Source organism: Apodemus sylvaticus, chromosome 6 (assembly GCF_947179515.1).
Source record: "Apodemus sylvaticus chromosome 6, mApoSyl1.1, whole genome shotgun sequence".
NCBI classification, from domain to species: domain Eukaryota; kingdom Metazoa; phylum Chordata; class Mammalia; order Rodentia; family Muridae; genus Apodemus; species Apodemus sylvaticus.
In genome coordinates, this window is record NC_067477.1 from 49,849,497 (window position 1) to 49,910,444 (window position 60,948).

The 60,948-nt window shown below is 41.0% G+C and overlaps 2 protein-coding genes across 2 annotated transcripts in view; one reads left to right on the forward strand and one right to left on the reverse strand.

Annotated features, from left to right (window-relative positions):
- The window catches only part of LOC127687905 (dehydrogenase/reductase SDR family member 7-like), a 12,476-nt gene extending 9,973 nt beyond the window's left edge, over positions 1-2,503 (forward strand). The window contains 3 exon segments of the mRNA XM_052186722.1: positions 1,501-1,683; positions 2,296-2,387; positions 2,389-2,503. Coding sequence (XP_052042682.1) covers positions 1,501-1,683; positions 2,296-2,387; positions 2,389-2,503 — 390 coding nt within the window.
- Positions 2,504-18,715: 16,212 nt separating this feature from the next.
- Pcnx4 (pecanex 4) lies at positions 18,716-60,634 on the reverse strand. The gene is made up of 11 exons (XM_052185680.1): positions 60,473-60,634; positions 49,860-50,602; positions 34,949-35,128; positions 34,162-34,670; positions 33,840-33,940; positions 33,603-33,722; positions 29,633-29,996; positions 28,192-28,295; positions 25,137-26,167; positions 24,245-24,431; positions 18,716-19,533 (listed from the first exon to the last, which is right to left on the reverse strand). The coding sequence occupies exons 2-11, from the start codon at positions 50,555-50,557 to the stop codon at positions 19,282-19,284; spliced, it is 3,546 nt and encodes a 1,181-aa protein (XP_052041640.1). The 5' UTR covers positions 50,558-50,602; positions 60,473-60,634; the 3' UTR covers positions 18,716-19,281.
- Between the last annotated feature and the right edge of the window lie 314 nt (positions 60,635-60,948).

Here is a 60,948-nt window from a genome sequence, read left to right on the forward strand (position 1 = left end):
GACAAGCATGCAGGCCCAGAGGAGGAACAAGCTCCAGCCAGAGACAGCAGGACCAACTAACACCAGAGATAACCAGATAGCGAAAGGCAAACTCAAGAACCTTACCCACAGAAACAAAGGCAATATGGCATCATCCGAACCCAGCTCTCCCACAACAGCAAGTTCTGGATACACCAGAAAAGCAAGATTTGGATTTAAAAATCACAGCTCATGATACTGATAGAGGACTTTAAGGACATAAATAACCCCCTTAAAGAATTAGATGAAAATACAACAAACAGGTGAAGAAATTGAACAAAATACTCCAGGATCTAAAAATGGAAGTAGAGACAATAAAGAAATCACAAAGGAAAACAACTCTGGACATAGAAAACCTAGGAAAGGCTGGGCGGTGGTGGCACATGCCTGTAATCCCAGCAAATGAACTTATCTATGGTAGTTGTTGTAAAGTTCTGTGTAGTGGTGAGTTAGTTAATCAGTTTTGGTTCCTGGAAGGTAACTTGTGTGCTGCACCTGCTCAAGAGCTCTGGATTCACTAATGATGCGTGTGTGTGTGTGTGTGTGTGTGTGTGTGTTTACAGACACACACACACACACATGCACCAGTTAATTTTGATATGCTTTGACTAACTCAGTGGCTGGGCACTTCTAAACCTCCCCACAGCTAGCGCACACTCCTCTCCAGTATTCCTGGCTTAACATCTTCTAAGTCTATATTTTAGTTTTGCTGTCCTGTTACCTTCTAGGCAGCATCCCTGTACGACTGCATTCCCTCTCTACCCACATTGCTGGATGATTTCTTTCGTGCAGCTCTTCAATCTGATCTCTCTGCCTCATGGTGATTCTCCTCTTCTCCTCCTTCTTCCCCTTGGCCCCTTGGCCATGCAACCTAAAAGTCCTGCCTCCGTCTCTCTGTCAACCATTGGCTGTATGGCAATTCTTTATTACCACTCAAAGCCAGCTGGGGGCAGGGACCCTCAACATCTGGAAGTATGGCTTTGGAGAGTCAAATTAAGACAAAGCATTTAAACAAATTCCCATCAGTTCTTTTTCCCTTGTTTGTTTGTTTGTTTGTTGTTGTTGTTGTTTTCTGCCTTTTGCCCATTTTTTTTTAATTTCATTTTTTAATCTATCCTGGGAATGAAGATGCCTCTCCACTGCTACCAGGGATCCTCTGTAAAACATATACATTTGTAGAATGGAGACGTGGAGACTAGACAGGAAGGGTGTATGGGGGTCTTCAGAGGTGAGTCTGGTTCCTGCTTGGTGCTTTCCTCCCATAGAAGCATTGATGGCAGAAGCTGCTGCTAGCGTCCATCGAGCCCCTGGGGTCTGGCCAGATCTGCGAGGACCTGCTTGGGTTGCCTGTGTTTATGGTTTGTGCACACAAGGTCCACTCGAGCATTCTAGAATACAGTTCCTCAAATCACGAGGGGCTGAGATGAAAGGAGACCTGTACTTAAACTTTTCTCCTTCCTTTCTTCTTTTATTGCCTATTAGGGGTTTGTCAATGCACTCCGAATCGAACTTTGGGACTACCAGGTATAACATTGTCTGCCATTTGTAACGCAACACACTCCGAATCGAACTTTGGGACTACCAGGTATAACATTGTCTGCCGTTTGTCTGGCAGCTGTGCATTCTAATATTTTCCAGAATTATTTTACTACAGAAGTCATTAAGGTAAATATTTTTAACTGGAAGATAGTTGGGGTGTTTTACTATTTATCCCACAGTGTTGAATTATATAGATAAGAACTTCTGTCAGAAGTACTTACAAATTAGCCACATAGCCACTCTTGTTACGAGACCTGTTAACATTAGCTGGCATTGTTTGGTATCCAGTTTTTATAAGTCTAATGAAATCGCTACAGTGTCAGTGCCAAGTTGACCACCCTGTCCACTGCTGTACAATAATTCTGTGGCTGATAATAAAGTCCCTTTTTATCTTCTTCTATCTCATCACCACCAGTGGGTGGGGTTTCATTTTTGTGAGATTTTCATATGGCTTTTGAAATGATAACAGTTATTAGGTGCTGTGGTAAAGAACATGAGGAGCATTGATCATTCATGTTCAATTCATGTTCAGTTAATATGTCTCCACTGGTGTGTGCATGACTCCGATGAGGCTCGGTGGAACATGGAAGTTTATGATGCCCGCTAGCACCTGTAGAAACTTGTAATGGGTGCGAGGCTCCATATTGCACGGGTCCCACTGGCTCCTTAACATAACATTTCTGTTTTTAAAAAAGCTTGATAAATCTTCAGCACCCTTTTCCTTTAAACATTTTTTAGACCAGATGGCCTAAAACTCAGAAGTTTCCCAAGATGGCAACAAGCCGCTGTGCCCAGCTAATGCTTGTCTCCATAGCCAATGATCTGGAGGCCATGGATAGCTTGTCAGCCTGCCTTGTTTTGGGCATATGTGGCAATCTGGGACTGGATAATTTCAAGGATGCTATGGAAGAAAAGTATGGAACACTTTAGGATTACCATGGTATGAGTGACTTACTTGTTTTCCAGTAGTCTATGTTCATCTTGCATGGAAATACAAATCTTCAAATGCTTTAGGGTAGTTTTTGCTAACTTCCAGACCCAGCTCACATATAATACCAAAAAATACACAAGCAATATCCTATCATCATATGTAACTGACAACTTACCATAAATTGACACTGGTCTAGGTGGTGTAGTAGTTTTACATGCAAGCAATGTTTTCTTCTTTCTATACTTATTGACTGAGAGAGCAAGTTTCAGAAAACTTTCTTTTCTTTTCTTTCCATCGTCTCCTATCCAGCCTTCCATCTTTGCTCAGGATTCACTTCCTTAAAGGGATACTTCCCCTCCTTTCTACTTCTCCTGGGGATAGGAGCACCTCAGCCATTGAGTGTTTGAATGCCCAGAACAATCCACCACACTAAGGCAATGTACACACACACACACACACACACACACACACACACACACACGAGTGTGCACGCGTGCACCATGTGTGCATGCACACATAGTGCAGTCCTTATTTCGTCTCTCTTGGCCCCAAAGCACTTTGCCCAACCCAGATGTGAAGGGAACAAGGCTTACTACAACACTGAATGGGGAATACTACCTGTTTCTGAAAAAAAAAAGTTTTATAAATTCACATCACAGCAAATGTTAATGAGTTAAGCTTAAAATCTCTTATTATAGTTATATATAAGAAAGGCCATTGCTGGGTATTGTTTTCATTTCTGAAGTTGTTTCCTCTGTGTGCTTTGTGACAAGCATTTTCTGAAATTTATTTTCACTTATGTATTTGTATATTTTCATGTATGTGTATCTGTTACCTGTCTGTGGGTACCCGTGAAGTCTCCTGATGTGGGTGCTAGGATCCAAATTCTGGTCTTATGGAAGAACAGCAAGTGCTTTTAACTGTTAAGCTATCTCTCCACTAAAAACTACAACCACTAAAAACCATAGTTACTATATAGCTGGTGTATGGCTGGTTTTGTGTGTTAACTTGACACAGGCTGGAGTTAAAACAGAGAAAGGAGCTTCAGTTGGGGAAGTGCCTCCATGAGATCCAACTGTGGGACATTTTCTCAATTAATGATCAAGGGAGGAGGGCTCCTTGTGGGTGGTACCATCCCTGGGCTGGTAGTCTTGGTTCTATAAGAGAGCAAGCTAAGCAAGCCAGGGGAAGCAGGCCAGTAAGAAACATCCCTCCATGGCCTCTGCATCAGCTCCTGCTTCCTGACCTGCTTGAGTTCCAGTCCTGACTTCCTTTGGTGATGAACAGCAACTCGGAAGTGCGAGCTGAATAAACCTTTTCCTCTTCAACTTACTTCTTGGTCATGATGTTTGTGCAAGAATAGAAATCCTGACTAAGACAGCTGGGTATGGTGGTACATCCAGTTAATCCCAACACTTGAAGCAGAAGCAGAGGTAAATGGGTCTCTATGAATTTGAGGATAGCCTGTTCTACAGTGAGTTTCAAGTTCCAGGATAGCCAGGGCTACACAACAAAGAAACCATGTCTTAAAAACAAACAAACAAACAAACTCAAACCAAGTAAACAGGCAAACAACAATAAAGCCAGAAAAAGAAATTACTATAAAAGAGGGCCCTAACATAGATTCTGTAATCTACCCATGATTAAACAGTCTTCTTTAGTTTTTTTTAATTAATTTATTTTTTTTATTCGATATATTTTTTATTTACATTTCAAATGATTTCCCCTTTTCTAGCCCCCCACTCCCCGAAAGTCCCATAAGCCCCCTTCTCTCCCCCTGTCCTCCCACCCACCCCTTCCCACTTCCCCATTCTGGTTTTGCCCTATACTTCTTCACTGAGTCTTTCTAGAACAAGGGGCCACTCCTCCTTTCTTCTTGTACCTCATTTGATGTATGGATTATGTTTGGAGTATTCCAGTTTTCTAGGTTAATATCCACTTATTAGTGAGTGCATACCATGAGTCACCTTTTGAGTCTGGGTTACCTTACTTAGTATGATGTTTTCTAGCTCCATCCATTTGCCTAAGAATTTCATGAATTCATTGTTTCTAATGGCTGAATAGTACTCCATTGTGTAGATATACCACATTTTTTGCATCCACTCTTCTGTTGAGGGATACCTGGGTTCTTTCCAGCATCTGGCAATTATAAATAGGGCTGCTATGAACATAGTAGAGCATGTATCCTTATTACATGGTGGGGAATCCTCTGGGTATATGCCCAGGAGTGGTATAGCAGGATCTTCTGGAAGTGAGGTGCCCAGTTTTCTTGGGGTGACTCTTACCAAACATGTGAAAGATCTTTATGACAAGAACTTCAAGACTCTGAAGAAGGAAATGGAAGAAGACCTCAAAAAATGGGAAAACCTCCCATGCTCATGGATCGCCAGAATCAATATAGTTAAAATGGCCATTTTGCCAAAAGCAATATACAGATTCAATGCAATACCTATCAAAATCCCAACTCAATTCTTCACAGAGTTAGAAAAAGCAATTAATAAATTCATCTGGAGTAACAAAAAACCCAGGATAGCTAAAACTATTCTCAGCAACAAAAGAAATTCTGGGGGAATCAGTATCCCTGACCTCAAGCAATACTACAGAGCAATAGTGTTAAAAACTGCATGGTATTGGTACAGTGACAGGCAGGCAGATCAATGGAACAGGATTGAAGATCCAGAAATGAACCCACACACCTATGGCCACTTGATCCTCGACAAAGGGGCTGAACACATCCAATGGAAAAAAGATAGCCTTTTCAACAAATGGTGCTGGTTGAACTGGAGGTCAGCATGCAGAAGAATGCGAATTGATCCATCTTTATCGCCTTGTACTAAGCTCAAATCCAAATGGATCAAGGACCTCCACATAAAGCCAGACACTCTTCTTTAGTTTTTAGAAACCTAATTACTTTCATCCTATGTTGTAGTGCAAATGAATTGGGTAAGGGAAAGCCAAGAGAAAACATTAATAAAATGCTTAAAGACATTAAGATTATAAATCATTTACATGGTATCCTAAAATGTAGAGGTTGAAATACCATGAGGAGGGAATTTTGCTGTCTACCAGGTTGAAATGCAGACCAGCTTTCTTTGTGTCCAATCACTTCTAAGCATTCTAGTTCTGGGTCTTGGTCATGTGAGACGGTTGAGGCAAAGTTTGTGGAAAGCTCTCTGAGTATTGAATCAGGAGGATGGCTTAGGCAGCTCAGTGAACAGAGAGGCTCTGAGAGGGAACGAATCTGTACAAGAGAGAGATCAGTGCCCTAGGTCAGAGCTGGGATATCTGGGTTCAAATCTCATGTCCAAGGTCTATGACCCATGGCCTTAAGCAGGTTGCCCCTCGGGCTCAAGGGGCTCGTCTACACAATGGGGAGTCGATGGAAGTAAAAAGTCATAGAGCTATTGTGGGTATTAAGTAAGAACACAGGGGCAGAGGCACTACTTCCTAAACACAGCCTGGGGTATGGTGAGGGCTGCTGTCTTTTTATTCTCCATTTCAAGCTGAGTTTGGGAGTAACAAGGGGGAGACGCTTGGGTTGTTTCCCTGTTGTGACTCTTACAAACGGTGACATGAAGATGGAAATGTGCATTGCTTCTTTATCCTGGCTTCGTTCCTCTCAGTGTGTACCCTGGTATGATTTATGCTGGAGGTTTCGTCCTCCAAAGCTTTGTCTCCATGCTGAACCTCCATTCAGAACTAGGGCCTGGAACAAGGCCATGGAGATCCCACCCTTGGGAGGGATGAATGGACTTCTCACAGGACTCTGGGAGTTCTAGAGAGAGTAAGTTGTCATAAAGCACAGCTACCCAATATGCTAGGCTTACTTTTATCTACAGCATGACCCCAAAGGCAACCATTACAAGAGGCTGAGAAAATGAGGGTACCTAGTCCTGCACGTTTGGCCATCTAATGGGTGAGACGATGAAAAACCAATTTTCCTACAACCACAATTCTAGTTGCTAAACATCATGTCACATCATTCCCAGTCTGGAGGAGTTGACATGCTGTTCCTTTAACCTCGATACCAGTTAACCTCGATTTTCAGTGTTTCATGACAAGACACAGAGAGAAGAGATGGCAGAGATGTCCCTCAGGGGGACAGAGGGACCAAGCATGTCACTTCCAGGTGCATAGCCTTTCAGAAAGGTTCATGTCGAAGCTATATTATGATATTTACAGAGCATCTGTCTATAAAATATTATCATCACACAATCCTTGCATTGAATTTTATTTAGTGATTTCAAAGAATCCGGTCTTTTCTTCCCCAGTCAACTCTTATTTTTAGAAAAATTAAAAGCATTTATCTTATGTATAATGTATATATCAAATAATATGATTTGAATGTCATTATGATTTGATTTTGATTATAGAATAATTTGATATAAGTGATTCTTTTCTTTTCTTTGTTACTTTTTTCTTTTCTTCCTTCCTTCCTTCTTCCCTCCCTTCCCCTTCTCTCTTTTCCTGTCTTTCTTTCTTGAGAGATGGTCTTACTGTATAACCCTGTCCTAAAACTCACTATGTAGACAGGACTAGCTTCTAACTCACATTGAACTTCCTGCCTCTGCCTCTAGCTCTTGAGTGCTAAGTTTAAAGACACACACCACATACAGTTTTAAGTAAAAGAAAATAGAAAATTTCAGATTATAAGAATCCCTACCAAATGGAGAAGAGACCGAGGGAAAGGAGGCCCAGCAATCAGCCTAACTTGGGATCCATTTCAAGGGAGGCTCCAAGGCCTGACATTATTACTGATGCTGTGGTGCGCTTACAGACAGGACCTAGTGTGGCTGTCCTCCAAGAGGCTAACAAGCAGCTGACTGAGACAGATGCAGATACTTACACTCAACTAGTGGACTGAAGTTGGGGACCGCTATGGTTTCAAAAGAAAGTTCGCCTCTAAGTTAGAATCCACCTGTCACAGTCTCCTGAGTGTTGGGATTTTAGGCATCTGGTTCTCCATTGTCCTTCACTTTAATTTTTGATTTAACTTTTTCAACATGAAATAAATAAAAAGTAAAATATTGCTATGAATATTGAAAATGGATAATTGTACTACATAATTGAATAAAATAGCAATTAATTAATTTTTTTTGTGTGTCTGCTTTTGTGTGAAGTTAGAGTTCTCAGGGACTAAACCACCAACCAAAGAGTACATATGGAGGGACCCATGGCTCTAGCTGCATATGTAGGAGAGGATGGCCTTGTCAGACATCAATGAGAGGAGAGGCCAGTGGTCCTGTGAAGGATCGATGCCCCAGTGTAGGGGAATGCCAGGTCAGATCAATAGGAGGAGGGGTTAGTAAACAGGCTGTTCTTTCTCTCAGGTCTACAAAAATCTGCACCCCCCCATACCCATACCACAGAAAGTCATGGGGGGGATGGGATAGGGGTAATGAAGAAAGGGACTAACATTTGCAATGTAAATAAAGCAAATGTCTAATTAAAAAAAGAAGAAAAAGTGGTGCTATCAGACTGGCCAGTTTGTGGGGCCAGTTCTTGATTAATAATTGATTAATAATTATGGGAGGACCCAGCCCAATGTGGTATAATTTGGTAACACTTCAAAAGTCACATCTACTGTACAAACTATTCCTTTCTGTTTTAGTTCTGTGGTTGGATTTACTTTAGAATAGTTGATGTGGCAATGATGTTGAAGTTGTAGAAAATGCATACATATACAAATTTAGAGTTCCACAGGACTATAATGGTAGGCATCTCTCCTTCTCAAAAGCAAGAATCTCAAATACATCACAATGTGAAGTGACTTCTTTCATGAATGATTGTCATTTTCACTTTTGACATCAACTTGAAGAATCAAACCAAAAATTAGTTTATATCTTTTATAATGTAATTCTATAAAAGCTGTTCTACCTATGAAACTATGTCTGACAAATGAAGAATACTGATTTAAGTTGCTTCTCAGTGATAAAATCACTAAACGTAATTTTTATGAGATTTAGTTTTCTATTATTTCACTTTTCTATAAAAATACATTTTAAATGATCTGTAATGGAATCAGATTGTAACATGTTGCTATAGGGCTTGGACACTTGCCTATTGATTAACTACATTACATTTAAGTAAATAAATTCTATTAAAACTCCAATTCTCCAAACCCCAAAAGGCAGTCCAAATATTCAGAAATGGGCTCAACCTGGTCTATTTCTGGTGGTTAGACAAAAGCTAACATTCCTTAAGAACTTGTGAAACGATTATCTAAAAGAGTCATCGCCCTTATCATTAGCAGAAGGGGCATGTGGCTACCTGTGGTGCATATGCCTATGGCGTATGAAAGCCCACATCATCCTCCGGCCTCCCCCAATATCACAAGTCCACATTTCAGAGTCCGTGCTGGCACCCTGGCTCTACCTTCTCGCCGGCGGGCACGCGGGCGGGGCTTCCCTTCTCCCGCTGCCCACTCTCCTCATGACTCTGCTACTTGAGATGCACCCTCTCTCTCTCTGTCTCCCTCCTTCTCCTACTTGGCTGTGTTTAGTCTGCTGGACACGTTCAGTTATTTACATCCTTTTGTCTTTGCTCTGGACTCAGCATCTGGCTGTTCTTTCTCTCAGGTCTACAAAAATCCCCCACCCCCATACACATACCACCGAAAGTCATGTCAACTTATATAAAAACCTGTTTAACAGTTGTAAAATATTAGTTATTTTAAATTTTGAATTCAAGTTCTAATTTAATGTTAAAATCTGTTCCTTCTTAGACCTTTACTGTATAAGGAGTGAACTTTTTAGCATCCCTTCTGTACATAAAACAGTCATGTGTGGGTACATACGTGGATTATATAGCATATCTATACAATTAAAGCTTTGTATGGGGAATTTTAACACTTGAAAGTGCCTCTAACAGGGAGTCTTGGGGGAAACTATCTCCAAAGACTCACAGTTGGATTACAGATGGAGAAAAATTATGAAAGGGATGAACATTCCCCTCAAAAGCACACATTAGAAATTTGAAATGAAAATTACTCCCTTCACGTGCTTATGTGTGTCTCTCTGTGTGTGTATTATACATGCATATAATATATATATATGTCAAGTTAAAAACTAGACTGCATATTCATGTGAAACTTAAAAATACAAAAGTATATGTAGTGTTTTTAAAGTGCATCTATGTTACAAAGGGAAATTGAGGAGTGTCTGATTTTCCCTATTGTTCTTGGGTTCATTAAAGCCTATGGTACAAGCCCCGAGGCTGTAAAGAACAAAGAATTGCCACCTCAGGGATAGCCAGATAAACTCGGCTGACAGAACGGACAAGGATATTCAAATGATCCCAAGGATACAACAGGCTTGGCATAGATTGGGCCCTCTTAGATGTACCATCTGAGTGACAGGGGGAATATTGGGGCATCTTACCCTGCAGTGCACTGTCCAGGATCCCCCTGCTACTCTGTGCTTCGGAAGAGGGATATGAGAGCAGGGAGTGACCCTATGCAATGCCCTGTGAGGACAAGTAGCAAAGACTGGTTATATTTGGCCTAACAGATGCCAGAGGTGACCGAGATGTCTTAGAGAGGGTATGTCACCTGTCTTCAAGTCCATGAGGCACTGTCAAGTGGATAACAGGTTGGTTTATTCTCACTAATGCCAGCAGGCAGAGCTACTGTCTGCCACTTGCAAAACTAAAGGGATATCACATAAACAGAAGACAGAACCCTAGAAAATCTAGAGATCACTACTTTCCACATCTACAGAAGAAGGTGGTAGATGGTAGCCAAGGTATGAGCAGAGAGTCTCCAAGGGCACTGACATCAGATCTCCTCTCAACTCTAAGAATCTGCCTTGAGAGGCTCTTTGAGGAAGCCATTGTTTACTAGCCCCACTGGAACCTGTAAACAAAAGTCAATGCTGAAGAAAAAGCGGTATCTGCTTCAGGGTAGGAAGGTAGGTACCACATCTGTGGCTATCCCAAGGCAAGCAGGAGCATGTAGACTTTTGTCTCTGACTTATTAGTTGCTTATTGATATAAACATGAGGAAATCTTTGAGCTGGAGGCTTTGTTAGGGAATAATTCCAAAACATTAGTCACCTTAGTTTTCAGGACTTGTAAAACTTTGGTATAATGAGTCATGAATAAATTAACAAACAGCTTTCTGAATTTCACTCTGTAGTTGCTGCAAGAGGCTCTTTTCATCGTGTTTGACAGAGAAGTATACTATAGGAAAGGCATCTTTGTTCCTTTGTACCAATGTCCTTCAGAGATTGGATTTGGGATATTTCCATCTGTAGTTCAGTTATTTATGTGTTTTTTTTCTCCTCTAAGGACAAGTTCTGTTTCTTCAAGTCTAAGGTACAGTAGAGTTTTCAAATACTGGCCCATTTTAGGGTTAAGAGTGTAGCTTAGTGATTGAGTACTTGCTCAGGATACATGAAGGCCTGAGTTTGACTTGTATCAAGAAAAACTGATCTTATTTGAATGTGTGCACTGTAGAGCCCTAGACTGTACCTAGCCTGTAGACATCTCTCAGCATCACCAGAGGCCCTGGGTGTGTATGGAATCCTTCCTATGTACCAGTCTCTTTTCTAGTGACATAGGCCACAAGGTAAATGGTAAGTGCATGAAAAGTGATGAAGAAAACTTTTTTAGATCATGAATATTAGGAACTTCACTGTTTCTGAATGGAGGAATTCGAGGTTACAACCATTGACTGACTTATGTTTTGTTTCAAATGACAGATTAAGCATTCCCAGTGATAACTACAATTAGCATTTCCTGAGTAGAGAGTAGGCATCAGGTACAGCTCTGAGAGTTTTTCATATGTTACCTCATTTCTCCCATCAGTCTTGAGGATACCTTACTTATTACATCCTTTTCAGGTTGCGAGAAATAAAAGCACTGTGTTCTCTTCTGGGTATTGCCTAGTTCCATCCTGGCTGTCTTAACAAAACAGGATTTAACAACTATTTATTAACACTAGGCTTCAACTTTCAGCTTTTATAATCTAGATAGGTTCTTTGTTCTACTGTTGTTTCTACTGCTCTGATAAAACACTCTAACCAAAGGGAGCCTGAGGGAGGGAGGGGTTTATTTAAGTTTATAATTACAAGTCATGGTTAACCATCGAGGGAAGCCAGGGCAGGGACTGAAACTGAGACTTGAAGAAATGCTGTTGCATACTGGCCTACTCTCCCCTGCTCATGCTCAGTCAGCTCTTGTATATAACCCAGGCCTGCCTTCCTAGGGAATGCCACTGCCCACAGTGGGCTGGGACCAGCCATATCAATCAGCAAGCAAGAAAGAAAATGCCCCATAGACACACCCAAGGCAAGTTTAATCAAGCTGATGCCTCAGTTGGGGTTTTCTCCTACACCCCATGTTAAGTTTACATTACATAAGTTTACATTATAAGCTAATTGGACCGCTTTGAAGCCTGTTTGTGAGGTACTGTGTTAGTAAGACCTGCTTGTTTTCCTAGCTCCATTCACTTGGAATATTTTCCCCATTCTTTCATGGTAAGGTTATATCTATCTTTAATGGGCATGGGGAATAAAAAGAGGATTTTCTTTTCTGATCCAATCTAGTGTGTGTAATTTGATTGGGAAATTGAATCCACTGATACAGACTTACTATTGAAAAGTGTATTAATTCCTATGATGTTGTTGGTTTTTTTTATAGAGTTTGATGTTTTCGTGTCATTTGCTTAGCAATTGTCTGTGGATGTGTTTATCCTTCTCTTTAGTCTGGAGACTTTTTTCCAGTGTCTTCTATAGAGGGGGTTTAGAGGCCATCTACTGCTTTAAATCTGGCAAGGTTTTCTTTCTTCTCCAGTTTTTCTAGATATGATAGTTTGAGTCAGCAGCTGTGGTCTCTTAGAGCTTGAGGTCTACTCTTCTGTTCTCTTCTGGCTTTTGAGAGTTCCCATTGAAAAGGCAGCTGCTATCTGATAGGCCTGCCTGCATATGTGACTCCATTCTTTTTGTCACTGTCATTTTCCTTTTGATTTAGTCATTATGGCTACTTTGTGTCTATGTATATGCATGTCTAAATATGTTTGTGGTGTCTATGGTTTGTATGTGGTGTGGGTGCATGTGTGTGTGTGTGTGTGTGTATGAGAGAGAGAGAGAGAGAGAGAGAGAGAGAGAGAGAGAGAGAGAGAGAGAGAGAGAGAGAGAGAGAGAGAGAGAACCAGAGGAGGATGTCCAGCCTCCTGCTCTGTCATTCTCATTTTATTCCCTTCATAAAGGTGCTCACACTGTCTTGGAAGCTTGGTTGGCAACTAGTAAACTTCACCAATGCTCCTGCCTCCACCACCTCCATAGCGTTGGAGCTATAGGTACATGTGGCCATGCCTAGCCTTTTGTACAAATGCTACGGATTTGAACTCATGGCTTTATTCTTGTACATCTCTGTAGTTCACTTGTGGGAACATTTGGTGCTGATTCTTGGATAGGGTGACGGAGGTGTGTCCAAGTGCTCCTACTTGGACTGTCTCTCATTGACCCTGGAGCTGGGCTTTGTCCTGGACCAGCTAGCTAGCAAGATCCTGGGTTTTTCCCTCCATGTTCTACTCCATCCCAATTCTGGGGTTACAAACACATCTTGGTGCTCGCAACTTTTAAGTGGGTGCTGGAGATCTGAACTTAAGTCTTTACTGCTTGTATATAAACTACTTTACCCACTGAGCCATCTCCCTAACTCCACTATATATTTTTATTATTGACTTGTATAAATTAATATTAGTCTATGAAGGCAATGGTATGATTAACCTTCACTAAGAATTCTATCAATCATTTCACAGAACATCCCCACAGGGCCCCTTTCTGATTTTATTTAACTGGATTTGTGTGCTGGTCAACAATGGTGAAGGATTCCAGTTTTTCTTGCCTTTACACAACCACCTGGGTGTTTTTAAGGATCTGATAGAGCTAAACTACTCAGAGGCAGCATCCTTGACCTACAGTGTTCTACATCACATGATGGAGAAGAAACAAGGGAAGTTTGTTACTGTGGGATTGGGTCTGTGTCCCTTGCCAGTGGATATTGTGTCAGCAAACTTGTTCTTCAGGTAAGACAGCCCAAACTCAATCAGAAATAACTTGGAATGGAACCAAGTTGAGTGTATACAGGACAGTTGAACTTCATGTTGGCCCAGTTTTGGAGGCTATAGTCCAGGGCTGACTGATCCTACTGCTTTGGACTTATGGTGGTAAATCTGGTGGGAGAGTGCCACAGGTTAAAGGTACCTTTGTCATAGTTGTGGTTATAGGGAGGAGGGTGGGAAGGATAAGGAGAAACTGGGTTCCGACTATTCTAAGGACCTATCCCCCAAACTTCCCACTAGGCTCCACTGCTGCGGCCAAGGACCATGTCTGTGCCCATGTCTGTGCCTGTGTTAACCACCAAAAACCACATGGATGTCTGTGCTCTATGCTTCCTGAAGCCATGCTGATAGAGGGCTGTGCTGCTGCTGGGGGCCATACTGATGAGCTGGAGTGACCTGCACTGCCACCTCAGGCCATGTTGATGTCTGTGGTCTGGCCTGCCTCCAAGGGCCTTGTCTGGGTCATGGGACCAACTGCAGCTGGGGACTGTGCTTGCAGTCTGTGCTGTTGCCAGAAACCATGAGCAAGCCCATGATCTGAGCTCCAGCTGACTGTAAAGAGCAAGGAATCTCCTTTAGCAGTGACTGTGGATACATAATTGAGAAAGGGACATCAGCCCTGGTCTTTAGAGCTCTATAGTGAGATTCTGTCTTGGGGAAAAAAAATTAAGAGGGGTGTGGGAAAAAAAATTAAGAGGGGTGTGGAAGGCTTCTGTGAACTTCTACCTTCCAATTCCTCCCCACTGAAAAGTATCAGCCTAAATGGAAGCTATCAAAGAGAACTCTTAAAAATTGTGTGAAGGATGCTGAAGGGTAGCTCTCCACTACTGATAATTTCTGGCAGGGGTGTATGTTGTGTGTAGTTTTTAATTGCTGCCACCTTTGCTACAGGATGGGCAGAGCTACCAACCTCTGCCCAACTTACCTTTTGTTCTACCTGCCTTTAGCTCCGGGAGGTGCCCACACTACCAGCCCCCTCCCAAGCTTCCTTTGAATCCATGGACAAAAGACACACATACAACTTGCACTTTCAACTTGCCTTCTTGGCGTAATTGCTGGGTGTAGATATCTCCCGCCTGGAAAAGTGTGCCCTTACCAGTTTATTATCTTTGCCTCTCCATGTGTCCTAAACTTCAGTAATTATTCCCACCTAGCCCCTTCCAAACATCCCTGGCCACCCACCTGTAGCGGAGAACACAGGTCCCAGCTCCCCTGGAGACCTCACATGGTTGCTGCATTCTCCTTTCTCCAAGCATGGCAGAAAAGCCTTTCTCTTTCCCCCTTTTCCTCTCTTTTTCTCTCTTTCCTCTGCCTTTTCCCCTGGGACCCAGCAGTCCCGCCTCTACCTTCTGCCCAACAGTTGGCCCACAGCTTTCTTTACAGACAAATCAAGAACCACTTGGGGAACAGAACCTTATTATCAGACCCTCCCCTTACAGGTGTACGTAGAGTGGGCTGGGCCACTGGGAGTTTAACCGTGCTCCAGTGAGTACATGGACAATACAAATTGGACATGGAAGTGAGAGTTATCAGGGTGCACAAGGTGAATTTCCCAAAGAATCAATAAAAATATTAATTTGAAAAATAAAAAGAAGGTTCCTTCACCTGCTTCTAGTGCCATTCTGGGGAACAAGTAGTTCACACAGGGGAGTTGGTGGCACACTTGATTGTGACAGGTGCTCTGTTTTGAATGGGTGGTTCGAATGAATATGGGCCCCATAGGCTCCTCAGTTGATGAACTGTGTGGCCTTGTTGGAAGTATGACAATCGCGGGTGAACGTCTCAGTTTCTAAAGCCCAGCCAGGCCCAGTCTCTCTCTGCCTGCAGCTGTGGATTAAGATGTAAAGCTCACAATGCCTGCTCCAGCACCATGTCTGCTTGAGTGCTGCCACCACTGTGGTGGTTTGAGTATGCTTAGCCCAGGGAGTGGCACTCTAGGAGATGTGGCCTCATTGGAGTAGACATGAGCTTTAAAACGCTCATCCTAGCTGCCTGGAAGCCAGTCTTCTAGTGGCCTTCAGATGAAGATGTAGAACTCTCAGCTCATCCTGTACCATGCCTGCCTGGATGCTGCCATGCTCCCACTTTGATGAGAATGGACTAAACCTCTCAAACTGTAAGCCAGCCCCAATTACATGTTGTCCTTATAAGAGTTGCCTTGGTCATAGTGTCTGTTCTCAGTAGTAAAACCCTAACTAAGACACACCACCATGATAATGGACCAGTCACTGAATCTGTAAGCAAGCCCCCAATTAAATACTTTGTTTTTATAAGAGTTGTCTTGATCACGGTGTCTCTTCATAGGAATAGAACATCAGTTAATACAAACATTAAATATAAAACATTGTAAAAAAACAATCTTAAAACTAGGTCTAGAGAAGATGTACATCCATTGAGTAGTGACTAGGGACAAAAGAAATCTAGGGCCCCTTAAGCCAGTTTATATGAGTCAGAATTCAAACTGCACTGACTTGTCCACTTCCAAATTACAACCTATCTCCAGCCCCATGTGTGTTCAGTTATTAGGGTTCCCCACTTTACTCCTTCTTCCTTGGAAAGCCCCAAGCTCCATTTTTTGACCACAAAGCATATCTTAGCTTCTTAGACTTTTAACTGCCATTTCCTGAGGTATCACCTGCTTCTAACAAGAAATAGCCAACTACAGAGCTCAGGCCTCTAGGTTTCATTCTTTGGGTGAGCTTTTCTAGCTCTCCATGAGATGACACAGAAAACTGCCCATGTTCTGCCAACCGTGGAAGCTGAGGAGTGAGTGAGCTTTAGAGAGGTCATGAGGGTCAGTTTTTAGTATCTGGTAGAGAAACTAAGTGACACATAGGTTCATTGTGAGGAAAGTGATAACGTGATTCGGTTGGGTTAGGCATATATATGCATTTTTTTTCTCTGATTAATATATGCATTTTAATATCAATTCAGAGGTGGTATTTTCAGTCTTGGGAACAGATTGGGCTGTGTACTGTATATGGAGGTGAGGAGTTGCAGAGGAAATTGCTGAGGGCGTATCACTTTGAGAGATTAGATGGAAGAGGAAGGCAGCCAAGTTCTTGAGAATGAGTACCCAGAGAGGACAAAGAGTGTGATGTGGGGGACACCCCGACAATGGTGCCACAGGGGACGCAGGAAAGATCATTCAAAACACACCTCCATGCTTGCTACTCTGGGGCACAGAAGGTGCAGGCACGAAAGTGAGCAGCCATGTTTGACATGAAGGTCAGAAATGACCTCAACTCTTGTTTTTAGGAGGAACAGAGATGGAATCTAGAGAGGAATGTATTACCAGTTAGAGACAATTGCTGCCTGCTGCCACACAGCACAGCTTGGGCAGAGGACACCCAGAGGCACAGGTGCCACTAAGATGATCTCATAAGTGGTGGAGAGATGTGAGAGAAAGAGAACCAGAAGTGTGTGCAACGAAGAGAGGAAGAACTGGAGACAAGAGAGTAAGTGAGGAACAGCCCCATGTAAGTAGCCTGCCCTGCCACCTAAAGCCATGATGAGATCCTGGCACCGTGCTGCTGCCCAGGACCATGCCTGGGCCTGTGGTCCCTCAGCAGAAGGGATCTGTGTAGATATCCACGACACAAGTTACCACTGAAGACCATGGGGACCTCCTTAGACTGGGTTGCTGCCTGGGGCCATGTTGTTGTTTGAGGACTGAGTAGAGCTGGCCCTACCCTCTTACCTGAACGTCCTGGCAGAGCTGACAAACCCAGCTACCACCTGGGCCCACCCCAGTATCTAACCTATCTATAACTGTTGCAGCTTGTAAGGGGTCATTCCTGCAGAACCAAAGTTGCAGGATCTCCACAACACAGGGCAATAACAGTATATCTGAGAAGAGTCCTGGTGAGGATTAAGAATTGATAATATAGCAGAAGTCAGAGTCCTGGAACCAGACCAATGACTCATTGCAATGAACCTCTGCAAGTAAAGCTGTTTGTGCAAAAGGGTATACTGCTTGATTCCACAGCAAGATGGTTTTTTTTTTTTTAATTTTTTATTCATTACCAAGCAAGCAAGCAAGCAAGCAAGCAAGCAAATAATCAAAATAAAATAAAATAAAAAACCCAACCCAAGAATCAAAAAACAAAAAATGAGATGGGTAAATATGTAATCCTTTTAGAATAACACAAAGCCAAGGGAGGTGAGGGCAAGGGAGGTGAGGCTTGAGGACCATGTTAATGATGAAAACCTTCAAACAATTTAAAATTACTAAAATTGGCATAGTTCAATAATGTTAATGCAACTCATAAAAGTGATCATTACAAAGAGTATCTAACGTCATGAAGACACTTTACTGCATGAGAAAAGATACAATATTGTCCATGTAATAAATCTAATCAGATAAACCACAGCTGAATAAACTAGTTTAGGGTGTAAGATAAATAAACCGGGCTAATTACAAACTATAACCAACATACTTGAATAAGCCCAGTCATTTCTAAAGATAATGCATTATCATCTTGAGATTCTGGGAGTTCCTGTTGGTTTAGTTAGAAATCAAGTAAGGAATCAAGCAGGTTCCCATCTGCAGAGGCTCACCTGCTGTAAGTAACTGTCTTCCTTCGCTGTAAGTAACTGTCACTCATTTCTAGGCAGCAAGAGGATAATAATGAAACTCAGACCACTTTATGGAAATTTCCCGTTACTTTCAAGTTTCAGCACATACACGTATAGCACTGGTGGGCCCATGGGGTAATTCAGCTGTCAGTATTGTGTATGGAGTCAGAACTATGGGATGTCTTCTGTTGTGAGAACACTCATGGTGAATGAAGAGCCATGCTTCATTTACATATAACAGAAATATGGGGGAAGATGAGTATTATTTGGTTGCAGAGAGGCTGGGATGGTCTCTCAGTTGGCAAAGGGCTTGCCGTGCAGGCCTGACGATCTGAAGTTGTTCTCCAGCCCTCATGTAAAAAGCCAGGCATGGACACGTGCACTTCTAATCCCACTGCTGCGGAGGTGGACACAGGATGGGTCTCACTGGCTGGGGATGTGGACAGCATGGGTCTCACTGGTGGGCCAGCCTCGCCAACTCAGCAAGCCCAAGCCCCTGAGAGAGACACTGCCCGAGGTTGACCTTTGGCCTCCACAATCACGGGTAGGCGTCTCCACACATGGATCTCCCAACACAAAGAACATAATTTAGCTGGTGAGATTTTATTTCAAGTGTTATGGTTTCCAAGCAAAGTATATGAAAAATGAATACGCTGAATGGAGCTGTTTACGCCATGTTAAATGCTCAAACAGTACATTCAAAAATACTAAAAATTAGTTACATTTCAAATAAATATATGTACATGTCATGTTAACCATTAAAATGATCCATTATTATTTAAAACACTGATACAAATGTCTTTAACCATGTTAATTACATACCTGTTGACTTTTTAAAGGACAAACCACCTTTCAGACATTTAACAAAGCAGTAAAAACCATCTAATCTTGTACAAATGTCTCTACCTACCAAAACCAATCAGAACTCATACAGCACAAATATTGGCCAACTCCTTTCCCCCACATTAGACCCAGAGGACCTGTTGTCTGAGTCATTCAGATGGCCGAGAACAGCTTTGCAGGCCTTCGGTTTTCTCTCAGGCATTCTTGGGGCACAGAGAAAATCTAGTGAAATTACAGAACTTACTCTCCCGATGTCCACGCAGTCAGAGCTTCCTCTGATGCGCTTGCATCTGGATGTCAAAATGAACTAACACAAATGTACAGGGAGAGGTTTTGAAGAGAAAATGGGATATCCTAAGGGAGGGTCAGCGGCTTGTACCGTGAGGTTCCTCAGCAGGAGCGGGTGAGCCTGGATACTGTACCGCTCTTCATCATCGTTGGTGGCATACAGCAGTTCCCATGAGAGGTTGGCCCACTGACCTCGAACCGCCTCAGCGTTCAGCTTCCCGATGTGTACTGACATCTCCTGAAGCATCAGGACCCTCGAGGTGTAAACGCCCTGGAAGTGTAAAAGGAGATGGGGAAGATCACCAAAAAATAAAGCAAAAAAGTATGCACCAAACAAGAGAGATTGGTGTTTTAAAATGTACATGAGTTGCTTTGCTTTAGAATTAAGAATTGCTCTCTAAGTAAATATGAGAAGAAAAATGTCACTTAATTACTATGACAAAAAATTTCAATTACTTAGTCCTCTCTGACTCCAACCCACCACTTCAGTTGGCCTTGGCAACGCAGTCATAAATACTAGTTACTGGGCAGATCTGGTAGTGTCTCATTGCTGTGATAAAATACCAGATAGACAACTTAATAAAGCGGGTTTGCCCCCAGCCCCTGCAAGGGTTGTCTTGGCAGCAGGGACATGAGGCAGCCGAGCGCACGAGTCCACAGCCCAGGAGCAGAGAGAGGAGTGCTCCTCACCTCTTCTTCCTCTCCAGTAGTCTGTGGCCCACGCAGTGGAGCTCCTTACCCCTTCCCACCTGTATCCAATCTAACATTTCCTTACAGACATGCCCAGAAGTTTGTTTCCACAGTGATCCTAAATCTTTTCAAGCTGACAACCAAGATTAATCACCATGGTGAATAATCAGTTGGCTAGGTTCCTTGTCAGAAAGTTTTAATGAGATATAGTTCAATGAGAAGTGCCCAATTTGCTCATTTCAATTGTCAGTTTATAACACAATGGCTCTTGGACATTCAGAGAGTATAAAATAACTGCCACAGTACATCTGAGACCAGTTTTCATGGCTTCCCAAAGAAACACTGTGCTCTCAGCTGCTGTCCCTTTCCTAGCAACTCAATCTGCTCCCCTTAGCAACCACAATGCCTCTCTCCCTGAGCAGATTCACCTGTTCACAGTTCATGGCCCTTTACTCGAACTGTCATCCTTCATCCTTTCCGTGGCCATGGGCACACTATAATATACACCACAATAATATACACCGTGATAATATACACCGCGATAATATACACCGCGATAATATACACTGCACTCCACACCCATCATCTGCTGATGCACGGCTGCGCCGCCTCTGCCTTTCAGCTGGGATAAATACTACACTGTGAATGTCTGTGTGCAGGTTTTTGTGTCAGTCTACACGTTTGTTCTTTTCCAGTATGAACATGAGTCATGTAATAGCTCCATGACCAACTACTTGAGAAATTACCAGAGTATCTTGCCAGCATCATCGTATAAGGGTTCTAATCTCTGAACCATTGAGCCAACCACTTGTTTTTGAGATAGGAATTTTTTTTTAAGATTTATTTATTTCATGTATGTGAGTACACTGTCACTGTCTTCAGACACATCAAAAGAGGACATCGGATCCCATTACAGACGGTTGTGAGCCACCATGTGGTTGCTGGAAATTGAACTCAGGACTTGGAAGAGCAGTCAGTGCTCTTAACCACTGAACCATCTCTCCAGCCTTTGAGACAGGATCTTATGTGGGCTAGGATGGCCACAGATGTAAACTAACTACAAAGTCCTCTAACCAAGAATGACTCTTGCTCCTTCTGCTGAGGTTACAGATATGTGACATTTGACAACAACTTTACTTTTTGGTTGGCTGTTTTTGTTTTGGCTTGTTTTATAGCCCAGGTTGGCTACAAACTTGTGGCAATCTTCTTCCCTCAGGATTCTAGGTCCTGGGTTTAATAAGCTACTAGACGTAAATATAGAGCCTAAGCTTTTGTTTGTTTTTCCTTTTCTAGGACTGGAGTGGGGGAATTCAACTTGGGTCTTCTGTGTCTCAGGCAAACCTCCTGCCACTGTGCCCTTTCCCAGTCCTGGTCAGCCTTCCTTCCTTCCTTCCTTCCTTCCTTCCTTCCTTCCTTCCTTCCTTCCTTCCTTCCTTCCTTTTCTCCCTCCCTTCCTCCCTCCCTTTCTCTCTCTCTCTCTCTCTCTCTCTCTCTTTTCCTTCTTTCTGACACAGGTTGCATGTAGTCAGGATCAATGAGAAATTGTTACAGCCATGAATAATCTTGAACTGCTTATCCTCCTGCCTAGGATACCCCCCTGAGTAGAGGAATTCTCAGTCCTATGTGACCTTGCCTGGTTTATGTGGGACGGGGAACTGAACCTAGGGCTTCAAGCATCCTATGCCAGCACATTAGCAACTGAGCTATATCCTAGCATCGAGGTGTCCCTTAAAATTTTCATTTTCATTTTTTATGTGTATGGATCTTGGATGTATGTCTGTATACAGTATCTGAGAAGGCCAGAAGAGGGTGCTGGATCTGAGATTAGAGTTCCAGAGGGTGGAAAGGTGCCATGGAGGTGGCAGGAATGGAATCTTGGTCCTCTGGGAAAGTAGACAATGCTCTTAATGGCTGAGCAACTGCTACGGTCCTTAAGCCTTATATTTTTAATGATGTAGTCTTATTTGTTTCTCATACTTTTGTTATCATGTCTAAGAACTTATTCATAAGTTTGAGGTCATGAAGATTACTCCTATGTTTTCTCCTAAAATTTACATGGTTTTAGCATTTAGTTCCTTGAGGCAGTGGGGGTCAGTTACTTAATATGGTATGAGCTGAGACCTTCAGTGGGCTCAGCATCTTCCAATAAGAGCAGCGCCAGCCCTCAGCGAGGTACCTGTGAACATGGCCTGTACTGGTCATGGGTACTGGGGTGGGTACTTTGCAGATGTAACTAAGGACTCTGAGATGACATCATCCTGGATTTATGTAGATCCTAACTGAGCCAATGTCTTCTGTCTTTTTAAAAGAAAGGAACAGGAGAGCTCTCCACAACACAGAAGAAGGCCATGTGGAGATGGAGACTGACTTTACAACACCCCAGCCTAGGGATGCAAGGAGCCAGCAGAAGCAAGGGATCAAGGGAAGAATTCTTCTCTAGAGCCCTTACAGGGCGTGCAACCTCCTGACACACTCACTCTGACTCCCAGCTCCGGAACAATAAATTTGTTCTTTAAAGCACCCCCCCAGTTTGTGGGGATGAGTTTTGTAGCAGCCATGAGAAAAGACATCCATAATCAAGTGCTTCTCTTAACTGTGGATGCAATGGTCTCAGTACTATTTGTTGAAAACAATAATCTCTGCATTGTATGGTCTTTGCATCCTTGTCGAAAACAGTTGAACAAAACTTATTTCTACTGCACTCAGTATACACAATCTTTCTGCATAACCTCACAGTATCAGATATTGGTGCTTTATGATACATTTTGAAATTCACAAGTATGAGGTCACCAATTTAAAAAAAAAAAGACTTTTTTGGCTATTCTGGGTTCCTTGACATTCCATGAGTTTTAGAAAATGACTCTGCCTATTTTCACAATAGGCAGATGGGTCTTAAATGGAATAGTATTAGGTCTGTAGATTAATTTGAAGAGTATTACCATTTAAACATACACACGTTATGTGTGTGGGTATTTGGCCTGCATGTAGGTCTATGTACCACTTGCATGAATAATGCCCATGGAGGTCAGAAGAAGGCACCAGATGCCCCGGAGCTAGAGTTGTAGGTGAGCCATGGGGGTGGCAGTGGGGATGAATCCAGGCCCTCTAGAAGATTAGCTGTGCTCTTAACTGCTGAGCCATCTTTCTAGCCCCAAGTACTAGCATTTTAACAATAGAGTTTGATTCACAAACATGGATATTTTATAAATATGAGTATTTTCTTTTATTGATATTTATTTAGATCTTTGATCTCCTTCCTTCAATGTTTTACAGATTTCAGAGTACATGTTTGATACCTATTACATTTCTACCTAAGTATTTTACTTATTTATTTTTGAGACAGGGTCAGATAACCTGGAAGTCACAATCCTCCTGCCTTCTTAGCCTTCTGCATGTAGGGATTCAAAGCATGAGCTATATCTGGCTTGTATTTTAATTTTTAATTAAAATTTTTTCATTATGTATGTATACACAGACACATGTTACAGTGCATGATGGAGGTCAGAGGACAACTTTTAGAAGATGATTCTCTTTCACCATGTGGCTTCTGAAGCTGGAACCCAGGTCATCAGATATGGTGGCAAGTGATTTATCTGCTAAGCTATTTCAATGGCCCTTTATTCTTTTGGGTAAGTGGGATTTCCTTATTTTATTTTGGTTTGATCATTTCTGGTATGTAAAAATATTTTATGTTGATCAACTTTTTATATTGTACAATTATCTCAAACAAGTTTTAAAAATGAATCCTTACATTCTAAATGTAAGATTCTGCCATCTGCAAATAGTGCTCTTCCTTCAGTTCTGATCTGTAGGACGTCAGTCCGTTTTTCTTTCACCTCACTACTCTGTTGTCATAGCTCAGTTGCCACAACAGACATTCCTCAATTTGAAGTCTCTCTGAATTCTCAAAGGTTAGATTTGATTCTAATGAAGCATATATGTCAGCAAAAGAAGTAATTTACTACTTACAAATTAATTTCTCTTTCTGGAGTTAACACTAAAGTGGTAATTCTTACACTTGAACTGGAATAAAAACCTGAACACATTTTGTCAACTGTGCTACTGCAGAGTGCTTGCAGCCTCTTAAGGTCAGCTGTTATACAGTAAGTCCCTATTCAGCTGGCAGAAGGAAATGAACCTGCTATTCCAAGTTACACAATCTGATAATAGAATCATGACTATGCCTTCCAACTGTCATTAACATATTATCCACAGCTTGAAAGTCACATCATTTGATAATTCAAATATTTACGTCTTCCAATCTTTAAGTTTTCTCCGTGGAAATGCCTTACCATACTAGACTCATAACCCAGGCAGAACAAGCATGGCTTTTCTTCTAGAATTGCTTCCTTCCACTGTTCTTCGGACACTAAGCCAATGTACCAGTCCCTCTCATACTCTCTGAGGCAGTTGGTCAGTTCTTTAAAGTCTTCTATTGGACCCAAACTTGCTTTATCAACCATTAGTTTCAGTGTATACCTAAAAAAAAAAAAAATCAGAATATTAAAAAAAAAACCTTAGAGATAAAAGCTATTTTTTCGATATTTTTTAAAACTTGGAAGTGGAAGTAAGCCATGTAGAGGGGCACAGTGGCACACACGTGACAGAGGTGGAGGCAGGGTGCTATCTCTGGCTATCTTGAATGAGCTCAAGGTCTATCTAGAATAGCTATCAAGGTCATCTCCAGCTGTCTAGAATGAGCTCAAGACCAGTCTGGGATCATGTCTCAACAGCCCGCCTCCCCTACAATGAAATCATCCATTTCAGATAAAAAAACAATGAGGGCAATGTAACTCAGTTGCTAGTGTACTTGCTTGCCATCACAACAAAGCCCTGGGTTTGATGCTCAGCACCTTATAAACTAAGTGGTGGTGGCTCATGCCTGGAATAGCAGCACTCTCAACGCAGAGGCAGGACATCCAGGTTCTACCCTCAATACTGACAGAAACAATGGACACAACAATAAAACCCTCAACAAACAAAATGAGGGAAAAATGAAAGCAGCTGAATTGAAGAGATCCAATGCGCCCTGTTTAGAAAAATCCTCCACGCAAGCAAAATGAAAAATGTAGAAGTTAACCTGTTTCCATTACAATCATACTATAGATGAAGCTTTAAAAAAAATCATAAAAGAATCTTCTAGTAATTAAAAAAAAGAACTTGTATATAATCAAAACGAGTTACCTGAATGCTTTCCGAACTAGTTGGAACAGCTCTGGTTTTTCTGAGAGCCAGTCCAAAGCGCCAGAGCAGGGTAAACCACCATTGTAGACTCTTACTAGCTGACCAGGACTAGGCAACCCATTGTCTATTCCAAATAAACCAATGTAACAAGCCATTACTGTATGGACATACAAGTCTTTTAAAGCTTTATCCTTTGCAATTTCTTCTAGGACACATGACTTTTCTTCTGAGTGAAAACACTCCGATTGTCTTAGAACAAATTGGTACCAGTCTTCTGGGAACAAGGGGCTCATCTCCATTATTTTGGAACGGGGTGTGCAGTTAGACCTCCATTCTTCAGGTACACTCAGCAGCTGAGACTGGGGACAGCTGAACTCCACGAGAGGGATACATGCCACATCTTCTCGCTGTCCCTTGTCAACAGCAGGGAGTCCCAACATAACCGTCCTGTAAAGATCACTTTTGGGACCTGTGCCTGCAGAATGGTCATCTGCATTCTGGGAATCTACTGACCCTGGAATGGGCAAGTTTATACAAGGTAGATCTTTGAACTGAAGTTTTTCATTTTTGTTTTTGATAGCTGGTTCATCATCAAAAATACTACCATCAGACCAGTCATGGACAGTGTCTGAATGTGAACTATCAGAGTCTTCCAGGGACTTGGGGAACGGTGAGCTGTTGGAAGCTGGTGGGAGCACTGGTGAGGCTCCCCCCTTATCTTCAGTTTTGTGACTGTTCTCCTGTGTGCTGGGCTTTTTAGAGCAGTGCTGAATAAGCACCCACACAAGTACCTTAATAAGGTCATCTTTAAACTCCTTCAGGTTTTCTGGAGAATCGATTATGCCAGTTAGCACATTCCTGGCATCAGAATACAGTTTCACAGGCAAAACCGTACATGGCGTCAAGACATTCTCCAGGTGCTCATTAAGGGAGCACACTCGTGGGTGTTCTTTCTGAAAAGCACTTTCAAACACTTCATCAACTCTCTGGGCTTCAGCAGTGTGGCAGGATGTCTCCTGCAGTTCCAACCCCTAAAGAGAAAGAGAAGCACTGGAGTTCACAGCCATCTCTTACCCAGGGAACAGAAACCAGTCTCATGAGCGCTGTGGAATCTCATCACACAGACATAGAAAAAGAAAAAGCAAACTCTAAGTCAGGAGCAGCTGCCACATAAGCTTACGTCATCTAACACATTTGATGTTGGATAAAGAGATTAAAAGGAAGGCTACTACAATTTTAAAAGAAATCACAGAAAATCCCACTAGAAGCTGGCTAAGACTTACTGCGCCATACTTTCATAAGATGATCAGCTGTCAAGGATGAATTACACATTAAATTCTTTTTTTGTTTGTTTTTTTGTTTTTTTTGTTGTTGGTTTTTTTTGTTTTTGTTTTTTTGTTTTTTGGATTTGGTTTTGTTGAGACAGGGTTTCTCTGTGTAGCCCTGGCTGTCCTGGAACTCACTCTGTAGACCAGGCTGGCCCCGAACTCAGAAATCTGTCTGCCTCTGCCTCCCAGAGTGCTGGGATTACAGGTGTGTGCCACCACCGCCCAGCTACACACATTAAATTCTTAAGTCAGACTTGCTTGGGAGGAAGGGTAGCAAAATCAGAACTGTTAAGTGTGTTGCAATATTTCTGCATTCTTTTTATCCTACTTTATATGAGACCAAGAGAATTATTCTAGTATATGGAGGTGCCATAATTTATCAAATCATATTCCTACATTTATTTGATTACTGTTTGTCTCAACTAACTGCAGCATAAGTTTCATAAAGGGCTGTCTTTGGTCATGACTGTATTCCCAGGGTCTAGGCCAGATGAGATGTATAAGTAGGTGTGGAGTGAATTAGTAAACTCTTGTAACAATTTTAAAGTATCTTGATTTTTTTTTGTATATTCTTGATTTTTTTTCAATTCTCCAAAGGGATCCCAACCCACAGGCTGAGAACCACTGCACTGTAGGGTTTCCAGTAGAAAAGTGACATGACCAACATGACCGGACCTTATCTCCAAGATCATTTTGCTTAATAATAGATTGAGAGGCTATGACAATGGTCTGGGGTGGGAAAGGGATGAGGATGAGCAGAGGTGAGAGGTGATGGGAACAGAGACAGTCACAAGACTGCGTGGTTCCTGTCACACCCAATGTGGGGAAGCACACAGGTGTCCATTACTTTTGATCTGAGCAACCAGAATGACAGTTGTCTTGGAGGACTGCGAGACTCTGGGACTCTGGTCACAGTAAAGACAACTCATGAAACCAGAATTTCAGCAACTGCTGCTGCCTGGCTAAGTGGCACAGGTCCGAGGATAAACAGACGGCGGGTTATTAGCAAGGTGAGAGTCAGTGAAGACCTCAATAAGTGCAAGCTTGGGAACAGAATCAAACACGGAAGTAAAGTGCAGCAGGATGGTAGGAATTTAGAATAAACAACTCTGATAGGGCATTTTGCCCTTAAAAGAAAGAAGAGTGGTGTAGTGTGGAGGGTAGTGGTGTGGGAAGATTTTTTTAGTAAATTGAAATGTTCATGTGATACATGGGAATTTAAGAAATTATTGATTCACATTTTTGAGATGCTCAATTAGACACAGATGACAAGAACAAGACTAGGAGAGATGGCTGGAGAGATGCACAGCAATTAAGGGCACTGGCTGCTTCCAGAGGACCCTGGTTTGATTCTTAGCACCTGCATGGTGGTTCACAACCATCTGTGACCCCAGTTCCAGGGTATCTCATGGCCTCTGTAAATATCAGACATGTAATCACATATACAGGTAAAACATCCATGTGTGTAATAAAACAATGATACTAATATTAATAAATTTTAACAAGACCAGAAAAAATGTAGGTAATTTTGTTACCATGCTCTAGTATTGAAGCAGCACTAGTCAGCTATTAACAGGTGCTTATTGAAATATACCTTTAAAAATCATCATGGATTTACATTGATTAAGATCCACTTATTTCAAACTAAGTTATTGATGTGTACATAATGGGTAAAATTTGACATATGCTTTATAAAAACTACTGGAAGAGTTTCAAGTGGTACTGACCTTAACATTAATGCAGCAGTAAGTATAGCCACACTCTAGAATCATTATCCATATTAAACGATCCTCAAAACGGCCCAAGTAATGAGAGCCAGGTAGGAGGATACCTAAAAGAGATTTAAAAGAGGAAAGAGAGGAAAAAAAGAAAGAGAGAGAGAGAAAAAGAAATAACTTTTGGGCTTGTTTTGTTCTGTGAATATTTAAAATTAAACATCTATAATCATATTCAACTACTTTGTTCATCATTAGGTCAAGCATAGAAATGAATACCCACTGCATATCTTGAGGTATTAAGTCAAGCTCTTTACGACTATTTGGAAGGGTTAACATATAGGTGAGAACACAGAAAAATTGAGGATCTATTTGCCAGAAAAATCACCAAGTAGAGACTATTGAATAAAATGCTAAGTACGTGTGATGCCAACCTCACACTGATCTAAAGGATAAAGAGAGAACAGTGCTTTATGGTTTTGAAATTTTTATATAGTTTACATTGATTTGCAATGAACATTTTTTAAAACTTAGGTTTCTCTTTCAACATAGTACCAGTGGCTCATGTTGACTGCAACCAGCTCAAGTTCATTCAAAGCATTAGAATTCACTGTATGACTATAGTTGATTTTGAATATTCCTTTTCTGGCTGGGAAACAATTTAGGCATTTCCATTTCTTTGTTATTTGAAATAGCACGTTTCTTTGTGTGTGTGTGTGAGAGTCTCCTTATGCAACATGTGGCATGGATGAGTTGACTCAGCAGGGCTGGCCGCCATGTGCAGAATGTCTGCCTACAAGGGATCTCCAAGTGGGCGCTGCCTCAGAGCCTCTCACTGGCCCCGCCTCTGCACAAACAGCAGGACCGCTTTCCTTTCAAGGTCTCTGTACAGGATGTGCTAGGCAGGAGATCCACATGGGCGGCTGCTTTCCCACTTTATTACCGTATCAACTTGACAGAAATTTGTTCTAAGTTCATGAAAAATATGAACAGAAAGGTTTTTATGTTTCAGTGGTGCGCCTGCCAACTGAATTTATTTTTTTAAAAAAGTTTTCCTTTTTAAACTGTCAAATCATCATAGGGAAATTTTCTTTAAGTATTTTTATTTTATAATTTTACCTCACAATAAGAAGAGATATAATTCTATTTCATATTTAGTCTCTGGCTATACATCAAAATACTGGAGTCTGTTTTATGGTTGGCTCAAAAGGATCTTCTGTTTTCTTTCTTTCTTTCTTTCTTTCTTTCTTTCTTTCTTTCTTTCTTTCTTTCTTTCTTTCTTTCTTTCTTTCTCTCTCTCTTTCTCTCTCTCTCTCTCTCTCTCTCTCTCTCTCTCTCTCTCTCTCTCTCTCTCTCTCTTTCCTTCCTCCTTCCCTCCCTCTCTCTCTCCCTTTCCTTCCTTCCTTCCTCAAATACATCAGAAAGAATGTTTTAAGCACAGCTTACCACTCACCTAAACTCCCGGCTGCCATTGCGGTCTGCAGGGCGGAAGCTAGCCTGGGGACCATCTGGTGGTAGAACACTGTGTCCATGCACACGCAGGCTGCTGTGCCCACTGCTCCTGGCCAGCTCTGAACTGGACGAGGAAACCCCACCAAGAAAATAGGAAGTGTGAAGAGGGGTAGCAGAGGAGATGACAGTAGTGTTGAAAAAAGTATAATAACCAGCACGAAGGGAGCGAAGACAGTGTTGAGTACACACAGAGTAGTTGTTGTTTTTCTGTGCTGTTTTTTTTCTGTCCACAATGCCAAGAGTACAGTCCCAGCAAACTGCAGCTTAGCAGTGAACTGAATCAAACGGTCTCGCAGGATACCAATCTGTGGATACAGAACAACAATTAGCTTCACAAATCTCTTATGAATTTCAGAAAGTCACAGAAGAACAACAATCACATAATCATTATATTATTGCCTCAGTATTTTGAGGGGACAGTCCCAGCATGCAATTCCTTGTTATAATTTTCTGGGACCTCAAAGGCAATAAAGGAGAAACTAGGTTACGGTTTGGGGTTTTGAGGAAGGATCTCTCGCAGCTTCTGACTTGCTATGTAGTTGAAGATGACCTTAAACTCTGCCTCCTGAGGGCGTAGAAACACTGACCCATGCCGGCACTGACAGGTTCCGGCATCCCTGGGCTCTGCCACACCAACTCATCACTCCACCAAGTGGGCGATGTTCTCAACCCAAGTTTGGTGTCTCTAAAAAGTAAATTATGCTACACCACTTAAATGTTACAGGTAAACAATCCCAAGCTATTAAACTAGGTGACCAGGATAAAGTCTAGGAAAACACATTTATTGAAGCTGAGATTAAATTAGTATTTTTATGTTCAAAGTACAGGTTTGTTAGGGAGCTTTACTTTTTTTTCTTTTTTTTCTTTTTTTCTTTTTTTATTGAGTATCTTCTTCATTTACATTGCCAATGGTAAAACCTTCTAAAATGTAGTACAATGATTAAAATTTATAACTTGGTATTATGTGTTCAGCTAAGTACTATTTTATGTTACTATTTTTAATTTTTTTCACTTAATTTTTTCTCTTTGACAATGTCATACATACATACATTGCATTCTGCTTATATTCCCACAATTCTCTCTGATCTCCTCCACTCTCTATACACCTCCCCCTTCCCTACGAATCTTCCCTCACATTCATGACTTTTGGTTTTGTGGCACTGAGGTATCTGTGTGACACTGAGTTTGGAATTGTCCACTGGAGTCTGGTGGGCTTACCGGTAGGTGCAAATTTGAAAATAATGACTCTCAAACTACTCATATAGAACAGATGAAATTTCGATGCTGTCAATATTACAAAATACTATAATACTTAAATATTAACATAAATATAAAATTTTAGTATTTTATATAAAACTAAAATATAAATATTTTATATAAATAACAAATATATTATTTTATATAATTTTATATAATATATAATTTTATATAATATATAATTATAATTTATAATTTTATATAAATTTATATAATTTTATATAATATATAAATATTTTATATAAATATTTATATAAATAACAAAATATTTTTGTTATTATTGTAAAATATTATTTTATATAAAATATAAAGCATTAATATAAAAATATAAACATTAAAATATTAATATTTGCTAGATAATATAAAATACTAGGAATGATCAATACCAGTCTTTTATCAATCAATAACATCTCTTCCAGAGAATGTAAGTATATGGGGTACTTTTTCATTCATTTTTGGTGGTCTGGAATGCAAACCAGACACTACCACAGGGAAAGCTAATCATGACCGTACATACACACATGGCTCACACACGTCCTGAGGATACAGACGGCGGATTAGGTACTAGGCAGCTCAGTCCCACGCCACAGGAGAAGTGCTGGGCCGCACGGCCAAGCAGGGCTTAGGGACACAAAGCTGGTTTAACAATCAAAGTTCCACATATCACACTGTGTTAAGAAACACAGAAAAAGACATTTGACAAACTCTAGCATCCTTCATGACAAAAATACTTAGCAATGAAGGGCACTTTACGAGATCTGTGCAGAATGTTTCATGGTAAAAGGCTGACATGTTGAAGGTTGAAACTTCCCTCATAAAATGCCTGCTTTCCCTCTTCAACTCAACATGTTCCTGCCTGTCCACCCGAAACAAAACAATACAACAGCAGCAGCAGCATCACTGCAAGATGGCACTTTACACTCTGAGAACACCATGGGTGGGGGGAGGGGAGGGGGGCTTCCCTGGCCCAAGGGTCACTCCTGACGGGGCAGATGGAGGAAGTAGTAAGTTGAGGAAGGTCAGGGCAATCTCCCAGCTCTGATGGACCAGCATCCAGGTGCTTCCTTATTTATACGGGGTTCACAGAATAAAGACAGACTATTGATTATCCAAGTGGTACAGATATGTTTGATTTTTCATTACACGTCCATTGTCCATGGTTACAAGTTCAGTTACAGTTAGGAAATACAAACAAAACCGATTTTATTATTATCCTACAATGTATGGTACAACCTATCTAATCCTATCATCCAATTTAAAGAATCTAAAGAATAACTACTTCAAAACAAACGTAGCTATTATATGATAGCCTGCTTTTAAGCTGTCAGTGTTTGCAGTTTTAAAATATTCCAGACAAACAGAAAATATCTGAACTGTATTTTTATGAGTCACAAATACTAATACCTAATTTCTTTTACTGTATATTTCATCATCTATACTATAAAGTAGGAAAAGTTTATTTTACTCAACTTATCTTATTTACTGAGTTCTATTCTTTCAGGAGTGTGCCCTGTATGGACTCCCTATCTTTACACTACATTTTCAGAGAGCACTAAGCCTATAATAAAAAGAAACCTTGACTGTGTAACCTGGCCTCCTGGCCAGTCAGTTTGTCAGCTGTCTCTGTTTACACTGCACCAATCATACTGTTTGAGTTAGTTCAGGGGCAGAAACCCCCAAGGAGATTCCCAGAGTGATGGCCTCATCTAGAAATGTGCTTAATATCACCAGGGCATAAGGAAGACCTCCAAAGAGTGGTCAGATAAAGTTAATTTTAGGATTTTCCTAAAAAGACTCAGACATAATGTTCTCAGGAAAAGATACAAAATGACTCATAATGCCGGAACTCCCCAAGAATGCAACACGTGGAGACCAACCCCCCAAGGTTAGAGACAGAAGGACTCCTGTGGCAGCACTCAGCTCATCTTTGCTGGAACTGTGTCAGGCGGCTGGGCTGGCTGCATGCCTCGCCATCCTGGTGGATATGGCTGTGCCATATGATCATAACGGAAATGTCAGGTAACAAGCGCCAATGAGAACGTAGACTATCGCTAACAGTGCATTTCCCAAACAGTACAGTCATAAGCCTGACGTGTAGATTACTGTATGACCAGATTTCTCTGCCCCCCCCATGGGAAATAAAAAACATGTCCACACAAAAATATATACATGAATGTTCACGGTAATATTCCTGTCAACACTGAAAAGCATAACCCTAAATATCTATCATCTGACGAGTGTGTGAACCAAGCGGTACAAGGACACACTGGAATATTATTAGACAACAAGAAGTGCTGATACATGCTATGCTGGTGAACCTTAAGAACATATTTAAAAACGGTGCAGAAAGAAGATACGAAGGACCATATATCCTATGATGCCACTCAGGTAAGTCATCCGTAAGGTGACAATCCACACAGAGGCAAAGTAGGTAAGTGGTGTCTGGGTCTGGAATAGATACAGACGGTGAGGGGGGGATGGAGAATGGTCACTAATGTATACATTCGGAATGTTCAATGTGTTCTAAGGTTAGATCTCAATGACGGTTGCACTACTTTGAACATACACCACTGAATAAAGTCTTCAAATGGATGAGTTTGTAGGTAAAAAAAAAAACAAAAAACTTTCAACGGAGTTGTTAAAAATAAACTTACCAATAGCAGTCTGATTCCTGTGTCAAGGTTCCTGTTCCACCAGCAGTCTGTGCTGGACACCATGTGCACTGCTGATACCACCACAGTCTCTAGCAAAGCATTTTCTGTATTCTGCCACACCTACAGTATACAAATCATCCACTTTCAGGTAGAAGTCAATAATCTAAGCAAATTGTTAATAAAAACCACAGTTATACTCAGCCACAGGAAGTGTTTTGCAGTGTATACTGGAATTACCATTCTGAAAGCCCTGGTGAATCCAATGGAGACAGACACAGAATGGAGCCTGTGTAAGGAGCTGTCCAGTGCAAGGAAGGCCACCATCGCCAAAGGGGACACTGAAGCAAAACAGATAATCGCACGGTGAGTCTGACCGATATACAAACCGCGCCTACCATAGTTTATCCTGGTAAATAGCTTTCATGGGCACATTTAAGCAATTAGCCGAAAAACTAATAAACAACAAAACAAACATAAAGATTATATATAGTACATAAATGTGATGAGTTTTCCTTTCCTAACTACAGGTTGTAAGAGTTAATAAATTGTACCTTCCTACCTAGAGTTAGCAAAATCCATCTGACAGCACCAATCTTCAGGAGCTTGTTTTGCTTGTCAAAGAAGACAGACACAGCGAGTAAATCCTTTGGATAGAAAGGGTTTCGGAAAATCCCAAAGATGTAGACGCTTTGAGTTTCTCTCAGTATCCACAGTATTGAAAGTAACGCCATCAGAACATAGCCCACGACAGACTGAGCGCTGGAGCCCTGTGAGAAGCTGGCATAGCGATGCAGTAGCCCAGCCTCTAAGAGCGCCACACCCAGCATAGCAATGAACAGAAGGCATTTCTTCCACTGGAACCAATGTCCTGAATCACCTGGAAAAGCCTCACGCCTGCTTCCTACCCTGTGCCTGGCCACACCATGCCTGAAGATCACACTCAGGTCACTTGGGTTAAGACTCAGTAAGAACCCGAGTCCAGTCATGAAAAGAACCACTCCAATGGTGCTGGGAATGAAGTACGACACGGCCGGTGCTGCAGCAGAGACGATGAACATGACCAGTAACCTGGAGGGGAAAGAAGACACAAGACTGACAGGAAGGAAATCTGTTCTCTAAGAGTTACGCCAGAGCCATCATGGCTCAGTGGGTAAGGGTTCCTGCTGCCAAGCCCGAGGACCCAAGTCCCTCCTGTGGAGCTCACACGGTGAAGGAGGAGCTGTCTTCTCAATGTGCATGGGAGCCTAAGAGAACTTACTCCACCCCACAATAAACACATAAACCATGAAGAGGTAAAAACAGAAGTTACACCAAACTCCAAAACTCAGAACAATGCAACAACTTACCGTAGGTGAGTTGACATGGGTGAACCCCCAAGACCAAACTCTAAAAGCTGCTCCACTGCCCAAAAGAGAAGGGCGTCAGGTGGGGGCAGAGTCCCAAGTGCCCACAGAAAGGGCAATAGGACAAACAAGATGTGCAAAATCTGATTCATTTGCTCTAGAGCTGGAATATTTACAATAAACCTACAAGAAAAAGAAAAAAAACTTAAATCATACAAAGTAATAAGTCCACAAAAAGCATATATCCAAAGAAAGCAAGCTAACATGAGAGGCCCTACTTCTAAATGATCTGCACGTATTGTGGTCCTTGCCCTAAGCCAGCAATTACCTCAGCTGTGCAAAGCTTTACAGAATATGCGGATTCAAATGTGCAAAGAATGAAACTATTACCGGCCATCTGTAACACTAAATGCCAAGATTTAAAAAAAAACTGAATAAACAAGGCCAGAATATATTCTTCCCCTAAATCTACATCGGCTGAAATCCTACCAATGATTCTTTAGACTTTACAATTTAAAACTTCAAGTAACTCTGGAGAGCCAACACCACAGCAACATGGATTTATTAGTAGCCTCTCCTCTTGTTCTCCACCACTGTCTTTCTCCTGGGGCTCAGAATCAGTGAGCAGCTCAGGCTGTGACTGGGAACTTCATTAGCATTAATAATGCTTTTATTTTAGATAAGAAACATTATGAGTTTAAGACATATTTGTACAAAGAACTTCTGGGGGAATCAGTATTCCGGACCTCAAACAGTACTATAGAGCAATAATGTTAAAAACTGCATGGTATTGGTACAGTGACAGGCAGGTAGATCAATGGAATAGAATTGAAGACCCAGAAATGAATCCACACACCTATGGTCACTTGATCTTCGACAAAGGAGCTAAAATCATCTAGCAGAAAAAAAGCCTTTTCAACAAATGATGCTGGTTCAACTGGAGGTCAGCATGCAGAAGAATGCAAATTGATCCATTCTTATCTCCTTGTACTAAGATCAACTCCAAATCGATCGTTGACCTTCACATAAAATCAGACACACTGAAACTAATAGAAAAGAAACTGGGGAAGAGCATTGAGGACATGGGCACAGGGGAAAAGTTCCTGAACAGAACACCAATAGCTTATGTTCTAAGATCAAGTATTAACAAATGGGACCTCATAAAATTACAGGTTCTGTAAGGCAAAGGACACTGTCAAAATGACAAAACCTCAACCAACAAATTGGGAAAAGATCTTTACCAACCCTACATCTGGCAGAGGGCTAATATCCAATATATACAAAGAACTCAAGAAGTTAGACTCCAGAGAGCCAAATAACCCTATTTAAAAATGGGGTACAGAGCTAAACAAAGAATTTTCACCTGAAGAATTTCGAATGGCTGAGAAGCACCTTAAGAAATGTTCAACATCATTAGTCATTAGTGAAATGCAAATCAAAACAACCCTGAGATTTCACCTCACACCAGTCAGAATGGCTAAGATTAAAAACTCAGGAGACAGCAGGTGCTGGCGAGGATGTGGAGAAAGGAACACTCCTCCACTGCTGGTAGGATTGCAAGCTGGTACAACCAATCTGGAAATCAGTCTGGCGGTTCCTCAGAAAACTGGGCATGACACTTCCGGAGAACTCTGCTGTACCACTCCTGGGCATATACCCAGAGGATCCCCCAGCATGCAATAAGGACACATGCTCCACTATGTTCATAGCAGCCTTATTTATAATAGCCAGAAGCTGGAAAGAACCCAGATGTCCCTGAGTGGAGGAATGGATACAGAAAATGTGGTATATTTACACAGTGGAATACAACTCAGCAATTAAAAACAATGAATTAATGAAATTCTTAGGCAAATGGTTGGAACTGGAAAATATCATCCTAAGTGAGGTAACCTATTCACAAAAGAACACACATGGAATGCAGTCACTGATAAGTGGATATTAGCCCAGAAGCTCTAGATACCCAAGACACAATTCACATATCAAATCATTCCCAAGAAGAAGGAAGTAGAGGGCCCTGGTCCTGGAAAGGCTTGATGCAGCAATGTAGGGGATTATCAGAACAGAGAAATGGGAGGGGGTTGATTGGGGAACAGGGCGGAGGAAAGAGGGCCTATGGGACTTATGGGGAGGGGGAACTGGGAAAGGGGAAATCATTTGGATTATAAACAAAGAATATAGAAAATTTAAAAAAAGATATATTTTACATTCAAATCACAATTTCATACAGACATAAATAAAAATAAAATAAAATAAAAAGGCCCCCAAAAGACATATTTGTACAATAATATCTCCTCAGAGCAGGGGTGGTCCCTTTTTAGTCAGAGAAAACTAATACTCTGTAAAATATTTAGGGTTAAACTAACAAAAATGATTTAAATCATTTAATAAAAATGTAAAAACATAGGAAAACATTCTCAACTTACTGTTAACTCTTTTTCATAATAAACAAAATCACACGCTGTGTCACTGGGCCAACAGGGTAATGGAGTACTAGAGACTTTCGAGAGAAAAAGCTGAGACTCATACTTACAGCGTAATTGTGTTTGAATACTTGAGCTCCTCAGAACTAAAGACAAGTTTGATACAGCAGCTTTAAGAGCTTCCGCAGTGCGAATGCAAGCACACATTAACTACGGCCATAACAATAATCTAGACAGACTTGCTCATGGTCTCATTGGCCTCCACACTGCACCACACTGGATGTCTTTCAAGTTGTATAAGCCGGGAACAGACAGTGAGCCCATGGTTAATATGTGATGCTAAATTGGAGGACACATTTTGCACCAGTGAAAACTGAAATAAAATACACCCCATTCTGAGGAAAAAAAATGTCCAGATAGCAAAAAAAAAAAAAAAAAAAAAAGACATCAAGTAACACATAACAACCAGCAGGTGGTGAGGGGCAACAGGTTAGTCTGTTGTCAAGGCAACCTTCTCTTCCAAAATTCTCTCAAGAACAGATTTACATGAGAATAGCTATGCTCAGGAAATTGCTTACAAAAGAAAACTGTACCTTGAAACCTTCTTTTAGTAAGCAAGGTCATAGCTACCGTATTTATCAGACATTATAAACAAATAAAAGGATATTATATAAGTAAATATAAACATATATTAGCCAGATAACTGATTATTTTGTTCTACATACAACTGGACCTTTAAAAGATTATTATTGTAGTTAATTACTTTCTATGAGAAAAAATTAATGTATCTGATAATGAAACAGAAATTTCCTAGGATTAAAAAAAATCAGGTATTAAGAAAAAACGGGGCTTGAGGTGAACAAATATAAAAAATATTTCAAATTCTACACATCTGAAGATCCGCAAGCAATGGGGAAAAACCCCATATAGTGGCTAAGTGGCTGTAAATGTAAACCATTTCCTCAGATCTAAAGCATTGTAGATTTAACCCTAGTTTTCATAAAATAAAATCCATAGGAAGGCATTTACTATTAACGCAACTGTACTAAGGGCTATCTCTCTTCAGCCTTCTTTGCTCTCTTTAGAGATAAAACTAAGAAACTAAATTTTAGAGATAAAACTAAGAAACAGTTTGGTATTTCTGTCCAGAGTGGGAGAGCACACCCATTATACAGCAGTTAGCTGCATCATTATACTATAGCATCGGACAATAGAACACTTGGGTGTACTGTGTATGTAATACCTATGATACAGGGACTCTGAACAGTCATCTTTACGGTGTTTTTCTACAAATGAAAGGTTAACTGTTCTACATTAAAACTGGTATTTTATTTTATTTTTTTAAATAGATTTATTTATTGTTATATATCTAAGTACAGTGTAGCTGTCTTCATATGCATCAGAAGAGGGCATCAGATTTCATTATGGATGGTTGTGAGCCACCATGTGGTTGCTGGGATTTGAACTCAGGACCTTCAGTAGAGCAGTCAGCACTCTTAGCCGCTGAGCCATCTCTCCAGCCCGGTATTTTATTTTTTAAAAACAGATATAAGACTTTCTTTGCCTCATGTTTTAGTTGTAGTTAAAAAAAACTCTTAAATTATAAAATTCAAACATTGAAGTACATTAAATCCAGTAAGAATTTGGCAAGAAATATTTTATGCACTTTAATTTATAGATGAGAAATGCTGTTTTAAAGAAAATACAGTGAAGAATTTCCGACTATTTGAAGCAGAGACAGCACAACAGGTATAGTTTCTGACTTCAGAAATTTAAAGGTGAGAATAGTAACCTATGGATTTGTACTCTGACTCAGAGGTGTTAATTGCATAGATGTGAGGAGAAAGACCACCAACCCAAGTCATGGTCAAATTAATTAAAGCAAGCTTTATTCCTGTACCCAGACAGGACGGTCAGGGTCAGCTGTTGTTCCCTAAGGCAGGGTTCGAGTTAGCACTGGATATGGGGAAGATAAGAGTTGGTTTAGTTTGTTTTTTAGCTCAGGGGTAAGTAAGGAGTTTCCAAATGGAAGATTAAATGGGAAATTTAGCAGGCAAACAAACAGGGGTCACAAAGGCAGAGCATAAGTGTAGGAAAAATAAGGCAGGGTTGCAAGGTGGTTATAGCAAAGTGGTCTAACAACTTTCTGAAACAAAGGAAGCATTGCCGTTTCCTGGAACAGGAAGGACAGAACCACATCAAGTTAAGGTTACAGGTAGGCAAAGCCCAAAGCTCGAGACACAGATTTAATCATAAATGGGTATGGGAACCTATTTATGTCTTTTAGTTTGTCTTTACTGTAAGATGGCTTTCAAGCCAAGACGGAGGCAGTCTGATTTATATGAGACAGAGACAGGAATATTTGTATGAGTTTGAGGCCAACCAGGGTCTACACAGTAAGTTCCAGGATAGCCAGGACTATTTGAGAAACTGTCTCAAAACAAAAAGTAAACAACCAACCAACCCCCCTAAAAACCAAACCAAACCAAAATACAATAGCAAAAAAAAAAAATGTATTCTGAAAATTCTGAGTCTTTTAAGTTAGAATGTTTAACAAGGTTGTATGCATTAATTAAACTTCATAACTAACTTCTAAAAGACCAAGCATTTAATTGTAACATGTTGGTAAATGATATAGTTATTAGGAAACAAACTAAACTTCCCATTTATCCTCCCTTAAATATATTATTAAGTAAAGAATTGAATAGGGTGCACACTGTCCTCTGACCTACACATGTAGTAAATTAGAAGAGGTTAAGAGTTAAGGACATCTGTGGTCCATGTTGGTATGCAAACTGTCTTTGTATTTTCAAATGTCAACTTAATTCAGCCCCTTATCACACAATACAACAGACTGGGTGGCTTAAAATCACAGAAATGTATATTCTCCAAGTTAGAAAGCTGAGGATGCTGGCAGTCCAAGACCACAGTGAGAATGGGAAGAGCTCCTCCTCAGGCTGCAGATGAAGCAGGTCTGCTGTGCCTCTCCTAAGGGCCTCACTGCTTCACAGCAGGGTGATGTGCTGGACCTGATCGACTCCCAAGGCCTTACTCCTAATTACATTACATTCGAAGCTTTGCAACCCACAACTGAATCCGCATATTTCATCCTTGCCCAGTTAAAGACAATGAAGGTCCTTCTTAAATGAAAATGAGGCCATGCCTATTGCAAGGTACGGTTAAGGAGAAGGTTTATTGTAGATTCGAGGAAGTTAACAGTGTCAATCCCACCGGCCAAGATTAAGATACATACTTTAAAGCCAATTTGAAGCAAGCTTTAATTAAATACTGGCCAGGTTGATGGACTCTCTGGCAAGGTCCATCTCTGGTTTTCCAGAAAAAAGTCAGGAGTCACACCTTGTATACTTTTTAAAAGGCAAGCCCACAAGGCCACCATATTCCCATCTTGTCCAAAGAGGAGCAAACGTGTATCTTGACCTATTTCCTGCCTGTTTAGTGGAGTGAATCGTGGCTTCTTGTCTTCCATAAACAGTAAGTAGCCGCCAGCATTTCAGGACGTATTGTGCTTGGGCAAGGGGCTTACAGGTTAGAGGTATTTGCATTTCATGGATCTCATATACACAGTAAGTAAAACCTAAAACATAACTTTGGCTCTCACAATAGCCAGAGGGTCCAAACTGAACTCATCCATGAGAGGAGAGAGGTAGGGTGGGAGAGGAAAGAGGAAGAGGAGAGGAGGCCAAGAGCCAAGAGGGTACCTGGCCAAATGGCTGAGTCAAAACAGTGGAGTTACATAGGGAAGAGAAGCTGGGGGTAGAGAGGGCAGCACAGGGTTAGGAGAGGCTTAGGGTAGGGGCCAGGGCATGACCCAATAACAGGTAGTTGTGATACTGAGCCTGGTGGCTAGTGTCTGCTTTGATATGTTAAACAGGCATCTCAGTTAACCATTGTCTAGAGTTTAAGACCTAACACCTCTCAAGTACAAAAACACATTTTTGTCCTAATGGTTCCCAAAGACTTAACTTTTTCCAACATTAATTCTAAAACCTCATCTAGGTATCACCCAATGACCACCCAAATGTGCCTAATCTTATCTGTCTACCAGCTACACTAGCTATGAGTGAAGCTTAAGGGACCATCCATCCTGGGACAAAATCCCATTTCACCTGTGAACTTGAATGGCGATACAGGCTACTGAGGTGATGCCCTCTCGATATCAAATGTGAAGGGAGACTGACTAGGTGGTTGGTCCCAAGGCAGTTCAAAACACAGTAAGACAAGCTGCGTCAATCTTTTGCTTTGGGAGCAACTTTTTGGTTCCTTATTGGCTTTCTCAGAACCTGGAGCAGCTGTAACCAGCACAGCTCCAGGCAGACATCATTCTCTTGGCTGAGAAGAATGGCCCCACCTTCATAGCCCTAGACAGAGCCACGAGACTAGAAGCTGATGTCAGAGCTCCTCTGGGCATCATTTTCCTCTTCATTCCAACACAGCTGAGTAATTTCGGACACAGCTGAACCTCCGAAGTCCAAGGTCAGTAGCTTTCCCTCACTATTATCACCTTTCCATCCTCTTATTTCAAAAATGTCCGCTTCCCAGACTCCATCCTGCACCAACTTACCAGGTAGCATACAGCCTCAGCCCTGTGTTCTCACCAGAATTGGTTATAATGCAGATTGGGAATTTTCCAAATTTCATGTTCTGGTTCTTTTTTCCTGATGAACATTTTCTTCACCTGGCCTCTTTTGCATTTTAAAGTAAACAGTAAAGATAATATTTCTTCACACATTTGTTTCAAATTTTCCTTTCTTAGAATTCTATTTTATCATTTACAAGTTCTACTACCTTCCTGAAGCATGAGCAGTTAGCTCTTTGCCAATTTATAAGAAAGGATTGCTTTTCTTCTGGTTTCCAGCTAAGGTCTCATCAGAATTAGTGTTAATGCCTCAATTTCTACCCTGCACACCCAAGATCTTCGAGTGTCTACCAATTGTTCAGTTATGTTACCTCCATTTTCTGCTTAGAAAATTGTTATTAAAAACCTTCCACTACCTTTGTCAGCTTGGGCTGCCATAACAAAATAGTTACTGGGCAACCTACACATCAGAGCAACCTACAAAACAGTAATGTGCTTCTCATAGTTTTAGAATAGTCCAAACCCCAGGTGCTGAGAGGACAGTCTGGAGAGGGCTCCCTTCCTGGGTTAAAGATGGTTGGTGACTGCTGTTGCTCACATGACGGAGATCAAGCCCTCCCACGTCTCTTTTAAAGGCACCAGTCCTTTCCAAAAGCCCACCAACATGGCCTCATCATCTTTCAAAGGCTCCATGATGAAGTGACATCCATCACACAGTTTAGGGCTTTAATGAATGAATTCTGCCACACTCAAACCTGTGCTCCATCACATGCCTGTACCTGGTAGAGGAAGCTACGGTCTACACAAAGAGAAGCAGAAACCAGATTTAGAAAAGACAAACAAAGGTATATCAAGTTTTACAAAATGCTTTAAAAAGTTCTCCATTTTCCTTCTATAATTAATTTAAAAAACATCATTCTGTCTACATTTTTAGTATTACAAAATTATAAATCTTCTATTCATTAAATTTGGTCTTTACATAATAGTAAGGCTATACCTGATTAAAATTACCCTGCTACAAAGTTCTATTTCTTTCCCCAGGTTTTATCCAGCCTATCTCATAGACTTTTTTTTTTAAATAATCTTGACTTAACTTCCAGTACACACCTATACTACTAAAAGTAGTAGAACACCTCAATACATCCCACAGCTCTGCCTGCCTCCCAGGAAGCCTGCTCTAGCCTGACATACATACAGGTAAGATATATCCCCCTGCCCCAGATCCTCTCTGCACCTGCTGGGACCCTAGCAAGCCTAGAAACCTTGGAAGCTCCATCTTCTTTCTGGTCCATGCCTACACCAGCATGGGTGGCATATCAGCACACTGTATCCCAACCCACAGATCCAACTGCCTCCCAGGAGGCCTGCTTAAACCAGAGTCACATGGCTCCAACTGCCTCCTAAGAGGCCTGCTCCAATCCAGATGCCCAGGCCAACCAACACCAGAGAAAACCAGATGGCAAAAGGCAAGAACAAGAATTTAATCAACAGAAGCCAATACAATATGGCACCATCAGAACCCAGCTATCCTACTACTGCAAGACCTGGGTACCCTAAAATACCTTAAGTGCAAGACTGTGACCTTGAATGCCAGCTATGAAGATGATAGAGGCCTTTAAAGAGGATATAAATAATTCCCTTAAATAAATAGAGGAAAACACAGGCAAACAGAACTCCTTAAAGAAGAAATAAATAAATCCCTTTAAGAAATGCAGGAAAATACAGACAAAAGAAATGACTAAATCAGTCTAAGACCTAAAAATAGAAATAAAAGCAAAAAGGAAAACACAAATGGAAGCAACCCTAGAGATGGAAAACCTAGGAAAAAGAACAGAACTACAGAGGCAAGCATCACAACAGAATACAAGAGATGGAAGTGAGAATCTAAGGAGTAGAAGATACCTTAGAAGAAATAGATACTTAGGTCAAAGAAAACTCCAAATGTAAAAAGTTCCTAACTTAAAATATCCAGGAAATTTGGGACACTATGAAAAGACCAAACCTAAGAACAACAGAAATAAAAGAGGGTGAAGATTCCTAACTCAAAGGGCCAGAAAACATCTTCAACTATATCATAAACTAAAATTTCCCTAACTGAAAGAAAGAGATGGCCATAAACATACAAGAAACCTACAGAACACCAAATAAATTGGACTAGAAAAGAAAATCCTCCTGCCAAATAATAATAAAAACACTAACTATAAAGAACAAAAAATGAATATAAAAAGCTGTAAGTGGAAAAGGCCAAGCAACATATAAAGACAGATCAGAATTACACCAGAATTCTAAACAGAGACTCTAAAAGCCAGAAGATCCTGGGCAGATGTCTTGCAGATTCTAAGAGTCTGCAATTGCTAGCCCAGACTACTATACCCAGCAGAACTCTCAATTATAATAGATGGAGAAACCAAGATATTACATAACAAAACCAAATTTAAACAATATCTTCCTACTAATCCAGCCCTACAGAGGACACTAGAAGAAAAGCTCCAACACAAGGAGGGTAACCACACTCAAGAAAACACAAGTAATTAATCACAGCAAAACCCCAAAAAGAGAATAACATATATACAGTAACACCTCCAACAACAAAATAATAGGATTATTATTTAATAATAACAATCACTGGTCAATAACATCTCTCAACATCAATAGACTCAATTCACCAATAAAAAGTCAAAAGCTAACAGACTGGATATGTAAACAAGACTCATCATTCTGCTGCATACAAGAAACACATCTCAGCAACAAGGGTAGATACTACCTCAGAGTAAAGGGCTGGAAAAACATTTTTCCAAGCAAATGAACCCAAGAAACAAGCTGGATTAGCCATTCTAATATCTAATAATATAGACTTTCAATCAAAAGTTATCAAAAGAGATGGGGAAGGACCCTTCATACTCAAAAGAAAAACCCACCAAGATGAAGTCTTAATCTGAACATAGTCTGAACATCTATGCCCCAAATGCAAGGGCACCCACATTCGTAAAAGATACTTTACTAAAACACAAATCACACACTGAACCCTATAATAAGACTGGGGGACTTCAATTCCCCACTCCCATAATGGACAGGCCATTGAACATTGAAACTAAACAAAGAAACAATGAAAATAACATGTTTTTGGACCAAATGGATTTAACAGATATCTATAGAACCTTTTACCCCCAAAGAAAAGAATATACTTTCTTCTCAGTACTTCATGGAACCTTCTCTAACATTGGCCAGATGGGTACAAAGCAAGCTTCAACAGATCAAGAAGATCGAAATAACCCTTTGAATTCTATCAGCTTACTATGGAGTAAGGCAACAACAACAAAAATAAGAGAAAGCCTATCTACATACTCATGGAAACTAAACAACTCTCTAGTTAATGATCAGGGAAGAAATAAAGAAATTAAAGACTTCTTAGAATTCAATAAAAATGAATGTACAACATGTCCTAATTTATTGGACACAGTAAAAGCAGTGCTAAGAAGAAAGTTCATAGCCTTTATAAAGAAACTGAAGAGACCTCATACTAGCAATTTAACAGCATACCTGAATGCTCTAGAACAAAAAGAAGCAAACACACCCAAGAAGAGTAGATGGCAGGAAATAGTCAAACTTAGAGCTGAAATCAATTAGAAACAAAGGGAATAATATAAAGAATCAACAAAACCAAGAACTAGTTCTTTGAGAGAAATCAACAAGATAGACAAATCCTTAGCTAAATTAACTAAAAGGCACAGAGACAGTATACAAATTAACAAAATGAGAACTGAAAAGGGAGACATAACAACGGAAACTGAGGAAATTTAACAAATCATTTGGTCTTTCTTCAAAAGCCTGTACTCCACAAAACTGGAAGATCTAAATGAAATGGATGAATTTCTAGACAGATATTACTTACCAATGTAAGATCAAGATCAGATAAATGATCTAAACAGTCTCAAAACCCCCAAGGAAATAGAAGCAGTTATTAAAAATCTCCCAACCAACCAACCAACCAACCAACGAACCAACCAACCAACCAACGAACCAACCAACCAACCAACGAACCAACCAACCAACGAACCAACCAACCAACGAACCAACCAACCAACCAACCAAACAAACAAACCAAACCAAAACCAAAAAACAAACAAAAACCACGGGGCCAAATGGTTTTAGTGCAAAAATTCTACCAGACTCTCAAAGAAGAGCTAATACCAATACTCCTCAAACTATTCCACAAAATAGAAACAGAAGAAACACTACCTAATTCATTCTATGAGGCCACAGTTACCCTGATATCTAAACCACACAAAGACTCAAGAAAGAAAGAGAATTTCAGACCAATTTTGCTTATGAACACTGACACAAAAATACTCAATAAGATTCTCATAAGCCCAATACAAAAACACATCAAAAACATCATTTATCCTGATCAACAGAACTTCATCCCAGGGACGCAGGGATAGCTCAATATATGAAAATCCATCAATGTACTCCACTATATAAAGAAACTGAAAGAAAAAAAAAAGCACTCGATAAATCTGATGCTGAAAAAGCCTTTGACAAAATTCAATACCCCTTCACACTAAAAGTCTTATTAGAGAGATCAGGGATTCAAGGCATATAGTCAAACATAATAAAATCAATATACAGCAAGCTAATAGCCAACATAAAACTAAATGGAGAGAAACTTGAAGCAATCCCACTAAAATCAGAGACAAGACAAGGCTGCCCACTGTCTCCCTATCGATTCAGTACTTGAAGTTCTAGCTAGAGCAATAAAATAACAAAAGGAGATTGAGGGGATAGAAACTGGAAAGGAAGAAGTCAAAATATCACTATTTGAGGATATGATAATATACATAAGCAATCCCAAAAATTCTATCGGAGAACTCCTACAGCTGATAAACAACTTCAGCAAAGTGGCTGGAAATAAAATTAACTCAACGAAATCAGTAGTCCTCCTTTATACAAATGATATACAGGCAGAGGAAGAAATTAGGGAAACAACACCCTTCACAATAACCACAAATAATATAAAATATCTTAATATAACTATTTCTAAGCAAGTGAAAGATCTGTATGACAATAACTTCAAGTCCCTGAAGAAGAAATTGAAGATATCAGAAGATGGAAAGGTCTCCCATGTTCATGGGTTAGTAGAATTAACATACCAAGAGCAATCTACAGACTCAATGCAATTCCCATCAAAATTTTAACACATTTTTTTATTGACCTTGAAAGAGCAAGTCTCAACTTTACATGAAAAAACAAAACAAAACAAAACAAAACAAAAACCCCATGATCACTAAAACAGGTCTGAACAATAAAAGAACTTCTGGAGGAATTGCCATTCCTGACCTCAAGCTGTAACTACAGAGCAATAGTGATACATACTGCATAATATTTGTACAGAAACAGTCAGTTTGATCAATGGAATAGAATCAAAGACCTAGAAATAAATCCACATACCTATTGACACTTGATTTTAGACAAAGAAGTCAAAACTATACAATGGAAAAAAGAAAGCATCTTCAACACAAACAGATCCATATAGATTGCCCTGTCCCAAACCAAGTCCGGTGGACCAAGGGCCTCAACAGAAAACCAGATACATTAGATCTAACAGAAGAGAAAATGGGAAATAGCTTTTGTTTTTGTTTTTTGTTTTTTGATCCCCCCCCAAGATCTTAGTGTAGCCCCGGCTGTCCTGGGACTCACTCTGTTGACCAGGCTGGCCTGGAAATCAGAAATCTGCCTGCCTCTGCCTCCCAAGTGCTGGGATTAAAGGCATGTGCCACCACTGCATGGCTAGGAAATAGCTTTGAATACACTGGTACAGGGGACAGTTTTCTGAACAGAACAACAATGGCTCAGGCCCTAAGATCAACAATTGATAAATGGGACCTCATGAAACCAAAAAGCTTCTGTAAGGCACAGGACGCCATCAATAGGAGAAAACAGTAGCCTACAGATTGGGAAAAGATCTTAACCAACCCTATACCTGACAGAGGCTAATATCCAAAATATATAAAGTACTCAAGAACTTAAACTCCAACAAACCAAATAACCCAATTAAAAATGTGGTACAGAGCTAATAAGCAAATTCTCAACAGAAGACTCTCAAATGTCTGAGAAGAACTTAAAGAAATGTTCAACATCCTTAGTCATCGGGGAAATGCAAATCAAAATAACCCTGAGATTTCCTCTTACACCAATCAGAGTGGTTACAATAAAAAATTCAAGGACAGCACATGATGGCAAGGATGTGGAGAAAGAGGAACATTCTTCCATTGCTGGTAGGATTGCAAACTGGTATAACCACTCTAGAAATCAATCTGGCAGTTTCTCAGAAAACTGAAAATAGTTTTACCTGAAGTCTCAGCTATACCACTCCTGGGCATAGACCCAAAAGATGCTTTACCATGCCACAAGGACATGTGCTCTACTATGTTCATAGCAGCTTTATTCATAATAGCCAGAAATGGGAAATGTTTCCCGTCAGATGTCCCTCAACCAAGGAACAGATACAGAAAATGTGATTCATTTATACAATGCAATACTATTCAACTATTAAAAACAAGGACATCATGAATTTTGCAGGCAAATGGATGGAACTAGAAAATATCATCCTAAGTGAGATAATCCAGACCCAAAAGGACAGGCATGGCATGTACATGCTGGTAAGTGGATATTAGCCATAAAGTATAGGATACCAATGATATATACCCCGCAGTACCAAAGAACTTAAACAAGAAAGAAGTCCCGAGTAAAGATGTTTGAATCACACTTAGAAAGAGAAACAAAATAATCACATGGGCAGCGGGAGGGCGGGAACTGGGTAGGGGAGAGGAAGGGGATAGGTAGAGGGAAGCAGGGTCAGGTGTAGAGAGACAAGAGAGAGACCCAGAGGGCCAGGAGAATGAATGGATAACTGCAGCTGCAACCAGGGTGTATAGGGTTGGGGGGTGTGGAGTGTTGGGCGTGTGTGTTGAGGTGGAGGGAAGACTCTCTAGGAAGTCCTAGAGACCTGGAATAGGGTAGGCTCCCAGAAGTCAATGCAGGTGAATAGCAGGGACATGGAACCTGAAGAGGCCACTTCCTGTAGCCAGGCAGGACCCCCAGGTGAAGGATAAGAACAGCAACTCACACACAAAACTTTTGTCCCAAAATTTGTCCTATTACAAATGCAGGGATGGAGCAGAGACTGAAGGAAAGACTGAAGTTTCAGCACAACTCGAAACCCATCCCATGGCAAGCACCAATCCTGACATTATTAATTATGCTCTGTTATGCTTGCTGACAGGAGTCCAGCACAACTGTCCTCTGAAAGGCTCTACCCAGTAGCAGACTGAAACAGATATAGATACCTATAGCCAAACACTGGACGGAGGTCAGAAACACACATAGACGACTTGGGGGAAGGATTGAAGATCCTGAACAGCAAGGAAACCCTACAGGAAACCAATAGAATCAAGCAACCTGGACTCCTACACCTAATCTGACAGAGTCTTGACGTGCCAAGGTTGGGGGATACCTGGGTGGGGACACCCTCTCAGAGGAGAAGGGCGGGATGGATTCTGAAAGGGAGGATCAGGGAGGGGAAGCATCACGTGGGATACAAATTAATTAACTAATTAATAATATTGATTTAAAATGAAATACAGGACTCAACAATTATGTACCTTAAAGTGTTTTTCTTATGTGTTGATTCTTCAATAAGATTTGCTATTTCATTATAACATGAATATTTTATAGAGATCATTACTAAAAGATTAACCATCAAAATAACCTAACTATCCCAATAGTTGGGTCATAATTTTTAATTTACTGATTTATCATTTGTTAACACTAAGAAAAACTCTCTTGCCAGGTATACTTAAAAACAAAGCAAGGTATTAAATATTCTGTAAGTTTTTACCTGTGTGCAAGATCCACAGAAACAAAGAAAAAAATATAAAGCGGTCTCATGAGAGGAGTGATTTCGTAAGTATCCTGGGTCTGGAATGTCGCTGTCTCTGTGGCAGTGTTTACAATGAGCGAGTATTCTCCTATGCAAAGTGTTATCCACCCAAAGACAAAGAGCACAGCAGTGGCTCCAGGGCTGCCATACAGCAAGGTTACTCGGTTTGGGAGCAAATACCATGTCCCAAGACCACACACCAGCCCAGAAAGAACAGAATGAAAAACTGTATTGGCTACATATTTTTTGCCAGGAATCAGAAATTTGACGGTCTCAGCACCGGCACAACTTGTAAATTCGTGCTGGTCTTCCTCTGCTAAAATATCCCTGGTCCTCATCCTCTTGACCACCACCGACTTGCTCTTGGCGTACACACTCGTGAGCTGGATGACAGCCGCCGTGAGCACCATCAGCCCTCCCGAGAGAGCTGCTGCAGTGTAGTCTCTCAGCACGTCCAGCTGGTACAGAAGTGTCCCCGTTCCACCTAAGGCCCATGGCATCAGGAAAAGGACAATCTGATTAACATATATGTAAGGAGGGGCACAGTAGCCTAATTTGAGTCGAGGGCCTCCAAGCACAGTCTGTGGAAACCGCTTCAGCAGGAAGTCCTGTTTGTAATCGTTTAGCAGAGGGACATCTGGACTCATGCTTCCCATTCAGGATTAGTCTGAGAGTCGCATCTTTTTTATAACCAGAAATATCTATAAAAAAAAAAAAAGAAAAGATGAATTACAGTTAGGAAATAACACTGAAGACCTGGAGGAAACACAGCCCAGACTTCTTCTTTCTTACTTAGTTCCTTTACAGGTAAGATTTCTAACCTTGGTTCCTTCTCAACATTTTATAACATAATTGGTACTAAGTTTGTTCTCTTTCCAAAATAGTCACACTAACTTATTTTTTTAAAAAAGAAATCTTATTCTTTATTATGTACTCAGCATATACTTCTTGACATTAGATTTTTAGCCCATAGTTTAGATTCTGAGGACAAGGGAGCATAGGAGGCCAGTACTCTCTACTTAGATAGATCTGTGGGCAGTTCTACTGTTTCCTACTGAGTTATGCTGTTCGTCTATTCCTTCTATTACAGGGTTATTAGTTAGGGTCTATTTCTGACTCTAAATGTCTGGATAGTGAATATTTTCAGCTTGGTGAGTACTGTTATAACAATCCTATCTAATATCATAAAAGCAGCCATAGACAATATAATATATAAATTATTGAATGGTTGTATTTTGTTCAATGTACAGTATTTACCTAAATAGGCTGTGTATACACTGTCAATCACAACTGTCTAAATAAGGATATTTCTCTATAATTCTTAGAAAACAATGTAGAAAATACAACCAAATGTTATAAATATCACTTAAAAATTACAATAAACTTAGAATTTTAAAAAAATTTAAAGAGTAAAATCTTATATAAAATTAGTAGCAGTTCAATAAAAACCCATATGGAAACTGGGAGCTCAAATATAGTAGGGAGCCAGGCTTTAATCCCAGCATTAGGGAGGCAGGGGCAGGGGCAGGGGCAGGGGCAGGGGCAGGGGCAGGGGCAGGGGCAGGGGCAGGGGCAGGGGCAGGGGCAGGGGCAGGGGTAGGCAGATCCCTGAATTCAAGACCAATTTGATCAGCCAGGGCTGGTAGTGAGAACTTGTCTCATAAGATATAGTAGAAGGAAAAATGAGCTGGAAATGAAAAGAATTCAGAGCAGATGCTTATTGTAATAGTTACACTATCACAGGCAAGCTACTTGGCAATTGTTTTTTAGTCTCTCTATTGCCCGTTTCTACAATATACCAGAAATAACCTGTGCAACTTTTGTATTGTTTTAGGTTCTTTCTACTCAAAGGTCAAGTATCAAGTGCAGTAGATTCTATTTACTTTTCCTCCATAGCTTATTCTGAAAATAAAAACCAGACAACAAAACCAGTTGCCTGATACAAGATCAGCTAGAAAAATATCATTTCAGTGGCTCGTCATTAGGTTAGAATATGTAATACCTTAAGACAGCCCTTTAGCTAACCGGTCTATCTAAGCACCGGTGTCAGGCAGCACTTGCTGCTACACTGTTAGGATGTTCTTTAAACTATAAACATCTGTGTTCTTCCACCTTTAGTCCACTGTCCTAAGTTCTATGTAGAGCCATGTGCAGCTTTTACTTAAGTAGCAGTCATTTAACCTCAGAAGGTAACAGAGCTGCAATGCCCTAGGGAATTGTGGAGGTTTAATGAAAATGGCTCCTCTAGGCCCCTAGACAGTGACACTATTAGGAAGTATGGGCTGTTGGACTATGCGTGGCCTTGTTAGAGGAACTATGTCACTGGGGGTGGGCTTTCGGGTTTTCAAATACTCTAGCCAGGCCCGGTGTCTCTCTTCCTTCTGCCTGCTGATCCAGATGGAGAACTCTCCAGCACAGGTCTGCCTGCATACCACTGTGCTTCCTGTCATGCTAATGACCTAAAGCTCTAAACTGTGAGGCAGCCTCAATGACCTGTTTTCCTTTATACAGCTGCCATGGTCATGGTGCTCTTCACAGCAACAAGTATATTGCCTAAAACAGGAATCTTAATCCTCAAAGGTTGTTGTTTTGTTGTTTTTCCTTCCCTCTATAGAAGCTTCTCTGCCTCAGTGGTTTATACTAGTGTTCTGAAATAGCCTCCTATTGTCACAGGGTCAGAAGATGGAGATGGGAGTAGATATCCCAAAATGAGTTATCTATGGCAGATGCCTTTAGTCAAGAAAATGAGCTTCATTAGACGGTCAGGATTTTAAAGTCTTCAGTACCCAAGCTTTCTCCATGGAGTTAAGAAAACTCTCCTGTCCATAAGAAAAGTCAGTAAACAAGACAGAAGGGAGACAGAGAAGTGATACCATATCAAGCTGCTCTGTTATGCTATCAACCACATTCATTTTCCTTTTAGTAGTTCTGTAATACTCTGTTGTCATAGAGAATCACGGAAAGATGTTCTTGAAATACCAGAGTAAAATTAAATCGTTGACTGCATTTGTATTAGAAAGTATACACACCTTTGTAGTAGAAGGCTGGGTATCACTTGCAGATGCATTAAAAATTTTATAAGGGATACCACATGTACTATTTTTATGATATTTGATACTTCTTCAGATTACTAAATGCCCTCCACAACTCTTAATCCACGTCCTGCGATCCTGGGTTTTCCTCCTAGATGCCTCTCCTCATGTCCTCTGTGTACAATAAGTCCTTTCTCTAGTCAGTAATTTTAGTTAACTTTGACTCAGTTTAATCACTTCTAAAAATTCTGGCAAGCACTGTGGTTGAGCTGCCTTCCTTCTCTGTCCCTCTAACAGAGCTCATTTTGTAGCACTTGTGACACGCACCAGCTGGAGGCCACAGCAGAGCAAACTGCTGTGTGGTTCAGCTCTTCGTGGTGAGGCCGGATCCTGAGATTCAGTTGATCCCTTAAACTTAGCACAACAGGTTGGCATGTAAAGGCCTGCAGCTATGTTAATGACATAGCTTAAGTAATATGGGTGGAGATGATAAACAGGATACCTTCCCGTCTTAAGGAAGGATCGAGAGGTTATTGCACTTTTGAGTTTCTTGCACTGTATTTTGTTCCATTTAAAATATTAAATCCATAAATTGCTTGTTTCCCATTTTGGAACATGGAAGGCATCTCCATTTATCTTTATTATGGAATAATTAATAATAGTTATTGATAATACTTTTAGCTCAGGGACAACTCTACCTAAGAAGGTTATCCCAAAATAACAAAGATTGTATGTGAGAGGGATTACATACATCTCTTTTGGGCAAGGAAATGGCAGCAGTAAGATGCTAGAAAGAAGTCTAATTTTATTTCCTTCCTTGAACTATATTATATAGTCCAGTCTCTCATCAGGAAAGGGGAGACTTCACACTGAGAAAGCGGAAACAGACCAGGGTGCACAAAGGCCCAAGTGAAGCAGGAATAATCAGAACTAATGAGAGCACCAAGAACTACACGGAGAGAGAATATGAACAGGAGCTTCCTCAGATAGCCTTAAGAAGGGGGAATTATTGAGATGGTGATGTTAGTTATCTTAACAGGACATTTAAATAAAAGTTTGAAGGACACAAAGGACTGTTTGCTCATACAATGTTTCTTGAAAAGGAGCCCATAGTCAAGGATGTCAAAGAGAAACTGCAGAACAGACTCATCTTAGAGTTGCAATGGGTAGCAGCAGACCAGTAACTACAGCCCGATGGGAAGAACAATGACTTCGGCCGCCCAGACACCCCAAGACTCCCAGGGACTGAACCATCAACCAAGAGATACACATGGTTCCAGCCAAAAATGTGGCAGAGGAAGGCCTTGTTGGGCATCGGTGGGAGGAGGGGTCCTTGGTCAGGTAAAGGCTCAACAGAGGTCCCAACAAAGGAAAACCGAGGGGGGGTAGGTGGGAGTGTGTCGGGTGGAGGGGTATATATGTGGAGGCAGGGGGTGGGGGGAGGGGTTGGGGGTCTTTGGGGAGGGGGAAATCAGGAAAGGTTTTATGATTGGCAATGTAAATGAAGATATTCAAAGAAAAAAAAGAAAAAAAAGAGCGATTAAGGGAGGAAAAAAAAGAAATCTCTGAGAAGAACATGGCGGTCATAAGCCTCTTTAAATGTATCACTCAAGAGGTCTACATGTGTCTGACCACAGAGCCCATTTTCCCCCTGTTACCTAGTAACAGAAAATGCACTTAGTATTCTATAGATATTACTGTGAGAAATAGTGGCCTGTTTTGATCAGAAGTGAAAGAAATAAGACAGGAAGAGGAATAGGCATAGCATCCATGCAAACATATGCACAGAAAACCTTATGAACTATGATAGCTAGATGGCAGGCTAAAACCTATTTGATCATAAATATTCAAATATATTGCAAAGATATTTTTAAAATTGAATTCTTAATGATTCACTAGTGATCAATAGGGCAAAAAGTATGTAATAAGCTGGAACCACTTAACTTCCAATTGTCATTTTAGATTATAGAAACTTAAAAATATATGAGAATTTAAAGTGCTTTTTGAGGTACTACCAATTACATTTATGTGGAGAAATATTCTAAATGCTAACCTGGATTATTTGTAGAATATAATCAGAAGAACTAAACTCATTCACTGAGTACAATTTGGCATATGCTTCTGAAGGACCTAACGTTAGCGCCTGCAGGACAGACTACATCTAGGATGCCGTCCTCCAGCATCTCAAGTGCATACTCAAGCCTGAGGAAACATGAGCTGTGTTAACGAGGCAGGCAGCTCAGCACTGACTTAGGCCATGCGCTCTCTACATGCGCCTCTGAGAGGGGGCCAGCAAAACAGACTCTGAGATGCACTTGGAATCTGAGTCGTGAAATTCCCACAGGGTAAGAAATGAACCCACATACCTATGGTCACTTGATCTTCGACAAAGGAGCTGAAAGCATCCAGTGGAAAAAAGATAGTCTTTTCAACAAATGGTGCTGGTTCAATTGGAGGTCAACATGCAGAAGAATTTGAATCGATCCATTCTTATCTCCTTGTACTAAGCTCAACTCCAAATGGATCAAGGACCTCCACATAAAACCTGACATACTGAAACTAATAGAAAAGAAACTGGGGAAGACCCTGGAGGACATGGGCACAGGGGAAAAGTTCCTGAATAGAACACCAATAGCTTATGTTCTAAGATCAAGAATTGACAAATGGGACCTCATAAAACTACAAAGTTTCTGTAAGGCAAAGGACACTGTCAAAAGGACAAAACGTCAACCAACAGATTGGGAAAGGATCTTCACCAACCCTAAATCTGACAGAGGGCTAATATCTAATATATACAGAGAACTCAAGAAGGTAGAACCTAGAGAACCAAATAACCCCATTAAAAAGTGGGGTACCGAACTAAACAAAGATTTTTCACATGAAGAACTTCGGAGGGCTGAAATGTTCAACATCATTAATCATTAGGGAAATGTAAATCAAAACAACCCTGAGATTTCACCTCACACCAGTCAGAATGGCTAAGGTCAAAAACTCAGGAGACAGCAGGTACTGGCGAGGATGTGGAGAAAGAGGAACACTCCTCCACTGCTGGTGGGATTGTAAGATGGTGCAACCACTTTGGAAATTAGTCTGGCGGTTCCTCAGAAAACTGGGCATGGCACTTCCGGAGGACCCTGTTATACCACTACTGGGCATATACTCAGAGGATTCCCCAGCATGTAATAAGGACTCATGCTCCACTATGTTCATAGCAGCCCTATTTGTAGTAGCCAGAAGCTGGAAACAACCCAGGTGTCCCTCAACAGAGGAATGGATACAAAAAATGTGGTATATTTATACAATGGAGTACTATTCAGCCATTAGAAACAATGAATTCATGAAATTCTTAGGCAAAAGGATGGAGCTGGAGAACATCATACTAAGTGAGGTAACCCAGTCTCAAAAGATCAGTCATGGTATGCACTCACTGATAAGTGGATAATAACCTAGAAACTTGGAATACCCAAGAAATAATCCACATATTAAATGATGTCCAAAAAGAACAGAGGAGTGGCCCCTGGTTCTGGAAAGACTCAATGCAACAGTATAGGGGAATACCAGAACAGGGAAGTGGGAAGGAGTTGATGGAGGAACAGGGGGAGGGAAGAGGGCTTATGGGACTTGCGGGGAGTGGGGACCCAGAAAAGGGGAAATCATTTGAAATGTAAATAAAGAATACATCGAATAAAAAAAAAGCAGCTCAAACCTGCAATCTGCTGTGGTGGAACTCTTAGATACCCACACTACAACTAATCAATCATATGCTACTGACTAAAATCCCTTGAAAGAAAGAAAGATACCACAAAAAGTTGTAGTCTGAAAATACAGCACAGCACATGTGTGCGCACACATTCCTCTAAGACGAGAAGAAACAAGTTCCTAAGTAGCACTTTTGGTAATTGTCCGAATTTTATTAGGTTTATTTTTAAATGCATCCTAACATTACCCTATAAATACAATATACTCAGCTATGCTCCTATAATATATTTCATATAATTTGAAATAAAATACACCAAAGTTTTCCTTTTCCTAGCGTTAACTGATTTTCAAAGCAAATATGTATGACTAGTACAGAATTAAGATAGCCCATACCACTGTACTGAAAAAAAACCTGAAACAACTCAGCTCTCCATTTCTTAGATAAAAGTCACATGTTGCCACTAGAACAGTTCCAACAGCACCAGGCGTGGAGACTGGTCCTGTTTGTTCGGGAGATAGGCGCGAACTGCCGTGTGTACCGGCTGGGCCTCAGAACAAGGAGAGCTGCCGGTCTAATTCTGAACGGACTCTAGGGATTGACTGGATGCCATGCCATGAACAGACACTGAATTACTGAAGAGCCTGTGAAAAGACATTTGAGGTGTAACACACGCAGTGCAGCCTGTGGCTCACAGAGCATGTGTGGCTTCCTCTTCCATCCACCATGGAAGAAAATCAGTCTATGCACCTGCAAAGGGTCACCGCATCTCTTTGAACCTATAAAATGGCATTTATTAAGTCCTTAGGAAGGACTTTTGAAGAGGTTATATTTATTTAATTTTCTCCGAGTAAATCTACAGGTGCAGTCTGTAAGAACAAATAAATGACTATAAGCCAGTGGGATAGGTCCCTAATCTCAGCTATACAGGAAGCTAATGCATGAGGATCTTAGATTCAAGGACAGCCTGGGTAACTTATTGAAACCTTCTTTCAAAGTTTTGAAAAGTAAAAAAGAGGTCTGGGAACAGGGCTCAGTGACAGAACACTTACCAAGCATGCATGAGGCCTTAGGTTTAACCCTTAGTACTCCAACTCCTCTCCCAAGGGAAAAAGAAAAAGCTAAGCTGATTAGACAGCTGATATCGGCAGTGCCTCACAAGTAGTACAGTGAGTTGTGTTCTGCTTCACCTTTCCCAATGTACAGCACCAGGATATAAATGAACAGCTGTCTTATTTAGGGTTACTATTGGAATGACGAAACTCAGTGACCAAAGCTTCTTGGGGTATATGGCTTTCACGGCATATCACTGTTTATCACTAAAGGGAGTCAGGGCAGGAGCCCAAAGGCAGGAATGGCTACAGAGGCCATGGAGGGGTGCTGCTTACTGGCTTGCTCCCCATGGCTTGCTCAGCGTGCTTTCTGATAGAACCCAGGACCACCAGCCCAGGCATAACCCACCCATCTATCACATTAAACAAATGCCCCACAGGTTTGTCTACAGTCCAGTTTTATTGAGGCATTTGGAGTCCCCTTCTCGCTGATGACTCTAGCCTTTGTCAAGCTGACATAAAATTTAGCACAACACTGTATTACTCACGGAAAATTAAAATGTTAGACATTGCTGAGGATTCAAACTAACCTCCCATACCTCTCCCACTTTAATTATTCAACTGGGTTGACAACCTTTTCTGTCAAAATAAGGTGTCATTGGAATAGAATCTGATATTTATATAAATAACTACAAATAATTTTACTAAAAAGGTGAAAACTAACAATATTGTGACAATTAAGACACCATAGTTAACTAGTGGCAAACTGAGTTTTTGAATCATACCAACTTACTGCCAAGTAAACTGTCGTGAGGATTCCTTCCTTCCTTTTTTTTTTTTTAATTTGGTTGTTGTTTAGAGACAGGGTTTCTATATGTAGTCCTCTGGCTGTTCTGGAACTCACTCTGTAGACCAGGCTAGCCTCAAATTCAAATATCCACCTGCCTCTGCTTCCTGAGTGCTGGGATTAAAGGCATAGCCACTAGGCATATTTTGAGGATTCTTGAATAGTGGACTTGAAAAGAATATAAAAAGTTTTAGGATGTAAAACTTGATACCCAAGCTAGCCTGAGGATATTGGCACCTAACACTCTTGAACAAGAATAGTGAAAAGCCCTGGCCATCAGGGAAGTGATGCTATTTGCAGAATGGTAAAAGGCTATGATTCGAGATCTGCATTTAGGCTATATTGATTAATTAATTAGTTCTCCTAATTCAATGATGAAAATACAACCTGGTTTTAAAAAGATAAACTAAGGATAAGAACTGACAGTTCCCATGTGATGGACCAGCTGGAAATGAAGCTCACCACGAGGAAATGCAAGCCAAACCTACCATGAGATATCCTGAATTTCCCCGATTGGCTAAAATAAAAATGAAAGCCTGTAACAGGTGTTAGCGAGGCTGATGTAAAACCTTCGAACACATCTAGTGGGGATGCACAGTGGTACAATGCTTTGGAAAAAAATCTGTCAGTTTCTTAAAGAGCTAAACAAGGGAATTAACCTCTGACCTACCTATGCCATTACCAGGTATTATATCCATGAAAACATGCCTACACAAATTTATACAAAATGTCCACAGCATTATTATTACTGGCATTTTTTTGGCCAATGTCTAATGGCTAAATAATAGAGGGCATATCTGCATAATACACTAAGAAACAATAATGAGTAATACAAGTTGCAACATGAAATTTGCTAGATGCTAGATGCACACACATGGACCACATGTTTTAAGGCTGTGTTTATACAGAATCTCTAGAATAATCTTGAGACAAAAGATTAGTGGCTGCCTACAGCTAATGTGGGCAGGAATATTGGGGAGGAAAAAGAGAAAAACAGCAAACAAAAAATGTCTTTTGGAGGTAATCGGATTGTTCCAAAACTGACTGTAAAGATGACTGTGCAAATCTGTTGATATGCTCAAAACCAGTAAGTTGTAGTCTTCCACAGAATGAACTGTATGTACCTCAAGAAAGCTTTTAGAGGAAGATGCAAAGGTCCCCTGCCTGAGATTTTCCACAGCAGTTAATAACCAATAGGCATTTCCTAAAGGTAAGAAAGGTATAACCTGTAGCTAGCACGGGATCTAGTGAAATGAGTAAAATGGCAATATCTGTACTGGATGCTGTGAGAAATTATGGGCGATTGGGCGTGAATGGAAGCAGATATAAAATAATACGAATTCTTTCTAAACTCAGGAGTTTAATGAAAAAATAAAACAATAGTGAAAAAACGAGGAAGGGAAACATGAGAGGCAGAGAGTATACAATTCAGAGGCCTAATAAATGAAGAATGGGATTCTTTTGAATAAATTCTGGTCTTTGACACGCAAGGGATTATACGGAGACAGAGAAACAGGAGAAATGCGTTATACACATCCAGGAGGCCAAGAATGAACAAATTTTAGACAGGAAAGCTTGAGACAGAGATAGAGAGAAAGAGTGAACTATACATAGCGGGCATCAGACCGTGAATTAGAGTAACATTCCCATCGCTCATCAGGGCCCATGGGCCATTCTCCATTTCACAGAGGCTTCTCAGAAATAAAACGCAGCTCCACGGGCTGCAAAAGTACGCTCAGTCACGTTAAAGCCGCACTGGATCGCAACCTCGATCAATTCAATTTGCTCTGTACATTCAAAAGAGCTATACTTGCATTTAAAAGCTTTTTAACGGTGAGCGGAAGATGTTTCTTGAGGTATTAAAAGCTGAAGGAACCCAGCAGTATCCAGGAGTGGAAACTAAGGCAGCAACGAAGTCCCAGGTGTGTCGGGGACGGACATACCTGGAGTCACCGCAGGAGAGAGGCGACGCGAGGGCGTCCTGGGACCACATCTCCCCTGCTGAAGTCGGTTGGGAACTCCCGCCGGAGGATGGATGCTGGCCCACCAGCAGCAGACCGGAGGCCTCCAGGACCGCTCCCGTTTCCATGGCTAATATCAACTGCGCTCGCGCCTCCCAGGGGGCAGTGCGCACGCGCGCTCGGAGGCGGGGCTGCGGGTCTCGCCCCGCCCTCGGCCGCCATGGCTCTGCCGGAGGCGGGTTCTCGTGCGCTACACAGCAGAGCAGGGTGGGATGGGTTTCCTCCGCGCGGGGCGGGGCGGGGCGGGGCGGGCTAGAATTGTGGGAGACGCCCGGACTGTTGCTCTGATTCTTGAGCAGCCTAAGCACCACCTCTGAACTCTTACCCGGGCCACGCCCAGACGCAGGAACGTGGTTGCCTTGGTGACAAGAAGTCCATCATCGGGGAACCTTGAGGCT

What these genes read in the sequence shown, in the direction of transcription:
- Pcnx4 (XM_052185680.1), bottom strand. Translation starts at nt 50,557, where the DNA reads ATGGGAAGCATGAGTCCAGATGTCCCTCTGCTAAACGATTACAAACAG. An exon ending in CCCATGTCAACTCACCTACG is followed by an intron (nt 34,671 to 34,948) that starts GTAAGTTGTTGC and finishes TTTCCCCTCCAG; the next exon opens with GTTACTGGTCATGTTCATCG. An exon ending in TGGGTTATGAGTCTAGTATG is followed by an intron (nt 19,534 to 24,244) that starts GTAAGGCATTTC and finishes TTACACTTCCAG; the next exon opens with GGCGTTTACACCTCGAGGGT.